We start from the raw sequence: 72,089 nt of genomic DNA, 5'->3' as shown, positions 1-72,089 counted from the left end.
TTGCAAGCATAAAGGCGTAGTCTGATCCCAAGAATCCTTGCAAAAAACCAGGCATGGTGGTACATGTTTCTAATTCCACTGCTGGGGAGGAGGAGGAAGAGAAGGAGGAGGAGGAGGAGGAGAAGAGACAGATCCTTGGGGGCTTACAGGCCAGGCTAGCCACTCTAGACTACTTGATGGCATCTAGGCCAATGACAGACACCAACCTGAATACACACACACACACACACACACACACACACACACACTAGCTAGCTGGAGAGAGGGAGAGGAGCGAAAAGGAGAAGAGAACAGGGTTAGATGAAGAGGATATGTAACTGAACATAAGTGCTATTGAGATAGCAATAGACATGAGCCTGGGTCCCTGAATTCAGCCCCAACAGCCATACACAAAACTGGATGTGTGGACTATGACTTTAACCTCAGCACTCGGAAGATAGAAACTGGCCAATCTCTGGGGCTTACTGGGCAACCTTTGTAGCCAGACTAGGTCCCACTAAGATATCCTGCCTTGAAGAACAATGTAGGTAACTCCTGAGAATACTCAACCTCTAGCTTCCACATGTGCATGCACACATGTAAATGCATGAAATACACACATGCCAAAAAGGGGGGGGGAGGAAGGGAGTAAAATTACTTCAACATCTAGAAGTGAGTTCAACATCTAGAAGGGAGGCATCAGGATTGGCTTCCATCAGAGAGTCCTGAGTGGAGAGCACAGCTGATGGAAAAGGTGCAGTAGGAGAGGCGATGGGCAGCCCTGTGCTCTAGTAGAGACGTTTCTCAGCTCTGCATCTCCCTGCTTTCAACCTGCCCCCAAACTGTCATCCCCTCAGAAGCCCTTTTTTGCCCTCTCCTTTCTTTGTTCTTCCCAATAGCTTCCTGTTGCTGGCACCTCCAGACAGACTATTGCCTTCTGGGGTATTTTGTCTTGTGCACTTAGAACTTGAAAGTTTCAGGGATGCCGGGTCTCTTGTCTCTGCCATCCTATGGAGATAGGATGCTTTGTCCATTGCTGATGAGGCGTTTGGGAAGTAAGGAAGGATAGGATCACCGCCTATGGCCAGAGACTCGGGAGTTAGATCAGGAGGCAGGTGCCAGCTGGCGAGAAGGTGCAGAGATGCAGAGTGGACAGTCTAGCATCGCCTGACAGCTCTGGCCTTGATGGGAGCAATAGTGATCCAAGCTGCTTTATCCATTTTTTGAGGAATGCAGGGCAGCATACCAGAAATGACATGTTTCTGTTCTTTCGGGGTGAGCTTAGGGTGAGGCTGTGTCCCCCGAGGAAGAAAGCCCAGATCTGATGACACTGTCTTTGTAGCTATTAGTGCTATGGTTGATAAGACGTAGCTGATACCACTGGAGCTGGTTTTTGCAGCCAGGGTTCAGTAGAGGTAGGGTTCTGGGCATCCTAGGACATGTAGTATCATGTTCCTTCTCTCTTTACAGTGTTTGACATCTCTTTGAAGCCTTCCTTTCTCCTTCCCTTCTGAGGATAGGGCCAAGTTCTGATGGAGCTGCCTCTGAATGTTGGGACTGGGCACAGTTTTAAAAGTGGGGCCTTAGTTCTTGTGAAAACTTCATTACTCTTCCATCTTCATTGACTCATCATCTCTGATGTTGCCATGACCAGAGGTTTGGACTGTTTTTGAAGCTTTGAAAGTAAAGGATTATACTTGGCTCCTCAAAGGCTTTGGCCTGTTCTCACTTGTGGGTCCCATCGTCTTTATCCCTTATTTGCTTCTGTCCTTTCTCATCCAGCTCTGACACCAAGCAGGGCCAAACTGGCACTGTTCCCCTCTCATTCTAGTCCTCTCTTTCATGCCTCTTTTACTTTTTTTATGCAAAGAGAGAGAGAAAGAAAGAAAGAAAAAAGTGTAGGAGGTTGGCATTGCCATGGCAACAATACTGATGTGGGCCTTTGGATTTGAGCTTCACTTGTAGGAAAGTACTGGCCTCAAAGAAACTGAAAGGAAGAGGGAGGGAAGGATAAATGTTGGAAGGGAGGGAGGGAGAAAAGGAGAAAGAGAGAAAAAGAGAGAGAGGATGAAAGATAAAGGGAACAGCAGAGGAAGTGGGGAGCAAGTAATGATGGCAGAGCAAAACCCTAAATGCTTTTGTGGTGACATCACTGCCTTTCCCACAGGGACCATTGACACTGGACGAAGCGTCCATTCAAGGCCCCAAAGCCACTCTCCAGGTCTGGTGGGGGGAGCCTCCACTCTCTCGCTGAATGCCTTTTTGTCAGGGAACAGTGGAGCGTTTCTGAAAGCCTGCATAAATGACTGAGTAATTCCCTGTCCTTGCCAGGAAGTCCAAGCCACTTGTGAGCTAACAATACTGAACTTTATCTCCTGTCCCATGCTGCAAGTTCCAGCTGTAGGTTCCGAATTTTAATAAGGGCTTTACTCATGCGGCTGAGGTTGGGGTAATATTTTATCCATCTCCGCTTTTCACTAAGACACAGTCATTGCCGCTGTTGAGAACCAGAGGCAAGCCCTGGCCACTGAGGTGGGTTGGGGTGGTAGAGGGGAGGGTGGATGGTGAAAAAAAAAATAAAGGGAAGGAGGGCAGAAAATGGTTTCTCTATTAGCTTGATGGGTCAGTTTGCTGCTTCCTGGGACTCTACACTGTCAGGGAGAAGAGAAAAAGTTCACAGTGACGGGGGAGTCCCCGAACCAGAAAGATTACTGTAGGACATCCTGCACTTTTGGAAGAGCCCTCTGTTGTCTCCCGTTTAATGGAAAGAACAGCAGCAAAGGCAGATGGCGTGCCCAGCCTTAGAGCGCCAGAGCTCCTTAGCTTCCTGTTTATTGTTTAGTGGCATTTTCCTGTTTATTGTTTAGTGGCTTCCTGTCCCAGATTCGCCAATTCAGCCTTTAAAGAACGGCTCTTGGCTAAGTAGGTGTTCAGTCACTGCCATGTAAGTTCTTAGACTATCCCCTGAAAGAGCCAACAAGTTGGGTCAAGTGTGTCCCCTGGGAAGCCTAGAACAATGTTTTCTAGTAGCTAGATACGGTGGTGACATTTTAAAGACTGCACGACATGGTGGGTGTTTAATTTTGCACATGTTGCTTCAGTTAATTTTCATGGCAACCCCTAGAGATCTCTTTTCCCAGCCCTTTTGAATATGTCTGTGTCCCTGTGCCTCTCTCAGCATGGATTCATTTCTGCCTACGTTAAAGTCTGACCTCAGGTTTTCCAGAAGCTTAGATTCTGGTCCCCAGAAAAATAAAGACACGTCAAGAAGACAGCCATCTTCTTGGGGGAGGAGGAACAGAGCTTGGCCCTCTGTGCTGCTCCACTTTAGATTCTTCACCCATGAATTTCATGTTCAGCTTTCTGGAAGACAGGATAGCCTAGCCTACAGAACTCAGTGTAAGAAGAGAAGTGAACCAGATTCCACAAGTCCTCTTGCCAATCCTGGAAGTTGCTAGGTTCAGGGCCAGGGTCTGCTGGGAAGGTTCAGGAAGACAGGATGACATGGATAAGAACATCTTCCGAGAAGCTCATCTGTCCTGCTGCTTGGAACACTGGCCCCAGGGAAGGATTGGGATGTGAACATCACTGGAGGTGGTGGCCTCTGAGATGAGCTGCTTTCTCATGGGCAGGGTTGTGGATAATGTGAATAAGGGAAGGTAATGCCCACCAAGCATGTCAGTGAGGAGAAAGAAGGAAACAGGAGGAATAGAGATGAAAGTAAAGCACATATCAACCTGCCTCTCTCCACCCTGGCCATCCCCTAAGATAATCACCCAGAAGGCAACAGGTGGGTAGAAATGTACACTTTAAACAGAAATCTTGGCCCATATTCTGGTTCCAGAGGAACCAGAATAAAAAACATGTATCATGTACCCCTAGGACTATTTGGAGAAAACAGAACACAGAAATTAGCACACATAAACCGATGAGCCAATCAACCAACCAAACAAACAAACAAAAAACAAAACAAAACAAATAAACAAACAAAAACAAGGAGGACTGGAGAGTTGGCTCAGAGTGTGTGCTACACTTTAAGGGACCCAAGTTCAATTCCTAGTACCTACATCAAGTAGCTTACAACCCACTGGGACTCCAGGGATCAAACATCTCTGCCCTCTGTATGCCCTAAAACTCCTGTGCACACACCCACACAGAGACACACACACACACACAGTGAAAATAGTTGGAAAAAAATAAAAATAAACTGTGACTAACAAATGAAACTTAGCCGAAATGAGTCAAGGAAGTGGCTGAAGATGTGGAAAGAAGTGGAAAGGAGATTAGAACAAAGAGCTAAAGTTTAAAGTGGAAGCTGTGATTGTGTCCCACATTGTGAATCCAGAGCTTGAGGGGAGGGGATGAGACAGGAGAGGTGCGAGTTTGAGGCCAGCCTGAGCTACACAGCAAGATACTGCATCCTAGGCATCCCCAAACAATGAAAACAAAAAACAAAAAACAAAACAAAACAAAAAAAACAAACATCAAAATAGAAACGGGAAACACAACAACAGAGAACAGTTAATGATACTCAGGGAAAACAGGAGAACATGACAAAGTGATAGAATGGCGGAGATGGTACTAGATTACATTAGTTAAGTACATACCACATACCATTCTTAAATGTGAACATAAAATATTAATTTAAACATGGAAAATGTGGCCAAATTTTTACAAGACCAAAGAACAAGGAGTGCCTGGGTCTACAGAGGACCGGGGGCATCCTGGCTGAGCACCTGCACACATCAATGCAGAAAACTCCAGAAAGCCTGGCAAAATGATCATTTGCTAGGTCAGTGCAGTTGGCTGGAATGGCCTCTAGTAGATAAAGCAGCTTCAACAGCTTCCACCGGAGAAATAGAGATGTGCACCAGAAGCTACTCCTTATAGAACCTAGAATCTGAGGGAGATACCACACTGTTAAAGAGCTGTCTAAGTTTCAGGAGAGAGGCGTAAGGAAAAGTCCAGCTCATTTTAGGAAGCCTGGACCATGCCAGCAGGGAGTGGAGGGCCCTCAAGGGATAGTGGATCAAGCTTGTTTCTTAGCAGTGACGGGAAAATCTAAATCATTCACTGTGCTAATTTTTGGGTTGAGTTCCATATTAGGAAATATTAAAAAAAATTTTTTTGAGATAGGTCCTTACTGTGTAGACCAGACTGGCCTCTCCAACTTGATACAATCGCCCTGCCTCTGCCCCTCACGTGCTGGGATTATAGGTGTATTCTACCATGACCACCCAGGAGTGCTTACTAATGCCCTTTATGGTGCAGCTGGATATAGATAAAAAGAAAGACTAGATAAGTATTTCTAAAAATGTGGAAAACCATCATAAACAAATCTATTCCATTCTTCATAAAATATCTTGAAAAAGTAGGACTGGGACTATAAATCTCTAATATATGAAAATATATATAATTTAAAATTAAGGGAGGCATAGTGGTGAATATCAGCAGCCCAAAAACTCAGGAGGCAGAGGGCAGTTATTTTCATGCCATAGTGGGAGACGTCACAAGCTGCTGTCTCAAAAATAAAATACAGTGGGGAGGAAGACAGAGAAAAAGGAAAGTCTTGGAGTTAGCTAATGTGCGTTCTAATTTTAATTCCAGAATCAGTCCTAATTGAGATACACTAAAGCCATTCCTTTGAAGGTCAGAAATAAAGATCCCCACTGACTCACTACATTTAACATTGTTCTAGAAGTATTGGCCGATGTTATTGGATTAGAGTAAAGCATTAACAGCAACACGGCTAGAAAACAATATAATTTTCTCAGCTGACATAATAAAATACCAAGGAGTCCCTCCAAAGAATTAATGATAAAACTCATCTAATTGAAAAAAGGCAATCAATTACCAGAATATAAAATTAGCATATAAAAATCAATAGCCTTTATATTCACAAATAGCCCATCAGCATGCATAACAAATGAGAACAGTCCCAGTAGCTGTGGCTTTACAAGGTAAAACACAGAAGAGTAAACTAAAAAATAACGGCTTAAACTCTATTGCAGTGCAGTGCTATGCCCAGGAAGACTTAGGAGGATGGAAATGTTTCACAGTCATCAACACCCTTCTCCAGGTTCATCTCTGAATTTAGTGCACACATGTACACACACAAGCACCCACAGAATTATACACACAGAGAGGTGCACACACATACATACATACACACACAAGCACACCCACCCACTTTCTCCACAAAGCCAGGTAGCTGGATGCTGAAGTTTACTGGGAAAGGAAGAGGTAAGATACAATAAAATAAAACACAAATCTCCTGTAAGAAACATGGGCACATTTAAGGACTGATGGAATAAAGGAGTTCAATGTTTAGAAAGAAACTCCAAGTACATGCTGGAAATTTAGACTGTGTCTGGTGAGATGGCTCCGAGGGAGAAGGTTCTTTCTGCCAGGTGATGTAAGCCTGATGGCCACCCTGGATACTTAGAACCCATATATACAGCTTCCATCAATGCAAGCCTCATGCTCTGAGCCTGATCCCCAGAGCCTACCAAGTAGAGAGTTCCAACTCCACAGAGCTGTCCTCTTACCCCTCCTCACATGCTACTGCAAGCGCATACTCACAATCAAATACACAATGAATAAATACAATTTAAATCTTAAAATAAATAAATAAATACAATTTCAATATTAAAAATTAAGTTTGATAAATAAAATTTAAAAACTAAAAAAATCACTATAAGACAAAGGTGATATAAATATTACATGTAAATAAATATATACCTATGCAGCCTTTTGGAAAAGATAGCTTTTAAAAGAAATAATATTCAAATGAATTGACAGCCTTCTTGGGAAAGAGAAAAAAAAATTAAATACCTTCCTATCCTGAAAAAAATTCCAAAAATAATTCAAAGTCCAGATGTAAACATTAAAGAGGTCATATTTTCATGCCTTGAAAACTGACTCTGTATGGCTTATACACCTAATATACGAAGAACTTCCACATGATGGAGGAGAAGAGAAGCAAGCATCTTCTGTATAATTAGATGTGAGCCATTCATTTATGGGTGTAGAACTCAAAAAAGACATGTAAAAAAAAATCCTGTGTGTTTGAAGAATATGTCTTGAGTTGACTCCCAAGAGCAATTTGGATTCAAATGGCAGAAAATGCTACTTCTTACCCGTCCATTTGGATGCAACACGGAAGTTTGGCATTTCACTCCACTGGTAAGGCCTGGCAGTTTAAAATGGTCCGATTCCTATGTCAGGGAATTGTGTGATTTCAAATGTAACTGTACTCGCGCAGCCCTCTAAGCCTTGCATGGAATTTTACAGACTGTTGGAAACTTCAGTACTAACTGACAAACGAGGCTCAAAATGGGGGCCAGACCTTTTCCATTTGAGCCTGCAGGAAGCTGTTGGCATGCCTGCCCCGCCTCATGTTTTAGGTGTTACCTGGGGTGTGCGTAAAAATGACACAGGTGTCTGTTGCATGTGTCAGTGACACAGAATGAGCAGGTGGCCCCACATTCCTGCCAAAGCGCTGTCACCCTAAAGTCAGATGCTACTCTGCCTGGGTTCGCTTCGGAGGAATTTTCTAAACTGAGGTGCCTACCTAACAACTCAAACGGTTTTTACCTTTAACTTCCTAGCCGTGTGACCCTTTGCACGCAGGAAGTTTTGTTGAATGCAGCCCACGTGATCCCAGCAGTACACAGCATACTTCCTCAGAATAGGCTCTCACGGTCTGCAGAACAATGAGATGCAAGCAAGTTAAAAAAAAATTCACTAAGAAACCTGTCTTGCTGGGTACTTCTTAGGAGGGTTGCCTGTTAAAGGAAAGCTCCTAAAATTAGTCGTCTGTGGCACAGAGGTGATTCTGTACATTCTTCCATCTTCTCTGATTTATCCATCCATTCCCTGACCGTCTCTGGAGTTTCTCTTCTGTTTGCAGTGTTTCCCTGTCCTCCCCTCCCCGAACCCCACGCCACCATCTACTTTGAAGTTTTTTTTGCACCATTCTAGTTTTCTTGATTTCACAAAGAAGTTGGCCTTTGCTAAGGAGGTGCCCAACAGATACCGGAAGAGGAAGGGAGACTTGAGGTGTCAGGAACTGGAATGGGTTTTATGAAGTGGGCCCCAGGACTGGAAGAATGACTGAAGATGTTCTATGGTCACGTGATAGGCCTAAAGGGAGTTTTGCCATGTCAGAAAGCATGTCCCTGTGTGTACTGAAACAGGTCCTGTCAGTGCTCAAGACCCTCAAGGTCTAAAGCTGAGTCGCTTGGTATGGACACTGGGAGAGCAAGCCTGAGGCACTTGGTGCATGGAGATGCAGTCATGACACACATGGTCTGAAACGAGTCATGTCCGTCCGCCCATCTGTCCATCCATCACAGAAGCTTGTGCAACAGGCACAGGAGGAATGTGTGAGGCACTCCCTGATGGCAGTTTGGAAGAGGAAGGGGCTTAGAGATAGTTTGAAAGAATGAGACAGACCATGTTTGGTGACTTCCTAGATGTGGGACCAGAGGAGAAAGGAGGTCAAGGATAACTCTCAGCTTCCTGCTTTGAGAAAAGTGTTGACTGGGTGTGCTACGGTCTGAGGCCAACCATAAAGGGGGGCAGACAGGATGAGTGGCTCTGAGCTGGCATGCTGGAGATCCTGGTGGGATTTCTAGGCAGAGAATTCTCTTAGGTATTTATTCAGCTGAGGTTCTGTGCAGGAAATGACCAAGAGTGCACATCTCAGAGAGGGGCAAGGAGAGGGGGAGTGAGGAATACAGGGAGAATGGGAAAGGGAGAGAGGGGGAGAGGTCTCAGAAGAAAGCCTGTACCACTTTCCTGCAGATAACAAAGTGGAGATGAGGAAGGCTGTGGTTGAAGGTAGAAACAGACATGAAGGAAATCTGGGCAGTATGGTGCTCAGGGAGACGGTTCGCAGCGGAAAGGAAAGTTTCAGGTCCTATACAAACTTACACTTCTCTTGCATAGGAACCCAAACAATTCTGCTTTATCTCTCTCTAACTGAACTCAGTCTTACTAATGCCAAACTAGCATAGGGTCTTTTGTTCTCAGTGATTTATTAGAGAGGAATGTCCCAATAGATGGCATTGTGGGAGCCTAGGAACAGAGAGCAGTGCCTTTGAATTGCCCTTGACCCCAGCTGCTGGCCTTTGCTGGGACAGAATAGTTCTGCAGTGTTTACGACCAGTCTTTTCCAAAATGGAGACATTTTTTCTTTCAGGATTTAGTCAACGTTTACTGAAATTGCAAACCAATAGCATAAAATTGCTTATTTCATAGCATGTGAGTAGAAAATATTTGATCTTCAAACAACACAAATTTTTATTCCTCCCCCCTTTTATTTTTGAGATTATAACATCCATTTCTTGTCAACTTCTAAGGCCAGCTTGGCTCCTTGATGGTTCTGCCCTTTCAACTGTAGGAATCTCCCCCTGATAGGTTTCCTGGAGCCTCCTGCACACTTCCTGCCAGCTCAACAGGAAGCACTGCAGGAGAGCTGACCTTGGGTTGTTGCAGAGTCCACTTCCCTGTGGAATATGGAAATGCTATGAAGCTCAGTTAGCTGTTGTTTAACAAAAGAAATGAGTCTGATCAAACAATAAACACACACACACACACACATACAACACACACCACACACGTACACTCACATACCACACACACACACACACACACACATACATACTATATACACACTCACACTACACACACAGACACAGACATAGACACACAGCTATATGCAGGCATACACAGAGACACACTTAGACACAGATACATACACACTCACACACATACACATATAACATACTCTTACACCTACTACACAAACACATACCACACATACAAGCACACTATACACACAGTGCTCACCTACACTCTCACACACATAGACATACATGCACACTACATATACACTTACACTACACACACAGACACCCACAGACACACAGACATACAGGTATACACTTAGACATAGACACACACACACACACACGAAGCTCTAGTGACCAAATATTATAAGTCCACCTTCAGGAGGGGGCACAGTATAAGAACAGAGGCTGTGCATGAGTCACGTTTCTATAATTCAGCCAAGCGACTCTGGGCATGTTATTTAAACTTCCTGAATCCCAGGTGCCTCATATATTTAATGGAGAGATCTTAATAGTTGTTGAAGGGATTAAATGAGATAACTTCTATTAAATGCTTGGCTCTGTGGCTGGCGCAAGGCAAAATGCTCATCATCAAAATAGTAATTATTAATTACCCTACTTCGCCTATAGGAAATGAAGAGGCTTCAAGAATATGAAAGATTTATCTCAAGTGGATGAGGGCCATGCTGTTTAAAGGCACCATTGTAGAGAGAGCCGCAGAGAACAGCATCCTTGTGGAGCTATTGATCTGGGAGGTGCTCTGGGGAGGGAAATGGGTCATATCAATAGCGTGTGATTGAGCTCAGCAGATTCCTGGGGCCTTTAACGAACAAGCAAATGTTCTGTTCTGATAGAATCAGCCGAAAGGTTTTCCATCTTCCTACCTGCAGAAATATAAGGGACTTTAGACACTTTTCCTTTCCAATGAAAACATTAAAGGACTTTCACATTTATTTACTGTTACTTATTATATATGTGTGTTTATGTATGTATATGCATGCAAACATACCCCAGTATTCTTGATGCCAGAGAACAATTTGCAAGAGTTGGTTCTTTCTCCTTACCTTCTGGGTCCCAGATTCACTTCAAGGCCTCTCGGGTTTGTCAGCATGTGCTTTTGCCCAGAGAGCCATCTTGCCAGCTGAGGCTCAGAGAATGTCAGCGTTCTTATGTTTGTTTGCTTTTTAAAGATCACATTTATTAGTGTTTCAATCTACAGGTGGCCACTCTTATCTAGAAGACAGGCGCTGGGGAGTCAGGGCCTCCAAGTTTCTACAAGAAATGCAGAAGAAGGCCCACAGCTTGAGAAGGAGAGTGGGATTCTGTCTATCTAACGTCAGTAGTAAGGGCACTGACCTTGTGCCCAACCCTGAGGAAATGTGCATCACATCACTGGAAAGAGATGGCCAGGAGCATGCTGGTCCTACACGGAGTTGCTACAGCTAGGGAACTTGCTGTCAGTGAGCACCGTGCCTATGATAGGCACAGCAGCCATGACCCTCCTCTTTAGCTGTGTCCATGCTCTCAAAAATAGAAGGAACGAGGACCGCTGACGCAGAACCAGAACCCTGGTGTCACCACTGGGTACAGTGACAGCATGGACCTGCGGAGCGCACAGAAATTAACAATGTGTGCACATTGCGTTACCCCTGTCATCGATTGCACCCGTGGCTCCTGAGAGTTGGTTGGCATTTAATGCTAACTAATAATCCTAATGAATGGAACTCCTTGTTCCCCGGTGCATTTCTCTCCTTTGCCGTCTTTCCCTCCTTTTCCAGCTCTTCCATTTCTAAATCTCTGAATGACAGTCAGACCTAAGGAACTGACTGGAGACTCGTAGGGATCTGAGTCATAACTCAAGGGGCCTCTGAACACACTAACCGCCTTCACAAACCATCCTTCTAGGTGCTCGGGAAGCCCAATTCAAATGGGCAGTGAGCATGAAAGAATGCTGCCCAGGGGTAAAAGAACATAGAACAAAGTGAATGAGGGCACTCAGAACCTCACCCCAAACTCTGCAAGAATGCTGGAAAACACAGAGCAGATGAAAGGCAAACAGGAAAAAGGGGGTCTGGCCAGAGCAGGGACAAAACTATTAAGAGTGAAAAGACTAAAAACAGTTTCTGTTGAGTAGCAGGGGTGGGCTTGGGTGCAGAGCAGCTAGCCTTGGAGAGCCCTGGACCTGGAAACAGTCTGCACGGCTTGGCTCAAGTAACCAGCAGCGAATTTTTTTTTTTTTTTTTTTTTTTTTTTTTTTTTTATGGAATTTAATTTTAAAAGTCAGGTACTTTGCTGTCCCTCTGGGATGAATAGCTAATTCTACCAGGTCATGCTGTCACTTTAAATAAATCTGTGAGAATTTCAAGGAAGAAGATCAATTTTGAGAGGGAATCACATTTGGGCAACTAGAAACAATCTTATTTTAGGAAGTGTAGGGTAATCTGAACAGAGGACTCTATTGTGTGATTCTGAGACCCTCTTTTGCTGTATTATCCCACTTTTATCCAAGCATGCTACAGACCTAATTTTATTTTTAATACGTCTATGTTTTAACTAGTGGATCCATGGGCAGTTTGATTCATTAGTGACTGCAAATTCAGTTAGTATACCACAAAAAAAAAAAAAAAAAAAATCAGCCCAGTAAGTTCTACTTAGAAACCGAGACCGTCAGTAGATAGCTCTTAAGTCCTTGCGAATTCTTTCCTCCTCCTCCTCCTGTGTCACCCTTGTGTGATGTGCTCCCACAAAACGCTTGGTCACCGTCACAGATGCGAGCAGCTGCTGCTTCCTCCATTGAGCTCCCGCCACACAGGGCTTAAGCAGAGATTTTAAAACACGAGGAAGTATGAAATCCCCTTACTTTAAGCCCTCCAATGAAAAGGAACCTACAGAGTAAGAGAGAATAAAGTGAATATCAGCCAGATGCAATACACAAACCTTACTTGTATCCCGATCCGGACAAAGTAAAATGAAAATTATGCGCGCATTCAACTTTTACACACAGGCACGCTATTTGATCATCCGAGTGCAGCGTTTAAGGAACTATTCAATGTTCCGGTGTGGCACACACTGAATTATTTATGTGGGAACGAAACAGAATTAAGACTTTGCAGGCCAATTGTGGGGAAGGGTGCTTGGCTGGCGGAGAACTCTCGTGGCATACATGAAGCTCTGGGTGAAGCCGGCATGCTGGTGCAGCGCCGTATCCCAGTTCTGAGTGGGGATGGGTGGAGGTAGTCGGAACAGAAGTTCACGGTGATCACTAGTTCCATAACAAGGTTGACGCCAGCCTGGGATACAAGAGGCTCTGTCTCAAAAACAAGACATGATAAAACAGAATTGGGAAGGTGTTGATAAACTGGGCGGAGGCTGGATGGAGCAAAGATGCTGCTCAGTGGAAGTGGGCGAGGCCTACACAAGATTTTGTTGCTCTTTTCTACAGTTTGAGTACGTTTAATGACGACCATTGTTAAATGATTGGATAGATAAAGCCCTCCATTGGCTTACCCATGCACCTTGGGTAAAAACCAAGGCCCGGCAACTTTCATAGCTTCATCCCTGGGCTCCTCTTGTTCTCAAGCCTACGGTGTTGGTTTCTGTGATACTCATAGCTCTTTTTGGGCCTAGGAGCTTTAGTGCTTGTTCTGCCCTCCCCTGGGAGCATGGGTTCTGTGGGTGAGCATCTGGCCAGAGTCTCTTGAGAGACTCTCCCGTCATGCAGCAGAGCTTCCTTCTCATTCCCGGCTTCAGTTCCTTCCCACCTATTGTCTAAGCATTTTCCTGTCTGTGATAGGCTTCCTGTGACACGTGCCCCTTTAGAGCTCTGAGTTTTCCCTCTTCCACAGAAGGCTGGGGAATATAACGAAGTATGTGTGGGTGGGACAGAGGGCGGGGGTCATTCAGCAAATGTTTGTTGGATGAATCAACAAATGTTATATTGCCACCCCTAAAACAATGCAAAATCCATTCGTGTGTGGCCAGCATTTCACTTTTCACTCTTCTTGTTTCAAAATTAGATTCTGTTTTTCTCTGAAAATTGCAATAGAAAGAAACATTGAGAGAAGACTAAACATTCTGGCTTCCCCTAGGACAGACTCCTGTTAGTGTGCTATTTTAAAAAGCAGAGGAGTAGGGAAAACAAAAATCCACCCTCACCTGCCTTTCTGCTTTTCCCTCTTCTTGGCATAACAACTTCTCTAGTTGGCAATAACCTGATGATCTGCCAGGGAATATGCCCTGGATAATGAAATCTGGCTTCTTACCCTTCCAACTTCAAAAGCATCTCTGTATTTTTTTTCTCCTTTTCCCTCAGCTCTGAATCCTTTTCCTTGCCATGGGCCCCTACCTCCTCCCCAGGTGGATTTCTCTGCATTAACATAGGTCATATCAGCACAATTCCTTTGGATGTTCTAGAAAAGGCATGAAAAGGAAAACACAGATGCTGCTACAACGTTAAATCTTGTCAGTCAGACCCACAGAACGCATTCTGCCTGAAGGTGCAGAGCCGTGGAAATCAAGGGGTTAAACTCATTTTCAATTTGCGTACAGATGGATGCGCCCAGCTTTTCCTTTATCTGAGAAGCCTGCATCCATAGGACGGCAATAACAAATATTCAGGAAGCTGCATTCAATGTGGAATTTAACAAAAGGAATTAGCCACAGTGTGTGAACAGTAACTTTAAATAGCAGAGTGACAAAGGAACCGCTGGCTGATAAAAGAAAACTGATAATTACTATATCAGTGCCCTTTGCACATGAAATTCCTCAACTGTAGCAAGAGGTTGCTCACAACTCTGCCTTCCTTTTCTCCCATCAAAATCGAGCAAAAGAAAACGTAGCAGAGGCCAGCTACATCTTAGGATCATTTGAACAAAACAGGACAACCAAAATAAAAGTGTTCTTATACACAGTGCAATTTCTAATTGCAAAAATTGTAAAAAAACAAAAACAAACAAACAAACAAAAAAACTTAAGCTATTTTTATAGAGCCTGTGTTATGGCACCAGCACTGGAGAGGAAGCATGACAAACTCTACATCTCTCAGCCTTCCTGCAGGAGAAGTGGACTAGAGCCTTGCTCTTTAATATTTAATGTGAACTTTATTAATTCTTTTCAACACGAAGAGACTTGGCATCTAATATGTGGTCACCTCTAAGACTGTGTAGAGTACAGCTCCTGGGATGTAAAGCCAACCTAAAGGCTTTCGGTCTCCAGCATTCTTTGTGATCACTTTAATGCAGCTGTGTTTGGAAAGAAGCTCTCACACCCCACAGGGTACAGACATGGAAGGAGGTGGGGTAGGAAAATAGGAGACCACAGGTACCCTCCTACCCACAGCCAGGCGGGCAGGCAGGAGGCGAGGAAAGATGTCTGAACCTTGCTTCTCCTTGAAATGGGGCTGCATTGCGACTTTCTCATCCTGTGTCCCCATCCCTGCTTTGGCTTACTGGATAGTGTGTTCTTTTTCGTAGGCAGATATTTTTAAAAGATTTATTACTCTCAGGTGTGTGTGTGTGTGTGTGTGTGTGTGTGTGTGTGTGTTTGCACTACACAGGAGTGCTTGTACCCACAGAGGCCAGATGTGTCAGATTTTCCTGCAATTAGAGTTAGAGTCAGTTGTGAACTGCCCGACAAGGGTGCTGGGAACTGAACTTGGGTCCTTTGCAAAAGCGGTACATGCTTTTAACTGCTGAGACACCTCTCCAGCTCCCATAAGCTAAATTCTTTGTGAAGGGCTGGGAAAGTTTAGAAAAATTAAACACCTCAAGGAGGCACATGGCTCTCTGATCTTTTGAAGAGCTGCCGAGTGAAGGAGAAAGATAAATCAACAATGATTCTAGAAGGGTAGAGCCACTGTCAGCAGGCGGGTGTTGTATGGTGTTTCATGGTGATAGACTCCTAATTCATCCAAGAATGTTCTCAGCCACTTCCCAGCCTCATCTGCATACACTTGGGACCTGGTGGCCAGCTTTGCCGTGGACTTGAAGGCAGACGTACAGTCTATCACGTGCATGTCGCATTCGTTAAGAAGCCCTCTTCTATCTTCGCCTCCATCTGCGGCTTGAGGCTGAACACTGTGAAGCCCTGCGAGTGTTGCAGTGATGAGAAGGAAGGAGCTTCAGGCCCCCAAAGCTTCCCACAGTCCAAGAACTGGCCTGGACTGATAAAGAGGCCATCTTTTAACACTCATTTTAACAGAATGAGGTTTTCATTCTGTTTGCTCAGCGGGTAGCATTACTCCCCCTAACATAGCCACTCAAATTCTTTCAAAATGTGAAGTGACAGTGATACCAACCAATGGGGATTACTTCTGGGACTCAAAGATTACAGAATGATCTCTGTTTTTCAGCATTAGTTTTATCCAGGACAAGTGTTTCTGAATCTATCTGTCTGTCTGTCTATCTATCTATCTATCTATCTATCTATCTATCTATCTATCATTTATCTATTCTTTACTGAGTTATTTATTTTCAGCCCTAAGAGCCTTTGTTCTGGGCTCTCTCAAACAGTGAGAGACAGTGAGAAAGTCTGGCTGAGCATGTGAACAGCCTTTCTCTTCACATCCAGCTGTGTTTCCTGGGCAGTGTTGGGGATACTCAGTCACAGAGTATTTTGAGATCGAATCCACAGAGAACAGAAGAACCCTAAATTGGACTGAAATGGCAATTTCACCAGTGGCTGAAGGACAGGGAGATCATACAGAAGACAGAACCAACTGGTAAGCAGCTCAGAATATTGTCTTCTCAGATTCTCCAAGGCAGCCAAGGGCCTGAACTGACACGCATCACTCTTTTCCTCTCCTTTGAAAGGACACTTCCTTTCATTTCCATGTAACCACAGAGGCCAGAAGCATACCCAAGACCAAAATAGCACCTCGGTGAAAAATAAAACCAAACCACACCAAAACAAAACAAAAACTACCATAACAGCAGCAAAAACCAAACCAAACCAAACCATAACCTTGGTTAAACGCAGAGAGCACTGCTCTATGGTCCATGGCTGTTAAGTGCTAATGCACTGGAGATGCTATGGTGGAATATGGGGGCTGCCTTTTCAGAGGAAGACCTGGGGCAACAAGAGCACACCCTTGTTGGCGAGCAGGACAATCAAGCAAAGGACAGTTAGTTCATATGCCAGCATGGCTGTTTCCCGTACTGTGCTCAACTGGGCTCTGAGAAGGTCAGAACTATGTGCTCAAACCTTCCTCCCCAGCCAGATTCCTACAGAGGGAGGGGACGATGGGAGGGGACGATGGGAGGGATGGAAGGCCAGCTTGTTTTCCTTCGGTGTGCTCAGTCTAATCTGTACATATGCACAGTTCCATATTTAGAATTTGTCTAGGCAGAGAGTGTTGAGCCACAGTAGTTCTTGCTTGTCACTTGAAAGATGCTGACAAGGAGCAGAGGGGAGTTCAGCGCCAAGTTTGTATGAGAGCTTGATTCTCTTCCTCCCCACAAATCTGCTATGACAGAATCTGCCTGGTGTGGAAATGAAGGCTGCCTGTCAAGGACACGAGACATTTGTATCCTCTCACCAGTTTCTGTCATATTGGCAGGCAGATGTAAGGCTCATGTGGGGCCGTGGTGGGTCAATAATGTCAATATGGTTTTGAGTTTACATTCAGCTTTTCTGTGACTAAAGAGAGAGCTTTTATGTATAATTAAGGCTCGGGAGATGGTGTCAGCACTTTTCCTTAGAGAGAAAAAAAAAAAAAAAAAAAAAACAAAAACGAGTGAGGGCAATCGCTAGATAGGCCGAAGGCTGTGACCTTCCTCTTGGGTAAAATGGCTGGTGGTAACTGCAGGCTTCATTGCTTGCTGTCCTGAAGACATGAAATGTGTCATTGGAATGGGTGCAACCAAGAGCCCCTCATCCCCAGTTTAGGGTATGCTGCTGTACCCCAGTCACAGCAGTCCTAAATTTCAGAGACAGCCTGGTTACTGCTTTTTCAGGCCCAAAGTCTCTCTCTGCTCTGAAGATCGCCGTGACCTGTCACCTCCATTCCAACTCTCTGAGAATAGCCCTGTTGCTGGCAGCCTCTGTGTCCTTGATGCTCAGCCACGTGTGACTCTGGCTGCCCAGACCTGAGGCTGCAGGTCCCAGGAAGGGCCAGTGTCCTCAGGGAGTGCCTCAGAGGAGTGTCTCCGAGGAGTGTGAGCCTGTGAATGTGAGAAAGTCACCGGTAGTGGTTCCCAAGTTCTTTCCACAGATCTGGTGACCCTGAGAACCCTTTGACATCACTCCCCTGGCTCCCCCTAGTGGCTCAGGGTACCCCAACCAGAATTTTTTATTATTAACCTTTTTTTATATATCATAATACATTACATGATTTTTCCCTTCTTGCTTCTCTTTCCAAACCTTCCCACCCTTCTTGCTTTGCAGGATCATAATATCCCTGGCAAAGTCTGTTTTTACAGGGCTGTACCATACTTGAGGGCAAGAGGGTCCTTTATGATTCCAAAGCTCAGCACACGGGGTCCTGGGAGCTCCGCTGTTTTTCTGTTCTGATCTCTGAGTATCAGTCAGATTTTCTGCCAGGGACCTTAAGGACCACTTGCTTTTGAGGTTGTGCTGGGGAATCTCTTCTTGTTGGTGGTTCTTTAAAAGACAACATGATCCCACACTGCCCCGGAACTCATCCTGTGACCCAGGTTGTGTTAGATACAGATGATTGCCTGGCCTGGCTTCCCGAGTGTTGAGTAGGTGTGTGAGCTGTGGTGGCAGTCCGTTTTGATGGAAAGTCTAAAAGCAGAAGGTGAGGGAGCAACCATCTCTGGCATTGGGTCTGGGGCCAGTCCTAAGCTCTCCAGGTTGCCAGTTTCCAGTGACAACTCTGTTAGATGGGTTCAGAAACATCACTGACATGTTTCTAATGTGTTTTTCATCCACACAGTTTTCAAGTGTCCATATAAGACCATATCACCATAGAGGAACCAAATCAAAACAACATCACCACTGTCCCTACAGTAATCACCACCATCCTCAGATCAAGTACAGGGCTTGGGTCCCCAGAGCTCTGATGTTTCTGAGAATTTGTGTATATTTTTAAAGAAACACAAGTGAGTTTGAGTTTATTGCAAAAGAAAGTCGTAGCACTCTGCAGCAGAGAAAGGCCAGAAATAGGTTATCCTGGGGTAATTTTAATCTTTTTCCTCCTCAATTATATTTTTCTTATCAGAGAAGGGATTTTTTATTAAATCTAACTTAAAGGACCTTTGTTGGAGAATGGGACGAGGGCACGGGATGGGGCTATCTGGGGTGAGTAAGCGTGGGACCTCTTGGCCAGTGCTTGACGCCACCGTTTAATGGATCATCCTACGGTCTAGAAATACCCACACATATGCATCTCATGTGAGGTAAACTGTGATGCTCTTAGGACACCCTCTGACTCTACATAGACTGTTCTCCCTGGAAATGAAGGCAGGGTTCAACTCTACATCTCTGTGACCTTCTGTTTGGGTGCCATGGATGCCTTGCAGTTTTTCCAAAGATGAGTTACTTTGGGTTTGGAAGATGAGAAGAAGGCAGTGCTGCCGTGTGGAGCCCTGGTCCATTGAGTGCCAGCTTTCAGTAGGTTGATGGCTGATGCAACTGTTGGAAACCAGAGGCTTAGCTCACGGATGCTTCCACAGTGGAGTCAGAACGGCTTTATTTGTAGAAGGCTGATTAATTCCTGACCTCAGCTATCTTGGGAAGCTGCAGGTGGCTGTGTGAGATGAGTTTCAGGCTCAAGCCCAGCTCTGAGGACAGAGAGAATGATGGCACTACCCTTGGAGACTTCTGTAAGGAAACCAGGCCTTGAATGGATGGGAAGCTGAACCCCGGGAAGGGTTGACTGGGGGAGAAAGGCTGTACGAGCCAAAAGTAACAAAACTGGTTGTGAATTATTGGGTATAAAATGTGAATACACACACACACTCACACACACACTAATGGTTTGCTAATTTCCAACATTGTACAGATATTAAACACAGTGATGGGAGGGTGGGAGACATATGCTTTAAGTAGAAACCAGAGCTATATCCTGTTTGGTTCCATGCCTGCAATGATAGTGCTTTGAATACTCACCCATCTGAAAGGAGCTGTGTGATGCCTATACTCCCAGGGGACAGATGCTGAATTCCAGGATGCCCCAGCTCAGGGACCACGCTGTGGGCACCGGCTCCTTCTCTTTGCCTGTCCTGGCCACTGCTCTCCCTGGTCAAGCCTGCCTTATCTCTGAGTGCTGCCATTCCGTATTTCCCCCCACGACACAAACATGTTGTGCCATTCTGAGGAAGAAGCAACAAACAGAGAGAAGCCAGGCTGGAGCACGTCCATGCCATCCGGGTATTAGAAGAGGAGATGGTAGCATTGTCTGTCAATATGCCATGAGAGCATATACCCCTACCTTAAAAGGAAGAACAGGAATGGGTCTCTGGTTCCGCTTACTTCTTCAGAGACCCTTCCCTGGAGCTAGCATGAACTCAGATGTACTTGAAACAAAGCCAGCGCTGAGTGCTGTGAGCTGCAGAGTAGATGGAGCAGGGCCTCACCAGGGTGGAGGAGGCTATAGCCACAAGGAAGAGACACCAGGAGTTGCCCTGTGTCCTCCACCAGACGCTAGTCAGGCTTCCCTCCTGTAGCCCCTGAGCTCCATCCCATCATGCACTGATTGTCCACCAAGCTGCTTATGGTTAACCCCGGAAGCCATTGGTTTCTCACTTGTGTTTTGGTTGGTGGTTATTTGGTTGCCCTTGGCTTTGGCATACTGCTGGCACTGGACACCCAGGAGCTTCTCGGTCACTTTTATCGCCCGAATATGGGGCCTTGACAGCTGAAACATCTTATGAAAATAGCATTTCAATGTGCAACGTGCCATAAATACCCAGAGTGTGACAGCCAGGAAGCTTTGCTAATCACAGCTTTGATGCCCCGCGAACTACTGTAGCTGGCGGTGGTCCTCGGGCTTCTCAAAGCCTCCCTGGACTCGGCAGACACTGCTCAGCCGTCCAGTTTTCCACTCCTCCCCTCACGAGGGCAGTTGCCATCCTTGGCCCAAGGGAAAGTCCTTTCTGCGCCCTTGCCTGGCCAAGGCCTTTTTCTGGCCATTCTCCCAGGAGCCTCATGCCTCCTCCCTGCCCCTAGGGTGACAGAGGGTGAGGCTGGCTAGACCCAGCCAGACTTTCCCAAAGTTCCTATGTCATTCACCACCTTGTCCGGCAGCAATATGCTATTTTTAACTTCCGGTGACTGGGGCTCTTGATGGGCCGTGACAAGAAATGGAAGTTTGATTTGTGTCGCAAGGAGAGTGGTCCTTTACCCACACAAAATGCCGAGGAAAAGCTGAAGATCCTCTAGGAAGGCATAGGTAGGGCACCCCGGCTTCCTCTGTCCTTAAAAACTGCTAGTAACAAGCTCGGGTGCTTTGGTTTGATGCCTTCCTTGATCTTCAGATTCCAGGATCGCCGCAGAGTGCAGGGAAAGGACAGCGCCTGTCTGCTGTCTGTAACTAACTAGGTTACCGCTTTCCGTGGTGACTCAATCCCTCAGCTCCCGGGTCCAGGCGTGCCCTCTTGTGGGGGAAAATGCATTTGCCTGAATGTATATCTTTTTTTTTTTTTTTAGTTCTTTTAAGTTTTTTTGAGTTTCATACATGTGTGTGATATGTCTTGATAATTTCTCCCCCAATTCTTCTTCATCTCTTCTTCTACCCAGCTTTCCTCTCCCTGCTTAATGCTTCTTGATTTTACATTCACTGAGTTGTTTGTATGGGCGTGGGTGTAGGATCATCAGCTAGAGCATTCTTTTCTTTTCTTTTCCTTTATTCTTGTGAAAATGCTCACTTTTTGTTTTAAGTGTTTACTTAAGTTATATCTCTGGAATAAAAATCATGAGTTCATAGTTTGAAGTGAAGAGGGAGCTGAAGAGATATGGGTGGATTTATTATTCTTACCAAAATAATCTGTCCTAATCAAAACCTCATGATAGCCTCTACCCTATACGCCGGCGTCCATCCCAATGCACTCTCTCATGCGCGTGCGTTTTTACCTTTGAGAGCAACCCCTGGATGTTTTCCTCTCTACCTCCTTTGTGTTGGTGCATGGCGGGGCAGGGGTAGCACAGTTACTGTCTCTAGTCCTCTCTATGGCTCTGCTTAGCTCTCCACATGCCTCAGTTTACCAAGTCCTCACAAGAACAATGTGACATGGAGCTCATAGAGAACCGGAGACTGGTCAGGCTGTGCCCTGTTTCTCCTCCTCTCCTTCTCTCTCCCCTTCCCTGCCTTCCCCCCTTCTCTTCCTTCTTTGCTGTGGTCACTGCCGCTATTGTCAAGCTGGGGCCTCATTAGCATGGGCCGCCTTCCAACTTGTTATGTAGCCAGTATTGGTTTTGAACTTCTCATTCTCCAAGGTCTGGGTGCCCAGTTAAAAGTGTGCAACACCACCACTCACTGCCTTGCTTCCTGTTTGTCTCCCGTCCACCGCATTTGAGTGTTCCCCCATCTTTCTGAGTGGGCATATGTTCCCAGCACTTGCTCTGTGTCAAGTTATGTTCAAATGATGGACACAGCCGACTGGCCTGCTGAACTCACAGCCTGGAGAGAGGTAACAGCAGGCAGCAAATGAGCAAATACTGTATTTATTCAAGGATATGTTCCATCCTAAAGTGTGGCTGGTCTCTGTATGCTTGCACTGTAGACTACACTGAGGTTTCATTGGGAGCTCTGTGCTAGCCTTTTTCCTCAGTAGGCAGAGAATATGGGAAAGGTTCCCCCCTGCTTGGGATGGCCTTCTGTTCCCACCTCTTGGTAGCCCTTCACCACTCCACTTTCAGCCGTACACCTCTGGGATACTCAAAGTGAGTGTGCACACAGATTTCTTGTTTCTTTTACCAAATATGGAGACAAGGAAGTAGAAGGTCCAATCCACAAGAAAGGATACCTTGGGGGGATTTAAGTTACTGATGAACTGGGAAGACTAGTTATGCTTTCAAGAAGAACTCAAGTTTATCCTTCTGGGGAGGGCATTTGTCATTGATCATCATCTTTGGGCATGGACAGAGACTCATTGGTTGACAACACTTGCCAATCCCTGATATGCCTGGTCCTGGAAACCTGATGAAAAATAGGAGAACGAAATATCCCTTCTTCGAAGAAAACAGAGGGTTTGATTTTCATCAAAGAAAGAATATGGAGTGGCAAAAGTGCTGGGTGTGGTAGAGATGGAGGAGCAGGAATGAGACAAGTGCTGTAGTCTCCAAGGGTCATGGAGCAGAGGCAGAGGGAGGACAAAGCTGCCTGGGTATTTGCAGGGCAGACTCTTAGGCATGAAGGGGCAAGAAAGAGCCTGCAGCCCCTGTGGCTGCCTCTGTGGGAGGGAGTGTGAAGAGGCAGGGTCTGGAGGACCTGGGGATGCTGAGCAGGCCTAGGAGTGTTGGAGATAGAGGAGTGCAGAGGTGCGAAGATGACCAAGGAAAGTGATAAAGGCTAAGGGAAAGTGCTGGATGGTGTGTCTTGGGCCAGCTGTGGGCTTTTCTTGTAGGCAGTGGGCTGCCGGAGCTGGCTGGGCCTCTGCTACAAATTACGAAGGAAACCTGCTTGTTATCTGAATTAAGCCCTGTTTGTTCTTATATCCACTGAAAGTTCCCAAGGAAGGAAGATCACTTCTTTCTATTGTAGGTCAAGTGTTTAGATCCTGTGGTGAGTTATTTGAGGAGTCTTTCGGATCAGAACCTCTAAATTGAAAGTGTCAAGGTTTTAAAAATCAGTGTTGTGCATGGCCATAAAACCTGTTTGCTGGCGTTTTCTCCTCCTTTTTGTTAAAAGTATGTATTGCGGAGTAATAAATGCCTTCTTGTCTGGTAAAGAAACAAGTTCTGTGGCTGGAGACATGAGCTGTCAATCTTGCAGAATCCTGTGAACACAGAGTCCCTCCCTTTTGGCTCACCCCTTCCCTCCCCATGACTATCTCAGCAGCTGAGCAGACAGCAGGATGCTTTTTACATCTTTTTACTTCTCTCTCTGCCATTTTCATCTATTCCCCAGTCATTTGTATATGTGCATATGCTTCTGTATATGTGTGTGGCACATGCATGTTTGGTGTATGCGCGTCTGTATGTGTGGTCACACATGTGCAGACACCACAAGAGGACATTGGCTGCCCTCCTCCATCACTCAGCACCTGATGCCCTTGATGCAGAGTTCAGGTCCCCTGAATCCGGAGCTCGGATGGCAGCCTGCGAACCCTAGCAATTCTTCTGTTTCTCACTCCCCAGCTCTGGGGTTGCTGGAGCGTACATGCAACCATACTAAACCTTTAACATGGGTCCTGGGGACCCGAATTCCTGCCATCAGGCTTGTGCAGCAGATATCTTAGCCACTGAGCCATTTACTGGTCCCTCCTTCTCTTAGTCAGAGTTTCTATCCCTGTGAAGAGACACCACGAGCATGACAACTCCTGTAGAGGAAAATATGTAATCTGGCCAGCTTACAGTTCAGGGGTTTAGTCTGTTATCCTCATGGCAAGGCACATGGCAGCACGCAGGCAGAGATGGTGCTGGAGAAAGAGCTGAGAGCTCTACGTCTGCGTTAGCAGGCCGCAGGAAGTGGAAGTAGCACTAGGCCTGACTTGAGCATTTTCTAAGTCAAAGCCCAGCCCCTAGTGACACAACTCCTCCTAAGAGTGCCCCTCCCTATGGACCTATAGGAGCCGTTCTTATCCAAACTATCACTCTCTATATTCTGTTTTGTTGTAAATTCTTTCACAAGCAACCCAGAAGTAAGCCATTCTTCTGAAGAGGATTCTGGGATGTCAGTGGGTCCTTTATAACCCTCTCAAAACCACACTTTACTTCTTTATCTGTTCGCTTTACTGAGGAGGGCTGTACAGGTTGTGTCATGCTTATACACCTCAAGGAAGTGGGGCTTTCTACACCCTGGGATGCCCGCACCCCAATCAAAGGATTCAGCCCTTCCCCGGCCTCGAACACCCTTGTGTTCTGTCAGGTTCTGCTGTCGTTATGTGTGGCTGCTTAGTGCCTGGTCTGTTGTCTTCACTTCTGAGAGTGCACAGTGCTGTGCTGCTGACCACAGGGCTGTCACTGATCATCGGGTCTTACTCACCTCCACACCCACTCTCTGCGCCTGGCCCCAGTCCCCCGAAGCTGGCCCCTCTCTTCTCCTAGGAGTGCTATTACCTTAATGCACCACAAATGGAAAATCTGTAGTCTGCTTTACAGTTTCTGCTGCAACTCACAGTGATGAGGCATCTTGTCAAGGTTCGCCACTGTTGTCCAGATAGGTCAGCCTCAGGCTTACAGCTAAGCCTGTCCTCCTAGTATGCAGACTTGCATCTTAAGTCTTAACTACAAAGGGTTCTTACTTCATGCCTTATTTTCAGTAAATCCTCAGCTGATATTTGTGAACTGGATTTGAACTGCCCCTCCGAATTCAAACGCTATCAAGTAGTGGTCAGTCACCACGAGGGCAGAACCTTAATGGAGTGGACAGCTTTTATTGGGCTTTGTATACAGCAGGTGATTTCAGCCTTTTCCCATTCTTATCCCCTCAGCATGTACTGAGACCTCTGTTTCAGATGTCCGAAAGCCATTTGGTGGGGTGTACTTTCCTAGAAGTGCTGAAGGGCTCCAGAGTTTAATTTTTTCTGCACACTTTACTTTTAAATTTTGAAATCATTTAGGGTCTTGGCATTCCACTCAGCTCACGCACGGATGGTCCCACCCCTAGGTTACTGATGAATCCAAAGTTACAGTGGTCTGTGTGCCAGGAAAAGAGGAATTGCCAAACAGAATTTGTGGATGAAAAAAGCAAAACACAAAAACAATAAAACAACACCTCACTGTCAATTTGTAAGGATGGATACAATTTAGAAAAAGAAGAGCCAATGAAAAGCTATTTCGTATTTGCTCAAAAGTTGAAAGGAGAATTTAAAACCATATGGAGTCCCCAAGGCACAGATTAATAGCCTATTCTGTGTGTTTGAATCTCGCAAAGTGAAGATATTATGCTACAGAGTCTCTTAAAATTAAGGAGATGTGGATAAAAAAAAAAATCACATGTGATTTACACATTCTTCAGTTTCTCCGTGAAGTCTCTAAGCCTTGAAGCTTTCCTGTTATTTATTTATTGCCTGTATTGGTGTCGGGAGAGAGCCATGTATGCTCACATTTTGCCTTTGAGTGTTAGGTTTTCCCTAGGCTGGAAAACAAGTCAAGGGGTCTAATATTCTTGCTTTCTGTGTACAAAAAAGTAATAACACTCCTAGTTGTCTCTCTTTGTCTCTCTGCTCACAGCTTATCACATCAAAGATGGATAAGCCTGGCAAGGGCCCTCAGGAACCTGCTCACCTCTTTCTGCTCTGAAAGCTGCAGTACGGAGCTGTGACATCCTGTGTGGTCCTTCCCTTCAGCTCTTGCATCAATCTCGGCTCTTTGCCTCCTCGTCCTCTTAATCTCGGTTTCACATTTTTTTTCTCCCTTTGAGGATTAGCTCTCCGCTCTAGTTCAGTTCTCACCACAGGCAACTGTCTTGTAGTTTTCCTCCCGAGGGGGCATCTCAAACGTTAGGGGGCTATCCCATGCTCTGGCCAGCGTGCCTCTTGTGTGCCTCAGTGGACCAGCTTCAGAAATGCTGCGTCTTTCCCAAGGTGAAATAGTAACTGTTCACAGACCCTGTGTGGGGCATAGAGAACAGCAGTGCTGAGATCTGGTCTCGGTTGAGATAGCACACTCTATCATGGAGCCCTCTTGCCTGAGTTAGAGCCATTTTTTCCTGCTCTTTGGTGCCTCTCTATCAGTTACTTTTCTCATCACCTGACAAAGCAGCTTGACCAGGGGTTTCTCTGGGCTCATGGTTGGAGGGATAGGGTTCGCCATGGCAGAGGAGACACAGGTGGAACGTAAAGAGACTGATGTGTGTCAGCTGCAATCAGCAGAGAGCAATGGTGCCTGGCGCATTCTCTCCTTTTTATGCAGTTCAGAACCCCAGCTCATGGACTCATACTTCTCATATCCAAGGTTGGGTCTCCTCTGTGAAGACCCCTTCAGACAGGCCTGGGTGTGTCTCCAAAGTGATCCCAGGTCAGGCAGGTTGACAGCGCAGAGGGAGCATAAGGAGTCTAATCTGAATGGGCAGAGAGGGCGAGAGTGACAAAAACACAACAGAGGCTGAAGCGCCAACACTAAACACCGCTCAGAGCCAACTGCCACCCGCAGAGACGTGAGCCTCGTCTCTGTCTCTTCTGTTTGGCTTGTGTTTTGGTATTAAACGTGTTGCATTTATCTGTTTGTGATGCTGCGGGTAGCACAGGTTGGGTAACTTAGAAAGAAAAGCAGCTTCTCATGTTCTGGAGGCTGGAAGTGCAATGTCATGACGCAGACACCACCACGTGATAGTCACCCCATTGTACGAAACAGTAATGTAGGATCAGGAGAGATGGCTCAGTGGTTAAGAGCACTTGCTGTTCTTTCATAGGACCTGAGTTCAGTGCCCAACACCAACATGAAGCTTGAAACCCTTGCAATTCCAGCTTCAGGAAAGCAGACCCTTTTCCAGATTTGGTGTTCATCTGTATACACACACATACACACACGCACATGACACTATACATACACCTCACACATCCTATACACATACACAAACATACACACATGCAAAGACACTACAACCATACAGAACATACAGCACACACACATACTACACACACATAAGATGCACATATCCACCCACACACACTACACACATGCACAGATGCTATGCATATATAGAACACACACACATACTACACATACACACTTCACACACACACTCACTATATACATACTCATATATACACATAGTATTTACACATAAACACTATGCACACATACACACCATACACATATAGAACATACACACATGTACATACACTATACACATACAAAACGCACAGATAAACACATGTGCATACATACATGCACACACATACTCATAAATAAAATGAATATATCTATAAAATGTTTTTATGTTGTATTTTATGCATGTTCCTGCTATGTGTCTGTCATAATGAAAGTATATTTTAAGTATGTGCCTACTATATGTTAGTCATCATGAAGGACAAAATTGTTAAAAATCAAGAAGTCATTTGACCTGCCTGGGAGAGGTCATGCCCCAAGGCAAGAGACATATGTGTAGACAGATGGCCTCTGTAGAAAACACGATAGCATCAGAGCCATGTGTGGAGGTTGAGTATTCACTCCAAAACTTTATTACCTCCTGGTATGCACAGTATTTTCCTGGTACATTAATTATGACATCTCACTTTTGTGATACGCTTTTGTGATACTCTTTGGAATTTACATCCCTTCAGTGTTCTAAAAAGATTCTTCTACTTTTTCTTGCATTTTATTTTTAACTGAGGAAGCATGTGTAGGTACTATAGGTGTGCCAAGCATGGTACCAGCTGCCTGGAACCAAGTAAAAGAGTGGTTTCCCTTTATTCAACTTCTCTCCTTGCATAGGAGATGAATGCTTACAGCAGGTTCGACTCTGGTTGACGCCTGCCATTCAGACCTGGTGGTGGACAGGAGGGAGAGCTGTGTAGACTGTGGGCATGAAGATATTGTAGGAGACTCAGAACTGAAGAACTGGTTAAGGCTGGTGGCATAGCAGGTGCAAGACCAAGGGTTAAATATCTAGCACTGTGTGAAAGGGCAAAAATAAGAATTGAGAGTAAGATGTTCCTTCAGTGTTAAAGTATCTCCAACATCACCAACAACATCACCTAGAGCCCTCAGTGTTTTGGGACCTTGGATCCAACTGTTGCTAACCTTGACAGCGGTCCTCTGTGGCAGAAATCATCTCACTTGGCTATAAGGAAACTGACTCAGAGGTTAACATGGTGTAACTGGTAAACCAAGACACTTCTATCTGTGGATTTTCCCTTCACACCACCAGTGAAGCCCAAGTCTAGTTGGGAGCACATGGAGAGATGAAGACAGGTGGGAATGGGGAAGTAAAGAGGTGCAGGAGCTTGCAGATCAGATCTCTGATGACAGGAGGGTCAGAAGACCAATGGGATTATTCAAAGACTGCTGCTCTGAGCCTTAGAGCTGCTGAGGGGCTTCCCTGTGTCAAGCCATGTTCTAGTCAAGATGTTCAGTTACCAGAATGAGGACGTGCAGGATGGGGCCTATCAAAAGCATGGGCGCTGAGAGTCTTTACTCCCTGGATGCAAGGCATGCTAGAGCCAGGTTCTCTAAACAACAGAACAATGGAAAATGTATAGAATCTTGAGACTGTGAATATAGCAGAGTAGCTGTGAAAGTGTGTCCTCCTGTCGGGAACCAGCTGCACAAACACAGACGTGGCACGGCTGTTTAAATAGTCACTTGTGCGAAAGAGTCTTAAAGGTCGTGACTATGTTTACATAGAGAATGGCCACAGCAGGGAGGTCACATGGTGCTAACCTACATCCACAGGCAGGCAGTCATGTGCTTGCTGTTACCTAGTGTCCATAGAAACAGAAGGGCTGAGCATCATGGCCCAGGATACTGCAAGGTTAAATGTAATCCGAAATCAGCTCCTGCTTGATCAGGAGGCTGAATGTCAAGGTATACACTAGACATGGCACAGACTGGGTAAAAGAAAGGCCAGTGGGGGCCTGTGATCTGCCACCATGTGCGAAGGGCCACCAGCATGGAGAAGACAGATCCCTGCCACTCTCAGAGCTCCAGAGGGCAGGACTGGCATCTGGGAAAGAAAGGAAAAAGAAGCTCTTTCACTTCGTTGCAGGGAAGAATAGTTTGGTGATTTAGCCCAGTGAGGAAAAGAGCCACCTCAGACAATCATAGCGGGAATCATGACCTACGTTAAGAAAATTTAATTACCAGGGAGTGTTCAAGTGCTCAACTTATTTCCATCTCCCTTTTAAGAAGGTAAAAATAATGCTCACTGAGTTTACCACTGTTTGATCTTGTGATAGTGTCTTTCCTACATTGTGTGATTGGTTTGGGTGTTACTTTTAAAAGAAGTCCTTAGAGCAGAAGCACACAGGTCTTTTGTTGATTTAGGTCTAATAGTCTGGTGGACAGATAACCATATTTATTTGTTAATAAAAACTCGGAGTCACTGATGAGAGCTTCTATCTTTAGGTGAAGGTTGACATCAAGACCAAAAAGTGGCCAGGCATGGTGGCACACATTTGTAAATCTAGCACTATGAGGCTGAGGCAGGGGAGTGTGAGTCTAAGACTAGCCTTGACTACATGGTGGGTTTGGGGCAAGCCTGGGCTACAGAGTAAGAGATGCTTTCAAAACCAAACTAAACCAAACCAACAGAAGTACTGAGATGCTCCTGACCTTCTTCTATATCCCTTTCACTGTTGTACTGCCGAAACTGTGAGTCTCTATCCCAGATCGCCATTTTCCTCAGGATGGTAATTTTGTTGATCTGTAATGCCAGATGAATCACACTCGCCATTCAACTAAATTACAGTTATAGAATAAAAAATTTGCTAAAGATGTCCAAGCAGAATGTAAGTAAAATAAAATAATAAAGAAATAAGTAAATTTATCCTGAGGTTGTGGTGGATTTGTGTCCTAGGATAGAGGTTGGTTTTAGCTCAAGCTGTTTCCCAATGGTCGGCTTGCATCGCTGTATATTGTAATAGCAGATGCTGTGGAAGATGTAGGCAGTGACCTTGCCATACAGATGTGGAACTGGGGTTGGCAGAAAGAACTGGGAGGGAAAAGCAGCCTTGATAGACAGTGTGAGATGAGGGAGGAGCGGAGTGCCTCTGCTTGGGAAGTGATGATCCTGGACGATGCCACATTCCCAAGAGCCCTGGAATATACAGTGTCAGTTCTGAGAATAAGAAATGACTGAAGCCTGGTGTGGTGGTACAAAGCTGTAATTCCAGCACTTGGGAGGCTGAGGCAGGAGGACCATGAATGGGATGCCAGCCTGTGCTATGTGAGGAGACGGTGCTGCCAGAGAGCACTGTTATTTACATGCAGTGCAGCGTGGAGAAAGCAGAGCAGATCGCAAAGCATGGGAACAGCACACGATGCTGGCTGTTCTAATCTACATAGAACTGCTCATTGAGGGTCAAGCCACAGGCCAATCTCTTTTCCTGGCTCCTTCCCACCATGAAGAATCCAAACATTTGGTATCACAAGACGCTAGAGACAGAAGGCAGTCACAAAGCTATCTGTTGGACTTGTCTAAGAAAACAAAGCAAAGAATTGATGAAGTGTGTGCCGGTTAGTTTAACTGTCAACTTTATACAACCTAAAACCGCCTGGGAAGAGTGTCTTCTAGGTTGGATTAGATTGTCCAAAGGATATGTCTGAGGAAGGCCTAGCCCACTGTGTGACATTTCCTAGGCAAGAGGTCACTAGCACCGTAAGAAAGGAGAAAGCTAGGTGAGTGCAAGCAAGGATAAAGAATTCCCTTTCTCTATGCTCTTGACTGGATATGGTGCTTTCAGATACTGCCTTGATTTCCTCTCAGTAATGGGCTGTGACCAGGAATTGCAGGCCAGATAATCTTTTCCCCATCAGTTATCTTTTCCCCCAGCAGTTGCTTTCTGTCAGGGTATTTGTCACAACAAAAGACATGAAGCGAGGGCAGGTACTTAGACTGGAGGCAGTAGCTCATGAGGCCTTGTTCTCTTCTGCTGTCAAAGCCTCTTCCACACCTGTCAGTGAATGTCACCCCAAGCCCAGAGTTGCACTGGGGAAGGGTGAATAAACCAAAGTATTCCAAATAGCTGTGTGACAGAGCTGTGAACATTCATACATTGAGTGGAAGAGGGCATTTTGGTGGGGACAGTCGTGGGGAGGGACTTCTCAAAGAACAAGGGTTGCTGACCAGTTCAGATCGACCCTCCACAGGGAGGGAAGCTTGCTTCAGTATCATAGGCTCTGAGGTAGAGTCTGTCTAACAGTGCAGACATGAGAATTTAAGTTGTATGTGTAATTGAATGCATCAATCTCTCCGGATTGCTATAACAAAATAGCAAGAGCTAGTAAATGCATTCTTCATAGTTCTTGATGCTGCAATTCAATGATCAAGGTGCTAGCAATTTGGGGGCCTGGTGAGGACCCAAGTTTTAGTTCATAGATGGCATTTTTTCCCCTCTAAGAGGTAGTTCTCAGCCTGTGTGTCATGACCCCTTTGGCAAACCTCTGTCTCCAAATTTATTTATGTATATATACATGCATATATGTATATATTAAAATTCATAATATTAGCAAATTTACAGTTATGAAGTAGTAACAAAAATTATTTTATGGCCGGCGGTCACCACAACATGAGGAATTGTACTAAAGGGTTGAGAACCACTGCTCTAAGGGATGAGAAGTTTCTCTGGGGCTTCCTACTATAAGCCACTAACGTCATTCAAGAGGTTCTGTCCCCATGACTTCATCACTTCTCAAGGTCCTGGGATCAGATTTCAACTTGTAAACCTGTAAGAGGCCACAGACATTCAAACTCTCATATTGGCATGACCTAATTTACAAGCCTGCATGTATATTGGTCCTGGCACAATCACAGAAACACTGCAAATTAACTTAGTGGTCCTTATTCCACCTCCCGATGAGAGCACATCCTACCAACACAGGCCATTGGCTGACTTGTGAGATTGGAAGAGCTGAAGAAAAAGGAGCTGTGGGAGGCTCTGTCCAGCCTTTTTTCCCATGACCTCATTTTTAGCAGAAGCTACTGGCTAACACAAACAGTAATGGGAGGAATGGGACACCTGTGATGCTTTCTGGTGGCTCTGCTACTCTCTGTGTTGAAAGCATTGTCTGGATGGAACAAAAAGTGAGGCCACCGGTAGTCTGTGAGGGTGAGGTGATTGTGTATGCTCCCTTTGCACTGAGGGACCACTGTGGTTCTGTACTCTCAGAGCATCAGAAGCCCCTGTGCTGAAGGCTGTGAGAAAGCAGCTGGACATGGGGTTGTGTGTAACTTCTCTTTTGATTAGCTCTTGTTGCAATTTTGTTGGTTGGTTTTTATGCAGACAGGGTTTCATTCATACTTTCTTGCTAGGTCTTGGAGATTTTGTTGCAAGATCTCAGGTAACACTAGCTGTCTCTGGAAAGCCAAGTTATGATTCAACCAGCATTGGCTAATACGTAAATCCTCCGCTTGTTCCAACTTTTCCAAAAGTAAAAGCAAATGTTTTTTAGTCCAGCTGTATCCAAGCCAGGAGTGCCTGTAAACTGCAGTAAATGTGCAAATCTAATTGCAGTTGATTCAGCTCTTAGCATCTTGATATCACCTTTGGGGAATTTTTCCATCAAGATGCTCAGATTAATTTTAAGGCACTTAAGATTAGCATTTGGTTGGAGGCTAAAATATAAAACATTAGAAAGAGCCTCCCCACATCTTTGTTAGGGTTGCTATTGCTTCGATGAGACATGATGACCAGAGCAACTTGGGGAGGAAAGGGTTTATTTGGTTTACATTTCATTTACCACAGTTCATCATGGATGGAAGCCAGGACAGGAACTTACACAGGGCAGGAATCTGGAGTCAAGAGCTGATACACAGGCCATGGAGGGGTACTGCTTAAATTGCTTGCTCTCCATGGCTTCCTCAGTGCTCTGACCACCAGCCCAGGAATGGTACCACCCACACTTGGCCAGGCCCACCTCTGTCAATCATTAATTAAGAAAATTCATTAAAACTGGATCGTATGGAGGCATTTTCTCAACTGAGGTTCACTCCTTTCAGATAACTCCAGCTTGTGTCAAGTTGACATAAAAATATGTAACAAGCACCCTAAATAAACAGAAGGGTATGGGAAATCTAGAAGCTGACTATGCTTCCAGAAAGTTCTGTTGTGGGCCCACGACTAGCTGCACCCTCAAGCTGACTATGCATGGATGTGCTCAGGTTTCCATTTCCCACCACTGCCTTCCTGCCTTCCTGCCTTGAAGAAAGAGGTGAGTGGGGATCCTACCCAATTATTTCATTTTGATTATGTGAACTGAGGTTCCCAAGGGGGGAAAAATGAGAGAATGCACTCATGTTTAAGATTCCATAAGACCAGACGACTTATCTTTAAGGTTATGGGGCGTTAAAGCCTTGCAGAACAGAGCCAAATACTTGGAGCTACTTTTAGTCTGTCTGAGAACTAGTTGTTGCTCATCCTATGTCTGATCTAACATCCTTGTGTCTATCAAACTTTACAGTGTGTTCTCAGAAGACCACACTGCCATAAGAATGTGTGAGATACTTTCTGAACAGATGGCTGAGCTCCCCCTTTGCTATAATCTGCCTGCCTGTTGTCCCACAATTCATGTGATAAATACTTTGGTTTATGACTTTCTTTGCTCTGAAACTAATAGGATCTGCAGTGGAAAATGATATTTGCAGAAACCAGAATCTTTGTCCCTAGGTCTTGGACACCTCGGTTTTGGCTCTACAACAAACTGTTATTCCCTTTGTGGTGGCAAGTGTGTTTTTTACACTGATAGTTGTTTAGAAGAGGACACAAGTGTGCACACACATACATGCATACACATGTGCAGGAAAACACTTTGGTCTGAGAACACATGTGGTGATGGGAATGGAGAGCTGAAAGCACAGGTCTGCACAGGCTCAGCTTGGAGCCAGAACTCTATTCCTTTGTGCATGTGGGACTTCAAACGAACTTTCTGGAAGCATGCCCACACAGTTTCTGAATTTACCATCTGATCTATGTGTAATGAGGATAGAGATGGGACTGGATAGCATCCTTCTTTTCAACCCCTCACTGAGACAACATTACCCTAACAACCGCTGAGTGAGGAATCTTTTCAGCCAGTCTATCTCTGAGCTGTACAGCTACCCTGGCCCTGGGGACATCTGGACAATTGTACCTCCATACCGTCTCCATCCTCAGTCCCCAGGGTGTGCTTGCTGCCTTTGAAACACAGATCAATATTTATGCTTTACAGAATTTCCATTTAGCAGGTTTGAGCATGCCCATGAATTAATAGATAAACTTGTTAAGGACTGAACAAAAAAATAATGAGTTTGTTGATGTAAATTGGTCCTCAGCTGGAAGTCCAAGCAAAGTAATCACACAGTTTTACTTGTTGACAGTTACATTTCCTTAAATCAATTATCCTCATGAGTTTTCTTCACTAGTAGCTTGCTGTGACTATTCTTTGGTAAAGCACCAGCTAATTGTTTTATATCTTATTACTGATGATTCTGGGTTTGCTTTATTTTAAGACATCATACACTATTCTCAGACAGCCAAGTTAAGTGACCTCCTGTTGAAAAGAACTCTTCCTCTGTGGTGCCATTTTCTTAACTGAGAAATGCTTTCTTAGCTCAATAAAAGAACCATTGCATTTTATTAGGCCTACACAAATTGGATAAAAAGGATACAATACAAATCGTCAATTTTAGGCCTGCTGCTATTCTTATGGCAAGTACTGAGGAAACAGGGAGAGACTCTGTGATGTGAAAATGGAGGAAGAGCAAGGGAGGCATGTGATGGATTAAAGTGTGTTTCAATGTGCCTTTGCCTCCATCCTTCTGGAAACGTCAGTAAAGGAAGAGGATAGTAGAACTGATGTGTCACTTGTCCTTCCCCATGGCTCCATCCCATAGGATTCTGGATGCATTCGGTCTGCAGGAGGAAGACTTCATCTCACCCTACTGCTTTGACACTAACACCTAGTTGGGATTTTAGTGTTCTTTCATCCATTCTCCAGAAGGGCCTGCCATCTACCTCAGGCTCGGGTGGCCCACATTCTCACTCTTGAGTCACTGGTGACCATACAGATGACACAGCTTGGCCTCCCTTGGTCTCCTTTGTGCCTTTTGTTCTGTTTACCTTTCTTTGTTTACCGGATGCCACAAGGAACAGGTTGCTTGACTGTGAACAGTTTTCGATGGCTTGTTTCCGCCTCCTCAGGAATGTGTATAGAATAAGAACTTGTGTGATTAGGGCTTCACAAAGTAGGATCACTTCAGGGGATGACCCTGCTTCTTTGGGGGTGGCTCAGACCATTCCCGGCCAAGACCTCAGAGTGTCTTTTTATCTTTTCACAAATTGCTTCTCATATATGATTTCCTATCAAAGAGCTCATTGGAATCTTCCCAGGGTCAAGGGCATAGGAGACCAGCACATCACAGCCACCCACTTATCTGCCCATGACCTCTCAGACTCAGAAGAAGTGTATGTTGGCCGATCTGCGCTACCTTTTCCTCTAGTGCCCAACCCATCTCCCTCTGATGAATGAGTGTAACGAGCAGAGTGAGCACAGGGATAATTTATTTAATGAATTGTTACTGGCAAAGATTCTTACGATGCTGAGAGACCTAAAATGTGGGAAATTAGGCACTTGATTTATGAAATCTGTGATTACTGGGGTTTAATCATACTGGCAGAACACCTATCCATTGTATTTGAATATGAGTAAACCAATGCTCAACTTACTTGGGGCTTATTTAGTCCTTAAGACACAAAGCCAAGGCTGATATCCGCTGCTCAGCTCCTCTCTGACTTTCCATCATGTGATGGGAGGTTTTCAGTATTAGAGACATTCCATGGCTCAGGAGTGGTGAGAGAGAAATGTCTGAACACCCAGCATTTATTTTTTTTAAATATTTTTATTTATTTATTTATTTTTAGTGTATGTGCTTTAGTGTGAAGGTGTCAGATCCCTTGCAATTGGCATTATAGACAGTTGTGAGCTGCCATGTGAGAGCTGGGAATTGAACCCAGGTCCTCTGGAAGAGCAGACAGTGCTCTTAACCACTGAGTCATCTCTCCAGCCCCAGCTGGAGAGATTTATTTATTTATTTTTCTCGGTTTCTACACAGGTCTCTTCCCGAGAAGAGCAGAATCTGCTTTCCTTCATAGTTGTGAAGGCAGTTTACATACCCCGGATGCTGTGAATGTGGGTAGGAGCAATGGCTATGGAAGGCCGTCTTTTCATAGGCTGAGGGATCCTGTGGTATTCCCACCATCTTCCCCTTCATTCCATGTAATTTTGAAAACACCTTTTAACAAATTAGTAACAGGTGTTCCCATTGTGAAGCGCCTTGGCTTTGCTAAGACTTTGTTTTGATCAGAGAATAAACTGAGTTGATGTGGTTGAATATGAAATATTTTCCAAAGGCTCAGAAGTTTTAACACCTGGTTTTCAGCTGATAATGCTGTTTGGAATGGTTGTGGAGTATTTGGGAAAGTTATGTGGCTAAGCTATTGGAAGTGAGTCACTTTGGGCAGGCTCTGAGGTTTATACCATGGCTTACTTGCTGTTCAGTTCTCTCAATTCCCATGAGTGACTTTCCTGGCATGCTGTGCTGTATCTTCCTAGAACTGTAAGCCAATATAAACCATCCTTTATGTGAATTGCTTCTTGTCAAGTGTTTGGTCATAGTAACAGGAAATGTAACTAAGACATGAGTGGGGGGTAGGAGTGGGCAGAAGGCTGATCAATTTAAAACAAGACTAATGAAAAGTCATCAGGACCACTATGAGCTCCACAACTGGTGTTGGGACCTCGCTGAAGAAAGGTTCAAGATGGAAGATGTGTGACAAGATGAAGCCTCGGCCTGTACCATAGGCTTGCAGTCTGACATGGCATTGCAAGGCTACGGTTGAGATTGTATGGCCTTTGAGTTCTCCTTAGTTCACACTGAGAAAAAAGTCACAGTTTGGTTAACAGGATGAATAGGATGTGTGAGTTCTTTCTTTTGAATTATATGTAATTTTTATATTTTAAAGCCCTAAGTTCAATGTAAACTTTCTGGTATTTTGTTTTATGTTATGTTCTGAGATGTTTTTTTTTTTTCCACAAGAAAAAATATCATTTGCATTAAGCTTTGCTACTTGGAGTTGAATGGAAGACTCATAACAGTAAAGCTGTGAAATATAGCATGGTTTCTCTTGAAATAACTTTTTTCAAACACTGTAACAAATACTATTTTATGATCCTCCCATAATATCTGCTTCTCTTGCTTCTTGCCCTAGCAGCTATTTAAAAATTCCTATGTGGTCTTCACATTCATCCACATTTTAAATGTACATCTTATTAACTATATTTTTCAACAATGTATAGGAATTGTTTTTTTTTATATTTTGATATTTGTGCAGCCTCATGAATTTGCACTAAGAAAATGATGTTTGCTCTGATTATAAAGTACAGAGTAATTAATTTACTGTGTTCCTTGGAAATAGATATTAACTATTTTTCCTCACGTCTTTAATCTATAGGTTTCTATAATGTTTAAGAAACTGAATGTGTCATTATATATGTGCTCTTTAAATAGTCAATATATGGCCAGCACAAGAGTGAAAGGAAGATAATTTTAGCAACTATTAAATATGAAAAAAATAACACAAAATTCACTAATGGTTTCACACTGGTTATACAGAGAAATGATGGCATTTTAATGTATCAAGCTAAGTATACATTTAAAATTAATTTTATTTTAAATTTTAAAACATGGTTAATAAAACTTTAGATTTCACCTGTGCCTCATATTATATTTCTCCTGGACAGTGGCATTAGACCATGCCAGACCCTTGAGCCCCACCTATTCCTCCGCATTCTGCGCACTGAACCCTGTCTTGCCTTCCAGTCGAGTGATGTCACCAGTGGTACTGGGTGTAATTGTATTGGCCTTGTGCTTAGTAATTGTTTATGTTTATTAAAATGAGCATGCTCAGGGAATTCATGGGTTTAATTCTAATAGGATTTAACTAACAGCAACTACGATCTGTAGTTTTAATTAAGCCTCCTGGAGTGGTGTGCAGGCCCCCATTCGGGAGAGATTGCCTGAGCCGGAATGGAGAGAGGATGGCTGTTGTGTACAGCTGGGGAGTGTCTGGTGGAACTGCAGTCTCTGCCACGGCAGCTGGAAACTAGCCACATATTGCTGCATGCTCTGCTCGTTCGTTATGACCTCTCCGGCATTCTTATAAGGACTCAGTCCTTCCATTTACTTTCTTAGAGCCTGGGTTGTGTCTTGCGGGAAACAAGTGAATGTTATTTGTAGCAACGTTCTTCAATATTGAATTTTCTTAGTCTTTATTCTAAAATGTGTTTACTTTTTAACTAAATATTATGCCCTTTAAAATAATCACAAAATTTAAAAATTACTTTGTAGCTAATGCATGTTTTAAAGTCCCAATCTCTCAATTTACTTAACACTCACTGATTCTTAGGATTTTTTTTTTCCTATGAAGGATTTTTGTTCATTTAGCTACCTCTTGGGAATTTTGTTCAACATTATGTATGTTTATATCCTGAAAGCAATATCTTTTGTGACATTCATTACAGACTTAAAGAAATAAAGCTTATTTAATGAATGTAAAACTATAAAAACTATTTATATGGAGAAAAGAAAATTTGGCACAGGAGACAAAGAACTGGCCTACCACCCATACTTTGCATGCCTTTGTTAAACCTTAGCCTTACAGAAATCTTGGTGTAAGATTATGTTTTACCAAACTAGATATACAATTGCCAATATTTCCTGTAGACCTAATATTTTTCTCTTCTTCTGACCCAAGTTTATTATGCAAATACATTTTAAAAATATAAGTAAAACAGGGATAGATGATCTTCCATTCACGGTACTAGTTCCTTTTCTGTTGCTGTAATGAAACAGCATGATAATAGCCATTTAAGAGTAACAGTTTTCTTTGTGCTGGCTCACATCTCAAGAGTAAGGTTCATCATTGCTGGGAGTCAAAGTGGCAGGAGCTTGAAGCAGTTGGTACTGTCAGATCTGTGGTTCTGGGATCAGAGAGAAGAATTAATGTTCACGGCCCACTTTCTCTTTTTGATATAGTCTAGGATCCCAGTCTAGGGAATGGTGTCACCCACATGGGGTGGAACAGCTCTTCTCATCTCAGTTAATTTAGGTGAGACACTTCACCACCAGCACCTGCAGAAGCCCGTGTGAAAGGCATGCGAACTTGCAAAGAAGTCACAGTGTTTTCCCAAAGCAAAACGCACATTGTTGTTGGTTTATTTTATGTATAAGATCCTGTTCTAATCACCTTTACCTGTCAACTTGACATCATCTAGAGTCACTCGGGAAGGGTCTCAATTAAGGGATTACCCAGATCAGACTGGCCTGTGGATGTGCCTGTAGGGGACTGCCTCTGTGGGTGGCACATTCCTTCAGTGTGGGGCCCTGGGCTCTACAAAGCAGCTAGGTAAGCATGAACCTTACCAAACTAGCAAGAAGCCCGCCTCCACGGTTCTGCTTCAAGTTTACCCTGAATTCCCTCAGAGATGCACTATATAACCTAAAGAGTTGATTTTAAGTGAGTTGAAATAAACCCTTTCTCTCCTAAGTTGCTTTTGGATGAAACTAGATCAGATTCTTTTATTTTTTCTTTTCCATCATAATATTTTTATTATTTGGGGACTTCACATTGTGCACCCTGATCACACTCACTTCCAAGTCTTCCACCTCCCTTGTGACCCTTATCCCCAAAAAAGAAAGAAAGAAGAAAAACAAGTCCAATCTGTGCTGTCCCTACACACTGGAGCATGTTCACATTTCTAGTGGCCAGCCCCCCAGAGAAAAACGACTCTCTCTTTACCTGTACCCCTGCCAGAAGCCATCAATTGTTGAAAGCTACACTTCAACATCATAATTTTGAGACTGCTCTTTGATGGCTTCTTTTTGAAACTAACACACTCTTTAGTTTGTAGCGAACTAAATTATAGAAATAATTCAAAGTATGTTCTCTGGGTACAGTAGAATTACGGTGGAAATTAATATAAAGGCAGTAAAGGCTCTAAATTTCTAAAGTAATTAATGCCTGAAATGATAAATTCCTAAACAACTGATTGACACAATATAATTTTTAAAATGTTTTTAAAATATGTGGAGAAGAAAGCTACTTATAAAAGTGTCGGGGTTGCTACTTTGTGATACATGAGGAATATTTATATCATTCAAACTATTTCTTAGAAAAATAGAACCCTGAATATTGTTACTATAAATAATCATTTTAAGAAATCAGTAAGAAGTGAGTTATACCAACAAGTGTAGAAAATAAAATGGATAAGGGCTAAGAATTGACAAGTGATATAAATACATAGAGGAAACGAGAAGTTTGGTGCTTTTTAAAAGGTCAAACAATTGGCAGGCATCTATTAAAAGCAAAGGGAATAAATATAAAAATCACTCATATGGGGGGGGGGAAATGTATACAACTATTAAGATACTCCACCTTTTTTAAAGCTTCTAAAGAGAATACAAAAGGCAAAACTTATGATCACCAATTTGAAAATTTAGAAGAAATATATTTCCAGGATAGCATAACTGAACAAGGCTGAAATAAATGATTTTAAAATATAATTTTGAATGTGAGGGCCAGGCTAAATATGTAATAAAGTCTTCCGCAGGGCATGCCATGCCCTAATCCCAGCTGTGTTCAATGTGTCCCGTGGATCTTAGGCAATAAAACAAGCCCAAAAGATGAAGGACAAAGGTCAGTTATTAGAGTTAATAAATGAACTTAATATTTCTGGATATTATATAAGTGCATAAAAGTTAATTTTTGATGTGTACACCTAAAACATTTAAAAAATTTAAAAGACATGTTTTTTAAATAACACCTAAAATTAAATGCCTAGATTTCCATGCGATGAAATGTTTGTTTTTTTTTTTTAGAAATATTAATAGAGATTGCATTGAAAATCATTAAAATAACCAGAATAAGCACAGAAACATGGAACGGTCAGAGATCTGAAGATCCACCATGGCTCAGTTGTCAGCTGGTAGATTCGGTCTTTCTTCATTGTGTGTACTCAGATAGAAACCCGGCACCCGGAGCAGGCAACAGCATCCTGTGGAGAGGCACAGGCTACAATTATGTCTGACGAGGAGGCTCGTAGGACATCATAGAGATGTCCGGTGAACAGGTATGAACAGCAATGATGTCCTATGTGGAGGCCCAGGCAACAATGATGTCCTGGGAGCAGGCACAGGCTGCAATAATGTTCTGCGAGTAAGGCCAATGCTTCGTTCAGAGAGTGAACTGGCTTCTTATGAGATGTCTGTACAGGAGCTGCAGGGAAGAAGGAGGAGAATCGTGGTTGGGGAACATGGGGCTCCTGGATATGAATAGTGTTGCTTTGGCTGACGTCTGTCTGCTTGTCTGCTGTCTTAGGAACTCTGAAGGCAAGACCCTTCCCAGGCCGCCTCGGTATCTTTCAAGGAATAACAATAGTTTGTCTCACTGCTCCCCTTAAGGTGAGTGTGGCAATACCATATTGCCATTTCACACGGGGAAACAGGAGCTGAGAAGAGTCTGCTGTACGACTACCCACAGGATTCCATGCAAGCTCACTCGGGACCCTCAGTTCTTGATCACTGCACACTGCTGGATTTTCTTGGTTGCACTCTTAAATATTCTTTATCTTCAACCTCAGCAAGACATAAGCCTCCTTTTATGGTTTAAGGATTTCTGTCCTGGCACATCAAAGTGAGGAGCTGGTGCGATGATGCCTCCTAAGATGGTGGATGCCTTCGAACCTCCAGCTTTTGCCATCTCCCCTTTAATGGGGCACACTCTTAGCCCTTCATTTCTTCTCAATTTCCTCACTAATGAGGATTAGTGACATAAAGTCAAACCAAGCAAAATGAAAGGTAGTCTTTTCGTGTTGACTGGTCCAGCATACAGTGCTCTTCCTGTTTCCGCAAAATTCTAGATTTTGGTGTGGTCCTTCCGTCACTGTTAGCTACACACAGAAGCTCAGCCCAGGGCTGTTTTCTGTGCATCATGGAAGGCTGATGATAAGCGCAGCAATGCTTTGGCTTGTTGTTTAAGGTGATTAATAATGACCTTTGGGGAATGGCAAATGGGATTACCCAGAATTTGAAATCGTGCTGCTTTTGGTCATTGTGGATTCTTTTTGAGGCTTTCCTGGGTCTGCCCCACAAAGGAACACAGGGCCGAAGACATAGTCACAGCGATCTTGGAAGGCCAAAGGAACAGTTTCTAGATCTCTAAAATGGAAACAATTTTCTAATCATTGGTTTTATCAAATGTTAAAATCATCTCCTTGTTCCCAAAGAAAGCACAATGAAAAACTGTTGTGGAAATTTCAGAGCAACATGAAATTTGATACTTAACTACTTTAATGTCGGAATCAACTGCTTACGTTGTCTTTGCTGAAGTTCCAATTTATTACGTGCTATCATATAATTGATAACAGAAGTTACTGCCTCTTGGCATGGGGATGGCATATGTGGCAGAAATGGTATTCTTAATGGTATTGATGGCAGGAGGTTCCTTGGGGTTTGCTGTGTAGCAAGTAAAAGTTAAATACACATTATTTACATGACAATTCCAGACACTTGACCAAATGAATGACAGCGTTATGGCCACTTCACACACAAGACGTGTGAGTTACTGTGATGCTAACATGCAAGTAAGCCTCAGGGCTAGGAAACTGTTTGGTCAAAGATACGGAGGCAGGAGCCTCTCTCTCATCCCTAACTGCTGCAAGAGCAGCTTATCTCAGATGCCTTGTGTATGTGGGGAGTTCAGTGAGGAGACAGGCTGGGGTTTTTGATACGTGGGTGATTTGGAGGCAAATTGCAAACATCTCCATTATAGGCCAAAGCAGCCACGGCCCCCGCTGTATTCAAGCTTCCTAGGAGCTTGCAGATAAGAAAAGTAATTTTATTGAAGTCAAAGCTATTTTCTGACAGATGATCCGTCAACATGTTCAAGTGTTATAGACCCAGCGGCTCCTGCTGGAGATTAGTGTTTAATGCCGTAGCAAAAGAACTGAATGACTTTTCAAGTCTTTGGTAATGATGGAAAATTAGTCACAAGTGTCAAATTTTAGAAATAAAGAACCATCTTTCTCACTGGACTTAAGCCACCATAAAAAAGGTGTTTGTTATCTGTTGCTAACTAGGAGGAAGTGTATGCATGTGGTGACACACTGGACAGAGAGTAACCACCTCCATGCCCTTGCAAAGCAGCAGGGGTAGACCGCACAAAGAGTGGACAAAACTTGAAAGCTGAGAAGTCATTGCCACTAAAAATGATACCGCCTCCGTTTAGGAGCTAGGCCATCTCCACGTGTGTGAGGATTGAGTCAAACTCCCCCAACCCATGTGAAAAAGCTGACCTTCATAGTGCACCCTGGAATCCCAGTGCTGGGTGTCAGAAAGGTAGATCCGAGACTCACTGTCCACCCAGCCTACCCTAATCAGAGAGCTTCTGGCCAATGCAACACCCCATCTCAATAAACTAGCTTATGCTCATTGTCCAGGCTTGAAAAATAACACCAGACACACACAGGGAAAGAAAGCAGCAGCCACCTACAACTGAAGCAGCTGAAGGAGTGAGGGCAGGGATGAAGGAGGGAAGACTCACCCTGAGATCAGGGACTTCAGGCTGTAAGAGCTCTGTGCCTCTTCCCTGTTAGACTTTTTGTTCTGTGAAAGGAATCCACGTGGTTTTGTTTCTGTCCTTTTGCAGAACTGATGCATGTTTTTTTTGTTTTTGTTTTTTTAAAGCCTAGAATTGCTTTCATTGGAAACATTTTGGAAATAACATTAGACTCAGTTTCAATGATCCCCACATTTCTGTCATTTCTCTTAGCTGCCCCAAACTTGTCTTCATTTCATAGCTCTTTCTAGCACAATATTTCATTATATATAACATATATAATCATATATATGTATATCATACTTAAGTTCTGTTACCAAACAGCATTGAATAGAAATAGAAGTAGAAATAAAACAAGAGAAATGACTATTTCTTCATTTCCAGATGTAAAATATCATTCTGGGTGCTTGAACATGCTGCCACTCAGTAGACTCACAGCCTTAATTGCAGAGGGTTTTACTCTGACTTGAAAACCTTTTAACTCTGTGCCCTGGGAACTGGTGGAATCATTCCTGCTGCCTTCAAGCCAGCAGCCTTGCCTGGGCCATTCTTAATTGCTCTGTCCTTTAAAGGGCACTTAGGAAGAACCACACTGAAAAATTGATATTCTGAATTCCAAGAATAACTTTAAAACAATATACACTTCAACCCAAGTTAATTATAATTTTTCACCATCGCAAGTCTTAAAAACCATGAATGAATAATTGCATTCAATTTTAAGTTGAATAATACTATTCTATGGTCTCACAAATCACGAAAAGGGACAATCCAAATAGCTCACTCGAAGGGCATGTGACATTATTATGGAATTCATCTACTGAGGGAAAATTAAGTTACATCATATAAAACTTCATGTTAAAATACAAGCTCTCATAAAACCTATTAATGTTACAATATTGTTCAGTCCTTTCTCATGTGTCTGTAGCATAGATTTTACTTTAAAGCAAAATTAACTCACACTTCTGGTATACATAATTGGTCCGAATCCTGGCATAGTAAATTCATAACAAATCCTAGACTTTCCAAATGCTCCATGATTTAAATCAACTCACCTACTTCCACTCAAGGCAGCTCAACCTTTTCTATCATCTACATTATTTTATTTTCTTTGGGCTTTTTCCTGATAAAGCATTTTAATTTAAAATGCTACCATGTTTGGCACTCCTTATGCAAAATAAGATTCTATAAGGCTGTTAAAGTTCTATAAAATGTCACAGAGATAATATCCCCAGAATTTTCATGTTAAATAGAAAGATTTTGATTTTTTTTTTCTGTGTTCTAGAACTTGAAAGAAGCTTTCCTTCTTGATGGGTCCCTGAGGTGGTGGTCTGTGTCTCAGGCATCTCCTTGACCCCTGATGATGCCTTTTATTTGGCCTCCCTGTTTTTGCCTAAAGCACCTGCTTTTAATGATTTACCATTGTAGCTGGAGCCTGGCAACTTTTGCAGGTCTTGCCATCACTACAAAAAGTCTGAAAAGAGCTAAATAGGCATCTTAAATGAACAGGCAATACTCAACAATACTGCCAAATAGAAATCTATTACTTCCTTTGTGTATAAAACTGATGTTTGCCAAGGTTCCAGGATCAGTGGTGAGAGTCCAGACTTGAAACCGTGAGTGCAGAGCTAATGGATACCCAGACCTGCCCTGCCCCAGGCGCTCAGGGCATTCAGGAGAGCCATGCTCCTTCCCTTTCTCCACTAAGGCTCTTTGTCTTTCTGTTAGGAAGTTTTATATTCAGGGGATTCTGGGATGACATCAGGTTGGAGTTAGGAGGGCTATTCCCTGCGAATCAGACCCGTGAGTTTAGTGTCCCGGTGGCCCACAGCCCCAAGTGCTGAGTGGGACCTGCCAGGAAAGGGGCAGGTGATGAAAAATAATAAAAATGTATGAATTTTGATCCAAACAAAAGACAAGTCAGAGCCAACCTGACTTTGGGAACTGCAGTGGGCATCTAAGGAGGCTTTGTAAAGTTCCCATATCACAGGAAGAGAAAGAAAGCAGATCCTTAGCAGTCAGCGATGGACCAAACCGGAGCATAGGAAGGGGCGAGGAAGCCGTGCAGGAACACCACACACATGAAACATGCTGGACTAGCTGGGAGCCGTGTTCCTACCTCTCTCAGAGCCTCTTATGACTCACAGGATGAAGAAACCCACTACAGCCATTCAGGAAGAAGACAGTCAGCTCCCTCAACAGGGAGAACACAGAGGCTGGCCAGACTTATGTGCCAGGAGGACTAGAAGAATTCAAGGCTGCCACAGAGAGCATGCATGAAAGATCATAAAATGCTGTATTTTTCACCTTAAGGGAAGGCCATAGAAAATGTCTCCTCAGATACACGGAAATATTCAGCAAACATTTCACTCCCCAACTTCTTTCAGAAGATAAACTCCAGGTAACCAGCTGGACAATAGAAAAACTGAAAACACAAAAACGGAGAAGTCAGTGAATAACAGGAGAAGGTTGTCTTTCTTTTTGAAGGGTCAGTGCACAGTAGAGAGGCATCAGCCCTGTCTAGAGGAGAAAGCCTTGATCCACCAGAAAATGCCGCAAGAGGGAAGGACTCCAACCGTTCAGACGCGGGGAAGACTTAAGTGGACACATGTTAAAACTCTCCTCTTTGCTTACACTGTGTTAAGTTCCGTGGCACACGTGAAAGCATACTTATAACAGTGCTAAAAAAGTGATGCGTTCAATGTGCTTTTCTGTTTTTGTTTTTCGCTTTACTGTGTTTCCTAACGAGAACATCTCACTGTTAAAAACACCTGTTTTAGTTACTTCATGTTGCTGTGATAAAAGAGAGGCAAGCGAAGATGCATGTGAGAGAAAAACTTTGCTTTTGTTTATAGTTCCAGAGGGGGAGTCCCTCGTGGTGGTAGGGATGGCTGCGGCGGCAACCAGCTGGGCAAGCCAACAGGTTACACCTTCAAGCACAAAGGTAATGCAAAGTGGGGAGTAGGAAGAGATGGGGGGAAGCTGGAGAGACTGGAAATGGGGTAGGGCTCTAAGCCCTCAAAGCCCATGTTTAGTGAGGCCCTTTCTCCAGCAAGGTTCCGCCTCTTAAAGATTCCTCACGCTCCCCAGACAACACCACCAGCTAGGGACCAAATGCTCACTCCCTTGAGCCCGGAGGGGACATTGTTAGTTCCAGCCACTACAGCATGCCTATGCAAAGTGCACAAACGGGAGAAAATTTAAAACTCAGCTAGTCTGTATAACAAAGCTTCTGACTCACTGCCCCCTGGAGACCATTCACCCCACATTACAGGACCCGCCACCTGCCCACCGCTGCCACCTGCCCATCGGTGGCCACCAACGCTTTCGCCTCATTTCGTCCACATCGCTTCCTTCTCTTGACTTACCGCTCTATGGCGTGACGCTTCGCGATTTTGCGTGGCTTCCTTCTGCAGCTTAGTGGTTGTTTTCATCCCTACATCGTACCTGTTGTCATCGGTGTCCACTCCACAGTTTTGTCCCTAGTCTATGGCTTCTGGGGTAACTAGAGTGTGGCTGTGAGCCTCTGCCGTCAGGGAGCAGTGCTGTAACTGCATGGTTGTGGGGAAGAGCGTGATACCAGATATATGACTGTCTTACCAGATATGGGAGGAAATTCAGTCGCTCTAGTTCTTCACCAGTTCTGGCAGGTATACAGTGGTGTCACACTATGGCTTTTTTTTTTTTTTTTGTAGCATGTAAATGGTGACTAGTAAAGTTGAGCACTCTTTCATTGGGTGTTTAAATATCTTAATTTCAAAAGTATCTGTTGAACTCAGGTTTTTCTTTTCTTTTTAATTGGATTGTCTGTGCTTTTTTTCTTTATTGATTTCTAGGAGTTATTTACATATTATGGATACCTGCCTCATTTCAAACATATGTGCTGTGAACCTGGGCTCCAATTTTATGAATTGTCTTGTTACCATCCAAATGGCATCCTTTGACCAGAAGAATCTTCTTAATTTTAAATAAAACTATGAATCAATTCATTTATTTTTCTTTTCTTTTCATTACATGCTTAGGCACCTTTTACATTTTTTTTCCTACTCTGAGGATATAAGGAACGTACCTATATCTTCCTCTGTAAGTTTTATTGTTTGCCTTTCCACATTAGATCTGAGATCTGTCACAAGCTGATTTCTTGGCACAGTGTTCACATACATTTGTTTTCCATAATGGCAGCCCATCAACCCAGCCCCGTGCAGATGAGGTGGGCACTTGGCCTCTTGTATCATCTAGTGCCTTGTCTTAAACCAGACATCTGTATGAGGCCTGTTTCCAGGCTGGTATTTTCCACCAATCACTTCAATCTCTTGGTCTGCCTCAGCCTTTCTTTACTTTGTTGCGTTTCTCCTGTTCCTTGCACAAATATGAGGTTGTGGAGAGCAAGTAGTTCCTTGGCCTCAGGAAGGAATGACACCCATGCTGAGGTTTACAAGTGCTTTGTACAATCTCAGAAAGCTCAAATACTTGCGGCCTGGGAGATAGTGCTAGTTTTAACTCTTATGAATCAATCTGGCAATCAGGTCAGAGCCAAGAGAACTGAAATGGTAGGAACAGCTGCATCTGTCCATCTGCGTACCACATGGGTGTGCTGGGGCACATAGCTACTCTGAGCAGATGACAGGAGTCGGCATGGGACAGGCTCCTGGCTGACCCTCACCGGTGAAGCTTCCTCCTGTGGTCTGAGGCAGTTGGGTCCTGCTGCTCTTCAGCTGCTAGCTATATGGACATGTGTATGAGTGGTGATGAGCCAAAGGGCACATTCTTTGGTTAAATTTTGTCAATAGTCTCTGGGTGTAGATAACGGAAGAGACAGGAGGTCATGCAGCTAGGGCTTGTGTGCTACACCGAAACCTGAAACCTGGCTGACCCCTCACCCTCTTTCAATCTCAGAGACCCTGAAATTCTTGGTGTTTTTTTTTTTCCTATAATTAAAACTGTCCTTGAAATACTTATGTCCATGCTGTACACTTGCAGAAGTCTTACTTGTCACTGACTCTGTGTGGCTCATGTGACAGACATCATGGAGGGAAAAATAGGGTTGAACTTTCTCTACGAAGTTCAAAATACTATGAGGGTATATGGCATCCCACCGAGTTTACCTCAGGTCGCTTTAAAATGGTGTTTGGGTAAGCCAATTTATGATTATTTTAAAACACTTAAGGGCATAGGATCCTTTGTTGTGGGCCTATTTGTGAGGATTTCATTAGAGAGTTTATAGTTAATGAGATATTGTGCTTGAGATTATTTGTTTCATTTTGTGAAACAGAAAGGTCACACTGCTGGCTGTTGGGAAAACAAGTGTTTTCAAGAGAAAAGCACATGTCAGTGGCCCCTCTCTGCCTCATCTCTCCCTGTTCCTGTTGCTCCCTCTTTGTAAGTATATATACATTCATACAGCATATATGTATATGTGTGTGTGTATACATTCACACAACATATATATATAGAAACCAGTGTGTGCTGTGTTTTCTCCACACAAAAGGGAAACAGGTAAGTACTAGGCTGGAGCTGGGTGCCATGGCACTCTCCTGTAATCCCAGCATTCAGGGATGCAGAGGCAGGAAGATCTGTGTGAGTTAGAGGCCAGCCTGGTCTACAAAGTGAGCTCAGGACAGCCAAGGCTACATAGAGACACCCTGTTTCTCAAAATACCAAAAACCAAACACCAAAACAAAACAAAAACCAAAACCAACCAACCAAACAAACAAAAAACTAGGCTGGGAGGAAGCCTCACTTCTGGTAGAGGGAGCAGCCAGGTTGAGGGGAGAGGAAGCCTGTAATATCTTGGACAGAGCACAGGACAGGATCTAGTCTTTCTAGGATGGCCATGGAGCATGTCAGGTTGTAAAGGACCTACAGCTGCAGCCCAGGTCCATGATAAAGGAGAGGGAAAAGGGAAGAGCAGGCTTTCAAGGGGCTTTGTGTCCACTGTTGAGCAGTATTGGGTGGCGGTGCTCTGTGTAGTGTCTGGGGTAGAATTCAATGCCTGTCCCTTTTCCGAGAGTGCTAAGGGCCCTAGCAGACTCCTGAGACTCAGGAGAGGGAAGCCATTTTGAAAAGCACATTTCATGCCACTGCTCATAGGGAGTCCCAGACTGATGTCTGAGCATTTTCGAAAAGTCACTCACTAGGGTTCCACATGTTCAGACTTCTAACAGGAAGTGACGGGAAGTTGGCAAAGCCGGTGGTGGGCTTTCAGTGGGGTTCTCGGTTTCCCCTGTGTGTTTTCCACGAACTGGAAGCTCCTTCAGGCATTGACAAGCTTTCAGTATGGTGACCCTGCAGGAAGTTAACCCAGCTGTACTCAGTTTCCCCACTGCTGGCTTCCTGGAGCAGACCTTAGCTGCGTCTTCCTAAGTTCACTGTTCTGACCCACATACCAGTTAGGAACAAGCCCATCTGGGCATCTGCACATTCTCTTTTCCCAGCACTTTAAAAGCTAGGAGGCAGCTCAACCATGCATACATTCCTGTCAAAAGGGCAGGAAGGTAGTCTGGTTACCCAGAAGTCAGACTGCAGAGCTAGAAAGGCTCAGTGGAGGAGGAAGGCATGATGGAGGTCAGGGACTCATGGAAGTGCCAAGAACGGGGACAAAGGGTCTGCGCACCCTCCCATTTCAGGACAGGATGGCCATTGGTGCCAAATTGCCCACTAGTTTGCAGATGGCAGCCAACTTCTGTTCCCCTCATAATAGGGATGTTTGTCTTTTAGAAACACTTTTGAGTTCCATGGCTGGGGTTTCCAGGGCATGAGAATTGCCAGTGCTGGAAAAGGAATTAGAAAGAAAGAAAAGAAAAAAAAAAAAAAAAAAAAGAAAGCCACAAAACAGTTCCTTTCTTTGCAGGCAATAAGAAGCTGACTGCTCCCAGCCTAAGGCTGCCTTTGTTTCTGCCCAGAGATTGTCTTTGATCCAAGCCAAGTGAACAAAAGCTCATTATCTTACCTTTAAATAGAGGGATTTTAGCAGAAACATTGAAGGGTTAGGGGGAGGAGAAGGAGTTCCCCTCAGGATGCCCCCAAGGTCCCAGGGCTCCTAGCCACCAAGGAAGAGCATGAGAAAGAGCACACAGGCCCCATGAGCGGCTTTTGCAAACACTGAAGACATTCTTTGTAACTGTTTGTATTTATAGGAGGCTGTGATTAAATGGCTCTATCAGTCCAGTTTTGAGCAGGATACCAGTGTCTTCATTCAAAGTGTATGTGTACTGCATGTATGTCATCCAGAGAATTTTTTTTTTTGTAGGTAATTTATCTCGGCTGTCTATATAACTTGACACCAGATGCCCAGCTTTCTTTCAGGGTCATACCATTCTCCATGGCTTCCAAACCTTTGCAAGTCAGAGGAAGTCCACAGTCTAGGAGAAGGCAACTCTGGAGTAAGGCAGGGTGGAGCTGCCATGGCCAGCCCCAGAGGACCTTCCTAGGTTCTCTACAACTCACAACTTGTCCTCATTTCCTTATTGAAAACTCCCAAAGAAAGCCTTCTTATAATCTAATATTGGATTTTATAATATTGAAAAAGTCACTTTTATTTGTGCTTTTGGCTTTTTGAATGATAGCAAGGTAATTATGATCTCTCAGATTCAAAAATGCCTTATTAAAGTGTATACAAAGATAGACACAAGCACACACATAGGGACAGACAGACAGAAACACACAGATACACACATATAGGCAGGCAGACATACATACCTACATACATACATACATACATACATATATACATACACACACACACACACAAACTTGGCTTACAAGCCAACCATGTTTGAAAATAAATAATAATTTCTGACCACTTGTTGCGGGTTTATCATTTGAGGACAATACTCACTGGTTACACTTGCCCTCTCTTTTCCTCTACATAGCACCCATTAAGGGAGCCATTATAATCCTAATTTCATTGGTAAGGACAGTTCACACCTATGATCCCAGCACAGGGGAGAGGCAGTAGAATACCTGAGGCTTGCTGGCCATCTTGCCCAGCTGAATCATTCAGAGACCATCTCAAAATACAAGGTGGAGAACAATTGAGGAAGACAGCTGATGTCAGCTTCTGGCTTCTATATTGTTCTTACACACATACAGATACACACACACACACACACACAGGAGCACACTCACACACAAAGTAAATTGAAAGTAGATGCTAATGCATCTTACCCAAGCCTGTACACAAAGCAGTGGCTCTCATGTCGAGTTCTAAGGTCCAAAGCTTACCCACTGAGTCATAGCACAGTAGGCATGCTGAAAAGTACCCTGTACCTCCCCAATGCCCCTCATGGTTCTAGATGAGAGAGCTGAAGGTTCAACATGCAGGCACAATTTTAAAACTCCAAATGTTTTGTCCCTTGCCCCCCACTTCTGATCACATGGCAACTAAACAAAAGATACCCTTTCTGCATAGTGACTAAGTGAGATGATGGTATGTGAGTTGTCCAAGTCATGGAAAGGAAAGGATTTCCTGTCCAAATAGAGGTACTGGATCAATTCAAGAGTCCATCCTGAATAATACAGTTGCTTCTTGTAAAATCTCTGGCTTTCTGCCAATAGTGGGTAGAGCCATCTTAAGCATGGTAATGTTAACTTTTAAGCCTGGGTCCTTGGTGACATGATTTAAATAGTTAATATATATATATATATATATATATATATATATATTTCCAGCTGACTCAGCACATTCTGAGAACGCTGGGCTGTGAGAGACAGACCCTTTCCTGGTGAGCTCAGCTCTTCTGAGCAGGGAACACTCTCCTTGGGATAAAGCAGGCTAGGTACTTGTGTTTTCCTGATTCACTGTGTACCATTGAACATTTTATGATGCTTTGTTTTATAGATGAGGCATTAAATTCAAATTACAACTTGAATAAGATTTACTCAGTTCCCCTTTCAGTGTGGGAATTTCTCATTAGCCAAGCTCCCATTTCTAATGTAGATGGATGACCTAGACCTTAATGGTGGGTTGGAAAAGATGAGGTTATTTGTGTTGCCCCCCCCCCCATCTCTTTGTGCCAAAATTGTTTTGTGATCTTACCTATTTCTCATTGCTGGACAATTTTGGAAAGGGGCCCGAAAATATTAATGTGTATGTGTGTACATTTCTCCACATTGTAGAGTTGATAAATTCTCCCTGTTCAGCCCCAAGCTGTAATTTAATCTTTCACTGTTGATTGCTGACACTCCAGCAGGGAAATATGTTCTTGTGTCACACAGGAGGGAAATAGGGTTCAAGTTCTCTTGGGAACCTGACTTGCCTCGAAGCTCAAATTACATTGTTTCTGATGCCCTGCCCTCTTATCTCCTTGCTTTGAGGCCATGGGTTTTCCAGCAGAAAGTGAACCCAAACGGAGGTAGAAAACTCTTCATTTATTACCAATTCAAATGAAAATGAGACCTGGCTGTTTTGCACCTTTCACCTGCCAATCGGCAGTTTGCAGCATCTTTTTATGATTTACGTGCCCAGTGTATCGTTTCTGGGAAGAGTCCTGTGGAGTCCCACATCTCTCTACAAGGCTCTGCCAATGGAATATTAGTTGTCCTCTCCTATGCATCACTCCAGTCAAGGTTACAGTTGGTTGTTTTCTGGGAATATCCTGTAATAACTGATTAAAAACTGAAAGACCATATTTGTAAAGGAAATGACATACTGAATTTGTGCTGTGAATGGATTAAAGTTATTTTGTTTTACAACAAAGGGAAAGACTTCTAACACATGTAAACATAACTCTTTTATTTATTTATTATTGATTACAATTTATTCCCTTTGTATCCCAGCTGTAGTTCCCTCCCTTGTCTCCTCCCAATCCTACCCACCCTCCCTCTTCTCCCCTATTTCCCTCTTCTAGTCCACTGATAGGGGAGGACCTTCTTCCCTTCTATCTGACCGTAGCCTATCAGGTCTCATCAGAGATGGCTGCATCATCTTTCTCTGTGGCCTGGCAAGGCTGCACCCTCGGGGAAGGTGATCAAAGAGCTGACCACTTAATACATGTCAAAGAAAGCCCCTAATTCCCTTACTAGGGAACCCACTTGAAAATTGAGCAGCCTATAGGCTTCATCTGATCAGGGGGTCTAGATTCTCTCCATGCATGGTTCTTAGTTGGAGTATCAGTCTCTGCAGACACCACTGGGCCCATATGTTTTGGTTCTGTTGCTCTTCTTGTAGAGCTCCTGTCCCTTCCCACTCTTTCTCTTTCCCCTTCCCCCTTCTCCCATAAAATTCCCTGTACCTTGCCCAAAGTTTGACTATGAGTCTCAGCATCTTCTTTGATACCTTGATGGGTAGAGTCTTTCAGGGGCCCTCTGTAGAAGGCTCTTGTCCTGTTCCCTGTCTTCTCCTACTTCCAATGTCTATCCTCTTTGCTCTTCTGAATGAGGTTTCAGCCTCTTCCATAGGATCCTCTTTGTTGTTTAGCTACTTTAAGATTATAGGTTTTAGTATGTTTATCCTATATTATATGGCTACTATCCACTTATAAGTGAGTGAAAGGATCAGACTAACTTTGTAACCTATATAATTTTGAGTTTTAGGTCCAAGTTAAGTTAAAGCCTCTTAGTATCTTTCCAGAGAACAGAAGAATGTGACCCTATCTGTGAGGACAGATATAAAAAAAGTGAGCAAGCAATGACCTTCACTCAGCAAAAAGAATGACCAGACCCTTGTCTTTGAGATAGTGTTTCTTAGCAACCAACCCAGATGGCCTCAATACTTCTTCTGTGTAGACCCTGACCACCAGCCAAAAGCCTGCAGCCCCAATCTTTGAGGATGAGCTAACCACCCTACCTTTAATTGTAGCTGCATCCACACTTGACAGGACTGGCCAAGCTTGAGCACCTAAGACTAACTAATTATCTTACTTTATAGCTTCCTCATCCAATCCTGAATTGCCAAGACTGCAACTTCAAAATTCCCACACATTGAGACAAAAACCCAAGGCCTTTGTCTCCCAGTGCCACTCTTTGCTGACCGGCAGGGTGACCCCATTGAGTAATGGTTAAAATAAACCTCTTCTGATTTTGCATCAATGAGATCTGGTCTCTTGAGTTCTCTTCATCCTTTCTGAAAATTAGGCTCATGCTGGGCCTAACATGAGTATAAGGATCCTAAGGTTCTAACTTCACCCACGGCTTATCCACATGAAGACTCAAATTGGTGGCATTATTAAGACACAGGAGAATGTAAGGTATAGGGCTGAGTTGGAGCAAGCAGGTCACTCAAGACATGAATAATTCACATTCTAAGTCCCCTTTTCTCTCCCTGTACACCATGAAATGAGAAGCTTCCTCTTCCACACACTGCTGCCACTGTGTCCACCTGCCTGTCACAGGCCATAGCAATGAAGCCAGCTTAACCTAGAGTGAGGCCTCAGAAACCATCAGGTAAGATAAATCTTTCTTTCAAATTGCTTTTTCCAGCGTTTTGTCACAGTAGCAGAAATTTGACTCAATCAGGCATATTAAATTTCACAGCCAATCCATTTCATATACTGCATGTTTATATTTTCATGCCTGAAACTGCTCATTTCCAAAGTGTCCATATAACATGACAGTTTATTGTGTTGTTTGTGGCTTCTTATAACACTTTTAGGCTAAAACTGAGAACAGGGAATAGCAGGGTAGCAGGGTGAATGCCAGTTCGTTCTTTCTTTCTCTTTCTTTCTTTCTTTCTTTCTTTCTTTCTTTCTTTCTTTCTTTCTTTCTTTTTCTTTTTTTTTTTGTAAGTCTTTATGTCCATGGGTCAGAAGTAATGAAAGATGAGTGGCAATGTACTGGCTGGCCCCAAATGACAAATGTTGAACTTTTCTCAATATCAAAAAGGGATAAGGCTTATTTTTTTTATCCATTCATCCATCTATTGATTTTTTTTTCACCCATCATCTACTTGCAGATGCCTATGACACATCAAGTTCAAGCCTCAGTTATAGTACCTAGAATTATTTTAAATGTGAGGCATTAGTACAATGCTTAGATAGCCAAGTCCATCCAGGTCAGGACTTCTGACCTCCCAAGTGCAAGAAGGTGGGATCTAGCCACAGAGCTAAAGAGAAGAGGTCACAGAGAACCATGTCATTTCTAGTACTAATGGAAAGCTCAGGGTCTTTTCTAAAACACCCATATTTATTCATTACTCAAAGACTTACAAAATATCATAGATTCTGTTATGTTCAAGGTTATATTCTTTACAGAAAATTTAATTTTAATTATATTAGAAATCAGTCAGCTGGAAAATGTAAAGAGCACTTAAAAGTCTGGGGTGGGTTACACCTGTGAAACATCTTGTGTCCCCAGGATGTGTAACCATAGTTGAATGTGTGACAAAATGGATAGAGGACTTCCCATCTCAGTCCAAGTAGTCTCACTTGTTATGAGCCTCCATAATAACCACTAGCTACTACAAAAAAGGAAGAAAGAATGAATAAATTAATGAGTAGAAAGGGAGGAAAGAATTTCCCTCCCTAATGGAAGTTAAAAACAACAGTAATCTAGAGGCATAGACAACCGTTTAACATATAATTTGGCAGGTATATCACATTCATTTAACAAAACAATAGCAGAGGTTTCTTCATTGGTGCCTATGATCTCCTTAGATATGTCTTTGCCTTGGCTTATAAGGCTGTATACAACTTCTTTTCTAGAAAATAATCTTTCTTTTCCTTTTTTTTAAAAAATAATTAGTTAATTTATTCATTCATTTACATGCTGGTCATAGATCCCTCTCTCTCTATATATATAAGGGTTCCCATATCCCCGCTCCCCTATTCCTCAGAAAAGAGGAATAGCCACCCACCCCAGCTCATCAAGTCACATGAGGACTGAGTTCATGCCCTTTCTCTGTGGGATGGTAAGGCAGTCCCTTCAGGCAGAAGTGATCAAAAAAGCAGGCAACAGAGTTTAGGTCAGAGACAGATGTTACTCCCCTTACTAGTTGGTAGTGAGCTGAATATGAAGCCTGCATTGCCCATCAGCTACATATATGTAGAAGACCTAGGTCTAGTCCATACCTGGTCTTTGGTTGGTACTTCAGACTCCATAGACTCCTCTGGGACCTGGTTAGTTGGCTCTTTTGGTATTCACATGCAGCTCTTATTACCTCTAGGTCTTTTTATCATTCCTCCCATTTTCCCCCTAGACTCCCTATGTTTGGCCAATGTTTGGCTGTCAGTTTCAGCATCTGTTTTGAACCACTGATGGGTGGAGCCTCTCAGAGGACAACTTTGATAGGCTCCTGTCTGTAAGTAGAGCAGAGTATCATTACTGGTGTCAGGGGTTGACTCTATTTCATGGGTTGGGTCTTGGGTTGGGCCAGGCATTTAAGAAAGTAAAAGTTACTTTAAAACCCAGAAAGCAGTTTGTTACACCCTTAATAGTTGTACCATTATTCCACCAACAAGTTTATGTGGCATGGCATGTTGGTAGGGTGACACGTAGAGTTTACACCTGAGCAAGAATATTGGTGATATTCTTCCCAATCAGCCTGCATATCTTCTTCCAGCCTTATAGAATACATCCAGGAGGGAGTTACTGTACAAACCACTCTTAGCCATTTCTCTGTATACTGCCACTACGACATTCTCTCTTCAGCAACAGGGTCTTACCGGCCAACTTGTTCTGGAATTCAACCAACCTCTGTGGCAGTATTCGATATGGTTTGTGGGTCCTCAGAGGCTTCCCTGGTGAATAATTTATGTGGAAGTATTTCATTCTTAGCACTGAGATTTTCATTCAGTAATCTTATGGCTTTTGGATGTGCCCGTCCCACCCATTTAGAATGCCTTTGTTTAAACTTTTGAAGCTTGTATTTTTCATTGTTTCATCAGATGATTTCTCAAGTCCGTAGCATACTTAAGGGTGCTATTGTGCAGTGAAACCCTTTACAGAGTGTGGTCAGGATATTTAAAAATTCAAAGTGATCTATTCCAAGTTAATGCAATTGTTCTCGGGATTTAGTAGCAAGCAAAGATATTAGCAAGGTCCAGGGTAGTATGAAAATTCATCATCACTTGTATCAGTTGTCCCAGAAACAGCAATATGGGACACTAAATTACTCTGTCCTCTATAATCTATATTTAAGTTACATAAGCCATGTTGATTTCTTATCCTGAGGCACTACCATATGGCCGACAAGTATCTTTTTACCCTCTAGGGTCAATAGAAACAGCTCACGCTACTATGTCTGGCTCAGCATTGGGGAGGAATGGGGCCATGATCTTGCCTACTACACCTGCTGCTGTGATTCTGACAGACTCTGTCTGGTTGGTTTTGAGGCCATCACATTTCCATCAGTAATATGTGGCTTCTGAAAGGACAGTGGAACAAAATCTCCATCCCTGGTACACTTCATTACATGAGAGAAATATACTCAGGAAGAATAAGCTTCCCACTAGAACAAGCATTTGATTTTGTTTAATCTGTATTGTTTTTCATTTGCTCCCTTTTTAATTTTAATCCATGTGGTGAACTATTGCTCAGGCTTTAAATCCTTCCAGAGGCTCAGTAGTACAAAACTTGGCTTGCTATCATTTCCCTTTACCCCTAGGAATGCCACACAGACCTTGATGTATTTGCTCATTGTCTACTTTCTCCTTTTTCACCCCTCTCTGAATGTTTTATTACTTTAGGAACTGTGTTTGAACACAAGACCATTCAGATCTAACAGAGCGCCTTCTGCTGAGTAAAGCCATATCCTCCCATGGGCTTGTGCAAAGTCAATGAAGCCCTCTCTCATCTCTGAATTCCATGCTGGATCAATTCATTTCTTAATTTTCATGTGAGCAGAATCATAACAAGTTTAGTTAGCAAGTTCTTTCAGCAATGCTGCCATTTCTCTGTTGTCTTCACTCCTTCATATTCACAGCAGCCTCAGCAGGAACCAGCCAAACCTTGCTAAAGACTCATGGGAGCTAGTTCGCCAAGGACTCATTTTCCTCATATTGCCTCAGATTTTGTAGACTCTGTCTTAAGGAGGGATGCGTAGCTTTATTACTAAGTTTCTCTGCTCTGTCATACTCAGACTAATCTTGCTGGCCTCCATGGCTCAAAAGGCAGGTTGTGAGATACCTTAATTTCTTTTTGGACAGTCTTTCAGTTCAAGTAGTTCAGAGGCACAGTGTTTTCTGATTATCCAAGTATCCTGTACTGGTATTACAGAAGGGGCTTTGTGAGTCATAACTTTCTGAACTTCCTGAATAATTTAGGTTTTGTGATCTTCCTGTGTCTTAGGAACCTTTGTTCTCTTTAGGAGAGAATAGATATGCAATAAAAGGGATGCCTTCCCACCACCCACCTCTCTCTTACACTCACTCTTCAGGCACAAACCTCAGAAACCCACTGAATATCCAAGACTTAGGCTTTAGCTCTACCTCTGAAAGAGAAGGTTTGTTCTCATAGGAGCGCCTGATCCTGATAAGGGGAAAAGCAACTCTAACTTGCTGGTGAATCATAACTTGTCACTGAATCATAAGCATTGTCTTTTTTCTTCATTTTTTAATTAATTAACTCAATTTACATCTTGGTCATAGCCCCCCCCCCATCCTCTCCTCCTGGACCTACCTTCCCTGCCACATTCCCTACCCCCATTCTTCAGAATCTAGGAGGGCCCTACCCAGACACCCCAGCTCATCTATTCACATGAGAGAGAATATAAGAAAAGGTGAATGAAGTTTGTTAAGAAAGAATAGAGTATTATATCTATTTTCCATTATTATAAGAAAATATACAATGTAGTCAAATTACAAAGAGAAAAGTTCATTTAGAGTCATATTTTTGGAGGTTTTCATCTATTGTTGATTTTTTAGCCCATAGAAAAGTGGCAAAGCATGCAGAATCACTTGGTTGAGGACATGTCTATACATCATAGGTGGAAAGGCAAGAGGAAGGTTCTTGTATTCACTTTAAGTGTGTGTTTCTAGGACCTGAAGACCACCCCTCCCCCTTTGAGAACTGCCTCTTGAATGTTCCACCACCTGGTAATGTGATGGGGAAGATTCAGATTAACCCACGAACCTTTGAAGGTTGTTACAAATCTGTGTGATAGAAGTTTTGAAATGTTCATCTGGAAGAGTGGAAAGAGGGGCGAATAAGAGAACACATGTAGCCACCAGGTATTAAACACATGCATTAGAGTGCTGGTCTTAGGAAGAGGAGAAATGAAGTGGAGGTGAGCAGTTAGGCTTCCCATTAACCTAGAGAGGGAAAGGAAATTGCAAAGGGATTTGATAGAGTGGTTTTGTTAATCACCTATAGACACAATAAATCAAGAATGCCAGGAAAAAAAAAATTGACAACATGTCAAAAGACATGCTGGTAAGTTTGTCATTGCAGTTAACACCCCAGCCAAAACCCTATCTACCTTTGAGACAACTTTGAAGAACTTAGAGGTAGTGTGTAAATAGGGTGTTTGAGATTTAGATGGTAAAGTGTTTGATGTTACTGTGATGAAATGCATGGGGCTTGGCAATGGGAGTGAATTGGTTCAAAGGTCACTTAAGATAATTGGAGAATGCTGAGACTCATAGCCAGAGTGCAGGGAATCTTAGGAAAGAAGGGGGAGATAGAAAGACCTGGAGGGGACAGGAACGCCACAAGGAGACCAACAGAACCAAAAAAATCTGGACCCAGGGGTCTTTTCTGAAACTGATACCCAACCAAGGACTATTTATGGAGATAACCTAGAAACCCTTCACAGATGTAGCCCATGGCAGCTATGTCTCCAACTGAGTTCCTCAGTAAGGGGAACAAGGGCTGTCTCTGACATGAACTCAGTAGCTAGCTCTTTCATCAACTCCCCCTGAAGGGCGGGGGCAGCCTTACCAGGCCACAGAGGAAGACAATCCTGATGAGACCTGATAGGCTAGGGTCAAAGAGGGAAGGAGAGGAGGACCTCCCCTATCAGTGGACTGGGAGAGGGGCATGGGAAGAGAAGAAGGGGGGAGGGATAGGACTGGGCTGAGGGAGGGATCTACAGCTGGGATACAAAGTGAATAAACTGTAATAAATTTAAAAAAAGATAATTAGAGAAGAGGCCAGCTCATGAAGGGACTAGGCTACAGGAAAGATCATGAAGGCAGTGTCAGAGTTTCCAAAGTTAAGGTGGATTGAAGCAACAAAAAGAGCTTCTTCAGTGAGGGACCAGAGTATCCTTGAGTATGATAGTAGTGACTTGAAGGAGAGATGATAAATGATATCATCTCATGGCAGGAATCTTGGAGCAGTCTTGGGGAAGTCGCCTATGTTTGTTTGTTTGTTTTTGTTGTTGTTTTGTTTTTTTGTAATGTATACACTGATAAAGTTCAGTTCAACAGAAGTGGAGAAAACCTGTTATCTGCTGGGTCTTTGGAAGCACACAGTACTATAGGACTCTACATACTGACAAATTATGTGGCTGTGGGTGGTTTTCTTTGTACTCTAGCATGATGCCAGTCACCAGTCCCAACTGGAATTCTTCATTCCCACAATCTTTATTATGTTTTTCTAGAATCTTTTCTAAGAATCCAGATTCCAAACTTTGGTTTCCAGATCCTTCAGGAGTTATGGACCAAATATTGGAAGAGCTCTAAGCCACTATTGATATATTGATATCAAAAGGCCAATTGAAATCGTATATTTAACCAAAAGAGCATGTAACGAGCAAAATAGAAGTTGATGTTGTTTTAAGTCTTAGGATCATTCCAATTCATAAAATGTCTTATATGAAAAATAACTTAGGCAGATACAGTTCATTTGGTCACCAACCATCAACGTAGGGGAAGCCCTTGAAAGAAACCACAATTATAAATAAAGCATGAAAAACCACCAGTAGTTATTTTTTCAATAAATCTATTGAGAATTTGAGATCACATAACTAAGGAAGACAACCAAGTCTTATTTCAATATCTCATTAATAGTGATTCAACCTCCAGGTTGAAAGATATTCCAGATCAAATTTGATTACACTAGCATAATAAGGGGATGAATTATTTGTGTCTGTTGAGGGATGATCATATCTATATAATGTAAAGGTAGATTTCTCCCTCTCTTTCTCATACACTACCCCCTCTTTCTTTCTTTCTTTCTTTCTTTCTTTCTTTCTTTCTTTCTTTCTTTCTTTCTTTCTTTCTTTCTTTCTTTCTTTCTTTCTTTTCTTTCTTTTTTTCCTTTCTTTCTTTCTTTCTTTCTTTCTTTCTTTTCTTTCTTTTTTTCCTTTCTTTCTTTCTTTTCTTTCTTTCTTTCTTTCTTTCTTTCTTTCTTTCTTTCTTTCTTTCTTTCTTTCTCCTTCCTCCCCCCTCTCTCCATCACTTTTCTTTCTTTCCTTCCTTGATAATTTAAGGGGCTGGGTATTTTTTTTTATAATGAGCTGATGAGAAAACTGATCCAGAGGCATTTAGAAAATAGCCAGTCACAAAATTTTCTTGCAAAAAAGTAAAGATAAGGACTCAAGTCTCTTCAGGACTTCACGGGGGTCACAGAATGAGATATTCTTAAAGGGAAATCAGTTAGCAGATATTATATTATACATTCCATGCACGAGACTTGGAAATATCCATATTTCACCATGTTTTGGAACCATCTGACTTGTATGAGTACACAGGGTTAATTTCACCAGAGCTTGTTTTTAGCTGAAAAAGGACTGGAATTTCAAACTAGAAAGTCAAACCCAAACAATAAAGAGGAAAGAATAAAGCCAAGCAAGCCTCTTGCTCTCTGAGACCATCCTTTCTGAATTTAGCCATTGGCTCTTCATTGTTTATATCATACTACAAAGTAGGTTCCTCTCTCTCTCAGGCTTCCATTGCCTGTAGATGATGTCACTATTCTTCAACTTCCTGTCTTTCAGAACCAGAAATAATCATGCAGTTATCTCTAGGAAGAGTGGAAGGACATGCTCGAAGAGTACACTGTTTGGAAAACACTAACTGCCCCTTTCATTGAACTGCAGGCCTCAAAGACCTGAGTTGCCAACTTGGCATGATTACTCAAAAGGCTGTTTAACTCCCCCCAAAATTCTAGTTTGTGTGTGAGAAGCTAATTTGCTTACTAAAATCCACGAACTTGGGACGCCCATCCCTGTGTCACACACACCCTTCTCGCAGGAAAATGCCTGTTGCACTAATGATTGCAAATATGAGGCTTTTCCAAGAACAAGGCTGTGAGCTTTTGCAAGACATCCTGGGAAACCATTTCTGAGCAGACTCCTGGGGAGTGCAGTCATTAGCTGCTGTCCCGAGCAAGGCTCTCTGGAAGCTGTCCCACAGGATGCCTGCAGGAGACACAGCAAAGCAAATGGCATTTGCTGTAGAACTGCAGAATCCCTCCAGGGGAATCTTGGGCCTTCACCAAACAACTTTGAATCTCAGCAAAGTAAATTATGGTAGAAGAACTGGTTATCATGCTGTAGTTAGCTCTAGCTCTATCACAGAAGGGGAGAGCTTTGGCTACTCCATCTCTGCCCCATTAAGAAAACAATCAGGGCTACTTTCATTCTCCTACACAGGCTATAGGGCTGTTACCTCTGTGAGTTCTTGGCTGAGGGTAGTGCTCCGATTAGCTGGCCATCTCAGCCTCTTCTTGCTGGTGCATGAATAAGCAGGCTCAACAGAGCCGAGGAGGAAAGTATAGCGGCCTTGCTCTAAAGCTGGGAAAGCCCATGGCAGGTATGTGGGGATTGGCATGTGGTTTGAATGTGTGTGAGTGAGCATACACGTTCTTTGTTTAGAGAGAAAGGTCATGATCCATGTGTGAACAAAGCTCTCACCTCAAAGGAGAGAGTAGATTCTTTATTCTAGAGCCAAATACAAATGATGATGACCCGAAGGCACTGACTCAGGTTACCCCAAACGCCATGTTCCAGCATAACAGTTTTATGTAGTTTGATAGTAATAGGACAAAGAAAATTATAAAGCAAGACAGTTTTGAAATACATTGGTGAGAACAGTAGGTAGACAGATTAAGGCAAAGCAGGGAAACTTGTGCTATAGATTACAGATATTTTGATGGCATTCCTAGGCTATGGGATGGTGGAAACCAGGACTTCATACATTCCACAGGACTTACCTCATTGGTTCCATACAGAGATGGGTAACAAATGGCTCTTAAGCTAGCTAAGGATGATCCAAGATAACCTGGTTCTGGAGCTGAAACATCTCCACATATTTGAAGTTCTAATCAGTCAATCAACTTTGTGGAAGATGTTGTTTGTTTGGGAACTTCCATTCAAATCATCACAATTTATCAGCCCACATGCTAAAGCAATGCATCCAAGCCACACTTGTGTCACTCCTATGTCTTGGTCAAGTCGTAACCAGGAAATAGAATTCCTTTGAGTTACACAAGCACTGTAGCTCCTTCTGTGCTTAGCTTCTAGTGGGACGTGGGACATGATGCTCACTCTCAGAAACAAGCATCCTGACCACACCCCCGGAGCATCCCTTGATACACAGAAGCCCGAGAGGATGCTCAGAAAATACTCTACACCCTTGGAAGTCTACCCCATTCCTCTCTGAAAAGGCAACACCAACCTCTGTGTTTGCTTTGAAAGAATCAGACTAACTTTGTAACCTATGTTTCTTTTAATTGCCTTATAACTTATATTTGCAAGTTTTAGGCCCATGTTAATTAAAGCCTCTTAGTGCTTCTCCAGAGAACCGAGGAATGTAAAAGTTCCTGACATTAGCCATCTGTGAGGGCAGAGATAAGGAAGAGAACAAGCAGAGATCTCTACTAAATGGAGAAAAAATCACCGGCTGGCGCCGGTGAGATGGACTTTGTTTGGAAACTGGGCCAAATGGCCCCAATCCTTCTCCTGACCTTTAATCCAAAGTCTGTAACCCCCACTCCTCAGAACAGACATGGGATGAGTTAATCACCCCCCCACATTTAACTGTGGATGGCAGGAAATTCCAAACTGACTTGAAGATCAGATATTTACAACAGGGCTGACTAGACCTAAGGGTGACCAGAACTAACCAATTATTTTAAAAGTTAGACACTTCCTCCAATCCTAACTTGCCAAGAAGTAAACCCCAGGAGATTCCCGCCTTGTGTCTTTTAAAAACCTAAGCTCTTTGTCTCCTGGTGCCACTCCTAGCTGATCAGCAGGGGTGACCCCATTGCAATGGTTAAGAAGAGTGAGTCTCTTGCGTTTTTGCATCCATGGATGATTAGTTTCCTGAGTTCTCTTCATACCTTCTTATATTTAGGCTCTTGCTGAACCTAACAGCTTGATGCAAACATAGTCTTTGCAGGAAATGGCCTACAGAGCTCTGAACAGTCAGGTAAAATTTTCCAGCAAGAATAGTGGCTTCTTTTCTACTTGCCTATGTTTTTGCTCTGGATAATGCACACAGAGCTGTTCCCCTGACATGTGGTGAGCAATGCTAGTAACTATTTTACTACGCTCTATAGGCTACCTAGTTCCATAGGTAAAGAACAGAGAGAGGTCACATATGCACACACCCCCCCACACACACATACGGGCCTTTCTGCTGCCCATCAGGAAGATCCCTCAGTGATACGACATAAACAAATGAATTCATTACTGTCTTGGATTTGCTGTTAGCCATGCCATGCAGAGCACTGGCATATCCTTTGGAAGCCCTAGCCTCCCACCATCAGAATAGCTTGACCAAAACTGCCTGACATATCCCACACTCAAATAAAACATTTTCTTCCACTAACACAAGCTTCAGTCAAAGGCTGTGAAGAAGCTGGCAAGCAGGAACATCTCTAGTATAATTCTGGGCCTTCTTCCTTCACTGCTACCTTCCTTTCTCTGTTACTTCAATATGAATGTGCCCAAGTGCAACTTCAGAACGCGTCTCTGGGAAAGCCAGTGTTAGCACTCTTGCCCCGTGCTATGTGCTCTGGTTAACCTACAGCTGGCCCTTTCCTGGTGCTCTCTTCCTGCCAGCTGGTCTCTGAATATCTGTACCTCATTTGCGTGTTTCCTGGGCCTCCCTGCCTGGCACTTGCCAGTTCAGTATGTACCGGCTTGATGTTTGACTCACCATTCCCTTCTCCTGGGATACCCAGCCTGGGTCTTTAAGGTCTCTGCTCATTTTTGGATTTTGATCCTTAGTTGCTGCTGTAATCAGAAGTTGGTTTTGAGCTGCAGAAACTCCAGCTCTGTGTTCTGTTTGGAGTGAAGCAATATGAATAAAGCAGAAGACAGGCGTGAAGGAAAGGCTGGCTGTTCCTCAGGAGTTTTCTAGTGAGACACTTTTCTCAATGTTGCTTCAGCAGCAGCATCCTGGGAAGGATCCTTCTCTGGTCATGGACTGAGAGGAATTCTGGCCAGGACAATGTCCTCACATGTGTTGGACAAGATAAGCACTCAGGAGACTGGAGAGGTAGATGCAACTCTAGCATTTTGCACCATAGGCATGGTCCTTCAACCTGCAGGGCAGGCAGAACTTCACTGCTCCCTGAAAATGCAGAACGCCAGGCCCTACGCTAGGCAGATGGTCTCAGCATAGACAGTACACCAAGGCTTTATAGGCACTGTGTTATCTTTTGCACTTTTACAACTTTCCAACTAGTCTTCAGAATGATAGTCCTCCTAGGACCCATGTGAGACTGCTTCTGTGATTCCTAAGGACACTGAAACATAAAGGTGTCAAGCTTGTCTTATGTTCTCTTAATTTATTTCTGTATGGTTTAAAACATTAAATACAGTGTACACTAATGTATAGACACTTACATTATGAATGAGCCACTGGCAGAGAGAAGAACATCTGTCAGTTGGACCCATTGTTGAGAACTATTTCTGACCTCCAGTAGGGTTCTACCTGTGGGTGTGGAATCCACAGACTGGAGAGAGGGTTGTACAAATTCGCTTTGTGTATTTGACCAACAAATTCCTGCTCTCATTGTTGACGTGTCCTGAAAACTGTGAGTTTTGCCACAAAGTTCACCAACTGCCATAGAAAGATGCTCTCCACAGATAGAGTAATAGTAAAAATCAAGTATAATTCTCATTTTAAAATTGGCTTATAGCATAACTGCCAGGAGCACATCTATTCCTGGTAGCCAAGAATGGTACAAATGAGATGGATTCTCTCTCCCCAACTACAGCAAAGTGAGACAGATGGGAGATGGTTGGCTCCCCCCCCCCAACATTGCTTCAGGGAGGTTGAGGGGCCTGAAGTGCACGGGAGGCTCTGCAGAGCATACCCAGATGCTGGAATAGGTGAATTTCAGCAGAGCAAAAAATCTGTGCCAAGATGAGCGCCTCTGGGAAGCTTCTTGGGGACCACAAGCTTGGCAAGGCCTCGTACGGAAGCACACTGGCCTGTGTTAACAGATGCTCATAGAGAGCCACATTGAGCCACATTGTCAGCTGTGAGAAGGTGTCACCATTGGCTCTGCAGGGGAAGGCACCATCTAGGGCTGGAGCTGTTACTTAGATTTCAGCGCCTGAGGCAGCACTGGCTTGATAGACACCTGTCCTTTGCTCACCTAACACTGTCATACTTGAAGCAAGTAAGCCATTCCTTATGCTTAGCTGCTCTTCTGCCTTGGTGCGCTGCTATCCTGGTTTACAGAAGACAGGTTTCCATTTTCCCCGGAGGTCACCACACCACTCTGCTGTGTGAACTGATCCGTATCTGTGCTGTTTGTAATCCATTTGTAAAAAAAGGTTTATAAGCCCACAGGGAAGACGGTGGTCAGTAAATGCCTGGTGTTAATCCTGACTGTGCCGTCCCTGACTGATGGGAGATAAGGAGGCCTCACCACAGGGCAGATGATGACAGCAGGACAGGGGTATCCCTCACCTCTTGCCTGTGTTCAAGTACTGGAAATCAATGAGTATTTGAAACAGAGGAACACCTTACAGCAAGTGGGGTAGGAGACAGACTGACCTCAGAATCGTGGGAAAGACACAGAATATAAAAGGGCACTGGTGTCCAGTGTTGTTTAAGTTAGAAGGCTTTATGTCTGTGGCTAGAGTCTGGTATTCTCTGATTGCATCTTGAGGTATAATTCTGTTCCCATTATCTGGAAAGTAAAGCCCCCGCACATGGCTGTCCTTCAGAGAACAGTTTTGGCCAACTGTGTCTTATGTCACAAATATCACTTCAACTCACCCATCTTCCTCATGTGTCCCTGTGGGTAAGACCTTACTGACAGGCAGCCATGAAGCAGAAGCCCACTGGGTTGCTTATTTTTTAGGCTGTGAATTCACACTCCTGGCATAGAAATTCCTGTGTGGCCCTCCTCTTTCCAGGGTGACCTTTGGATCTCTCTCTTCTGTCATTCCTCTTCAAGCACAGCATTCGTCCTTTTCAGCACGGTGCCCAGCCCTCAAAGTGATGGAAGCAAAGGAGCGACTGTCCTGTAAGAGATCATGTTATTGCAGCTCAACAGAAGAAGCTGTTTGAACACAAAGGCATGTTTGCAGAGCAGCAAATGTATAGGCAAACAGAGGCTCCTTTCTCTGAGTGCAACCCATAGTATATGACTTTAATTCCTACAACCAGTTAGCTAAAATATGCCTTATTCCAGGCATTGCTTTCTTTTAAAGTTGTATTTTTTACTAAAATATTTTATATTTGTGTGAATATCTCCCCAAATTTATAAGCTGCTATAAACATGCTTTGCTAGTTTATATTAAACTAGATTGCCTATCTTTTCTGTAACTTAGGAAACCATGATTATTCTCACACATAAAAATATATTTCTAAGTCTTTAACACATGGGGAGGGAGGATCTACGGATAGGTAGGTATGCATGTATGTAGGTAGGTAAAGAGAAAGATACATAGGTAGGCATATGGGAAAGTAGGTAGGTGATTAGATAGATAGATATAGATATAGATATAGATATAGATATAGATATAGATAGATGATAGAGAAAGACCTAGGTGGTTTTGTGCTGGTGTAATGGAAAACCATAGGCTGAGTCATTGACAAACATTAGAAGTATATTGGTTTCACAGTTAGGGATGCTGGAAGGTCCAAGGTCTACATAGAGGTCCCATCTGCTGAGGATCTTCTAGCTGTACCCCTTGCACGTGAGGCAGCACATTGCAAAGAGGTATCTGGTGCAAATAGAAAGATGAAGCCCATTAGCTTCTGCCTCCTGGATGTGACAAAACACCCGAGAGACTCACCTGAGAGAGAAACAAAGATTTAATTGGAATCATACTTTTATAAGCTAGTGTCCATCACGGCAGGGAAGGCATGACCAGTGTCCGTGATGATGACAACATGTGCCCATGGACTTTCTCTCGCTTACGTCGCCTTCCAGGTTTTGCACTGGTGACTACCTCTTATATGTTCCTCTCAACAGGTCTGCCCTGGGGATGAAATCCTAGGCAGATGAACCTTGCTGGACACAGGTTCATCTAAAACACAGCACATGTCAAATATTCAGAACACCTATCAACACTAACAAGCCTCCAACATCTTTAACCACAAATAACTCAGAACTTAGCTTCTAGCATTTTTGTCAGTGGCAGGTATTTCCAGTCTTGAGATGTAATGAGTTCATGTTTGCCCTTTTCCATGGAGACATGATTACCCGCACAAGACTGATTGGCATAGAAACATTTCCCTTCACCTGCACCCTTGTCAACTTTTGAGATACTTTTTTTTTTTTAATCTGAGGGAGAACAAGCTTTTGAACATTTCCTTCCTTTCTATTCAACTACTAACCCATGTGTGTAATGTCCTCTGACTTTGAGTGTGCCCTTTGGTCTTAGAGTGACAGCACTACATGGCTCCATCTGCCATCAGTCTCGGATACACCACACCGCTCACCCAGCATCATCCTGTCTCGTGGACAAGGGAACCATGGGTGTTCTGGCTTGGAACATCATGTGGGAAGCGTAAGGAGGTTCACATCTTCTGAGAGCTCTTCTGCTGAGGACATGTGTGTGGAAGGATTTCATAAGGCTGTTGTGCCTAAGGAGCTATTATCATTACTTTAAAAATCCAAAGCTGGACGTACTAAGTGGATAAAGTGTTAGACATGCACGCGCGCGCACACACACACACACACACACACACACACACACACACACACTCTGACTGCAATTCAAATGTTAGGAACCCACAGAAAAGTGAAGCAGGCATGGTAACCACCTGAAATCCCAGCATTTGGAGGTAGAGACAGGTGATGATCTCTAGGCAAGTCGCCTGGCTAGATAAGCCCAAACTGGGGAGATCAGGGTTCAGTGAAAGATCCTGCCTCAGTAAAGTGGAGAGTAGTTGGACACACTACCAACATCAACTTCCTATTTTCACATGCACACACATGTCCCCACACATAGGCAAACATGCAGATGCATTCACATCCAGACATCACACATGCATACATGTACAAAACACCAAAATCAAAACAAAAATTTAATGCAAACACACGATGAAACAAACAGTATAAAAGCTGTATGTGAGTTTGTGTTAATTGTCAATATTACACAGCTAAGAATAACATGGGCAAAAGAGACCAGTGATTCTCTACATTGGATTAACCTATCAACATGGATGTCAAGCTGGGCAAAAAGACCCAGCTAACTGAAGGATATTAGCACAGAGTCCAGAACTGCATAAGATGGGGCAAATGAGCTGAGTATGAGCAAGCGAGCAAGTGTGCATTCATTTTCCTCTGCTCTTAGCAGTGGCTGTGGTATGACCTCTAACTTCCCACTGCCTTGACTTCCCTGCTATGATGGGCTGTGAATTGTGTTTTATCACAACAATGGAAAGGAAACAAGGACACTGTACAATGGTACATCCTCCTCCTGGTCATTGCTGACGTACACCACACAGAAGAGAAAGCATGTGCAGGGTGTAGGTTTTTTTATTATTATTATTATTTTTTATCAGTTACATTTTATTAACTCTGTATCCCAGCCGTGTCCCGATCCCTCATTCCCTCCCAGTCCCTCCCTCCCTCCCTCATCTCCACCGTGCCCCTTTCCAACTCCACTGATAGGGGGGATCTCCTCCCCATTCATCTGATCCTGTTTTATCAGGTATCTTCAGGACTGGCTGCAAAGCCCTCCTCTGTGGCCTAACAGGACTGCTCCTTCCTTCGGGGGTGGGGAGACCAAAGAGCCAGTCATTGAGTTCCTGTTAGAAATAGTCCTTGTTCCCCTCACTTTGGGAAACCAATTGGTTACTGAGCTACCACAGGCTACATCTGAGTGGAGGTTCTAGGTTATATCCATACATGGTCCTTGGTTGAATGTCAGTCTCAGAAAAGACCCTGTGCCCAGATATATTTGGTCCTTGTGGAGCTCCTATCCTTTCCCCATCAGACTAGCTCCCCTTCTTTCTTATGATTCCCTGTACTCTGCCAAAGGTTTGGTCATGAGTCTTTGCTTTGAAAACACTGCTAGTTAGAGTCTTTCAGATGTCATACGTTCAATGCACATCCCATCTGTCTTTCTAAACGAGGATTGATCATCTTACCCCATGTCCGCTCAATTGATTATCTTTTTTAGGTGTATAGATTTCATTATGTTTATCGGGTGTAGGTTTGAATGCGAAGATGTCCCATTCCTCTGCTCTCTTTTATTACCCCAATGACAATGTGTTGTATGCAGTTTCTGAACCTTGCTGTTTTGGATAATATAATCCCAGGCACTGCTTTACAGTCCTATAAAAGCCAAGTTATTCTTTTTATTATTTTATTTACTTGTTTTGTGTGATGGGGAGGAACATGAAGGCTGTGGTGTGCTGTGCGGAGGTCAGAGTTGACAAACCTATAGGAATCAGTTTTCTCCCTCCACTATGTGGATCTTGGGAATCAATTAAGGTTTTCAGGCTTGGCTGAAAGAAAACTTAACTACCGAGCCATATCTCCATCACTACCTCATTATTTTTCATGGCTACATAATTCTCATAACGTACTATGAGGCTGCAATTGTATCAGTTAGGAGTTGCTTACAGGGCAAGGTTATTCTGAGAGATACAGGGCATGAGCGCTGAAGCACCAGGGTTCCTGAGGACTGGCTCAGACCTCCTGGAGACCACAGGGTCAGGATTGGCTGTAGAGAGAAAGTGGTGGGCTTAGCACACACCAATAAAGGTAAGGAGAATATGTTTTCTGGGCATCTTTGCTGCTGTTCAGTCACAAGGCCTGTAGGCTACCAAGCTGGTGTGCTTGACTATGGAGTTGGCAT

This window comes from Meriones unguiculatus, chromosome 20 (assembly GCF_030254825.1).
Source record: "Meriones unguiculatus strain TT.TT164.6M chromosome 20, Bangor_MerUng_6.1, whole genome shotgun sequence".
NCBI lineage: Eukaryota > Metazoa > Chordata > Mammalia > Rodentia > Muridae > Meriones > Meriones unguiculatus.
This window is presented reverse-complemented; position numbering follows the sequence as displayed.